Genomic DNA, 72,089 nt, shown 5'->3' on the forward strand with positions numbered 1-72,089 from the left:
CAAGCTATGGTGCTGAAAAGCTGGAAAAGAGACTTCTAGAAAACCAGCCACATTTTTCTAATGCTTCTCCCGCCCCTGTCTCTTGCTGGCTCTCACGTTTCGCTGGGACGGACGCTCTGAGGCTGGAATCTGACCCTCCAGGTCAGGGCAGCTCTACAGAGCAAAGTGCTTGAACATCTAAATGGTTACTGGCCGCTCAGAAGTCACTTGTCTTCAGGTTTCTGGCTGTGTCCCATGTAGCCGTGGGCGATGCAAGTCTTACCTAGATAAGTGGTATTCCTGTACACACACACGCATACCTACACACATGCTATATTGTGAATAGAAATTTCTCTAATATCCCCACCCTATTGGGATAAGTTAGTTTCCTTTTAGGGACCAGTTTCAGTAGGTGTGGGATGGACACAGTTCCCCTCAGTGTGTATCCTGCTCACATGGTAAGCTTGAATACAGCTCCAGTTTTTATTTCAAGCTACTTAAGATTTCGTCTGCTTGAGCTAGGAACTAGAGTCCAGAAGAAATTGAGGAAGCTGCTTGTGGGTGAAGGTGTGTCTACATACTTCCGTGCAATTCTGCAGTTTGTGCACATAAGTCAGAGAAGTACAAGATTTGGTTAATTTGGGGCTAATGAACTCATAGCCCATGTTTTGCAGAAAACTATGCTCTAGCCAGGTAGATGTTCAAGAGCTGTGTGACATACAAATGCTTTTGTTTGTTTTAAAAGGTAAACAAGCTTTGCTCGATGTAGTTAGCTGCAGGCTCCAAAAGCACTATTAGCCTTTTTGAAATTTGGTCTTATTTAAAAAAACTAAAACACCCTGGAAATGGTGTCTTCATTCAGCTAGTCCAAGTCCAACCCGGTGGCAGGGGAAAAAAACACCAGCCCAGAGTTCATGTTTGTTTTTAAAATGTGTTAAATCATCCGTTGGCTAAAGTTTTTGTTTTATGGCTTCATTTCAGAATTCTCGCCACAAGAGGGAGCTGGACCATGGAAAAATGAATGGGTTGTTCTGGAACTAGAAATAAACATGGGAGTGCAGGCGATTCAGGGCTAGACCATCAGCATTAGGGGTCGTGACAGAATTTATTTTCCCAAGTGACTACTCCATTCGTTTACTTGCTCAGACCAAATTTCAGAGTCAGCTGTGATTCCTTATTTCCCAGTGTATTAAGCATGTCTTTTTATTCTGATGCTTTGACATCTGGGGTCCAGCTGACCCCTGGCTACCAATTGCTGGAGATAGCAAACCACTGGTATCTTTCACACACAAACCAACCAATCCAGAGCCCTCAAGGCTACCAGCTTCTTTATAGGCTCTTCTACCCTGGCCACTCTCACCGCAGAGCCAGGCACCAACCAGAGGCAGCCCCGACACCCGGAGCCCACTGACCGATTCAAACTAGCCACCTAAACCTGCCAGCTAGGCCTGCCTTGCCTTCTTCCTCCAGAAGCCCCAATAAAGGCTCTCGTGCGTCCTTCCCCTGCCCCTCTGCCTCCTGACTGTCCCTGATGCTTCCTCATGGGGCCCGTGCTTGGTGTGCCCTCTCCTCCTGGGAACTGTAACTATCTTTTCAATGGCACTTGTCTCCTGATCTGTTGGCCACACCATACCTGAAAAATAAAACCTACATTTTAAAATAGCTAACCCCACATTTCAGCAAATTCTATTGTCTCTGCCTTTACAATAGATCCAAAATGCAAACACTTCTCATCACCATCACCCCTTTCATCCCACCCATCATGTTGTACTTCCTGTTTCCACCTGGGTCCCCACCCCCACTCCAGTCTACTCTCCACCTCTTAACACCCAAAGTGACCCTGTTACCCAAGGGAGGCATGTCTCACCACTCCTCTGTTCCGAGCCCTCCACTGGAAGAGCTAATAACAATTAAAATGCCAAAAGAGGGTTTTGGAACCTGCAGTAAACTTAGTTGAACAAAGCTGGTTTGTTTAGCATTTACATGATTGGTTAACCTCCCATCACACTCTGAGTTAAAACAAAGTCCTTAAAATGGCTTTGGGGACTCTACAGAAGCTGATTCCTTGACCTCCCTGTTCTCGGACACTCCATGCAGCTCCCCACTCAGGGCTTGGCTTCTTGCAGTCTCTCCTGGGCCTGGAACCTTTCCCCAGACCTCCCAATGAGGTCTGGCCTCTCAGTGAGGTCTCCTTGATCTGGCCCCTGCAGCCATCTCCCAGCTCTCCTTCCTGTCCCCCACCCTCCCTGTTCCATAGCACTTACCTGACACAAACATTATTCCCTGGATGGGTTACAACCAGCGTCCCCATGAAAATGTAAGATCCGCAAGGCAGGGACTTTGTGCACCGATTCGTTAATGGTCTAGAATAGTGACTTCTGGATGGTAAAGCTTGAGAAATATGTGTTGAATGAATGAGCAAACTGAGAACATGATTTTAAGAAAACGACACTCTAGTTCAGTCATTCTCACATCAAATATTTGGAGAATGCTTTGCGTGCACCCAGTAAGATATACTTGCTGTCATCTGAGAGGGAGGTCACCTAGATGGTTCACTTATTAAACCACCTTGCTGATTGGTCACGAGATAGCTCATGTCTGCATTAATACATTAATTTAAGTAATTTTAAACACCTTGCTGACCAAAGTAGCTGGCCACATGGGCGAGTTCTGGCTTGAAACAGCCCATCAGCAAGGCGTGTTAAGCGATCGACAATGTGCGGCATGCAGCCGGGTGTGGCCTGTCGGCTTCCATGGGTGCAGAGAAGGGGGACCAGTGAGGACAGGTTTTTCTGCTTTGCATTCCCAGCTGCCAGATATCTCTTGATAATCTCATTTACCCCTAACATTCAATACCCCTAACATTTATGTTGTCAATCAGAGACACTTTGGGTTGATCCTGCTAATTTTTTTGGATTTGTGGGTATATGTGGAGTCACACTACCGACTATACAGCCAACTCCTAATCTTCCCTACTCCTCCTCAGGTCTTACTACAATGCTTTGAAAATGGGAAATGGTTAATAATATTTTTAAACAATGTAAAATGTAAAGTTTGCTTAGTAATTTAAATATATAGGTGGATGAGTTGTAAGAGAAAACGTGATTCCCCTTCTGCCTTTGAGGAAAGAAGACAAGGACAGGTGATTGTATATTTTGTTTAATACTTGCATTGTTTCTATAGCGCAGTTATAGCAATCTTTAAATTTACTTTTCATTACAAATAGTTGTCAAGTTTTGTTTCAGAAACATTTTTCCTACTCTCTTGCACATGCACCCAGACACACTACAAAAAACTCATTCATAACACAGTAAGGGCAAACATTATTCATGTAAACATCTTTCATTAATTTCCCATAATTTTAAAAAATCATAGAATTATAGATATTGAATAAGGCTCATAGATTTAGTTCAAATTCCACAGAAGATCAGTCAAAGATGCTCGTTAACTGTGGTGGGGTTAACTTTTGGTTGCAATAAATGCTGAAAGTATACCCCTGGCTTCCAATCCGTAAACATACCTCACAACCTCATAAACGCGTTTCAGAATAAAAAGAGGGTGTAGAAAACCCAGGACGAAAAACTTTTGAAGTAGGGAGCTCAGAACATGAACCTAATTTCTTCTATGATAAGCAGGCTTTACATAGTCCCTGTATTTACCAATATATGAATCGAGATTACTTATAGCAACCCAAAATGTAACCAGGTCAATGTTAAGATACATTGGCATGTGTGTACATATTGCTAGTATACACAGTGAAAATTTGTCATAAAATTGATCATTTCATTATATCCAGGACCAAGGCGGAAAAAAGAAAACCCCTCAAGTTGAAAATCACTATAAAGGAGTGTTTTGGTAACGTAAGTGTCAGGAGGGCTGGGAAGTGCGTCCTAGGGGCGTGATGGGTCTTGGTACTGAAGTCCCAGGCAGGAAGCAAGGATTGGCGTTATCCGATATCCGAGGGCGTCTCTCTCTGGTTGGAAGTTCGGTGCTTACGTGCATAGTCTCCCAGAGCTGAGACAAGAAATGGACTGTGCTGAGAAATGGGCCCCTTGCCGGGTGCGCCCTCCTCCTTCCTCTCTGCGAGGTGGAGGCCAGGAGGCAGGGACTGCTAGCAAAACTGTGAAGTCCCACCCCGGGGTCTGAACCCCAACTCCACTGAGGGCAGCCTCCCTGACATGTGTGACTAGGCAGTTAAGGGTGGCGGTTGAGGGTGGCCGAAAACCCAGTTCTGAGGTTCACGTGGCCACGTCTGGCTTCTGATTCTGCTGCCCTGCAAAGAAATTGTGCTCTGGATAAATGCACCAGTGTCTCTAATGCCTTGAACCCACTCGTAGGCCCCCCGAAGGCCAGGAGTGATGTCACTGAAAGGTGGACACACCTCCACGAGCACCTAACTTACACCAGAAGTGGCTGAGGCACTGGGGAAGCCTACAAGCTCTCTCCACGTCAGATGCAACAACGCAGGGAAGTTGCCTTGGGTCAGAGTTATTTGTAGGCTTTTGATTTTTAAAAATCAAAATTGATCTGCATTGTATCTCAATAGACTCAGATAATTCTCATCAAAAATTTTGTAATTTGTTTAAACAGCACTGGAATAATTCAACTTCATTTAAATATATTCATTCTACCATGAAAATATTTCATACAAACATCTATTTACATACAAACACATTAAAATTTGTGAAAAGGGTTTCCACCCCTGTGGTTGTATGGCTTGAAATCGTTTCATTGCTTTGAATATGAATGCGCACATTTGGCGAAATAAAACCCTTAAAATTTAGAATTTTTAAAACAAAAAATGTACATCGAGGCTCCAATTCCTGAAGGGAAAGATCAAAGAAGAAAAACCAAAACCCCAATCTATCAAGGTACCCCAAGTAGATGTAGATTTAATATATTTTGTGAACCTTTGATCTGTGGCAAATAAACATCACAACGATCGGTCTCGCAGCGTAGTTTTGCTTGTTTTTTTCTAAAAGGAAAGATGTCTGGATTCTAAGTCACTACTCTTAAGACAGAAATTTGAGGCAACTGTTTCAAAACAAAGCAGAACAAAACTATACCTTCTTGGAAGATCTTAAATGCATTTTGCAGTTGAGTGACTTAAAATTTTATATATTAAAGGAAAGTTACTAAAGTGCCACATACTGTCTCACTGAGAAGACAACCCTTGAATTCACTGTTCACAGTTCCTGCCGTTTTAATAGTTACAATTAGGTGTTGTGAATGGTTACACTTGGCCTCCGTCTTGGCCTTTTCAGATTGTTGGTGGTAAGGAAATGGTTTTTTCAAGTGTGAAGAACCTCCAGAGGGCAGAGAAGTTTAACCACAGCCCCAGGCGGGTTCAAAGAGGCCTTGAAAAAGGAATTTCCTTCTTAGTTTCCCAGGTAGACCGGGGATGAAGCAATTAAAATAAGAATAGGTCCTACAAAACTCAAGTCTTCCCGGCCTGTTGCTTTTTCATTTCATCATTTCTTGGCATCGGAAATTCAGTTCTTACCGTTGTTTTTGTCAGTCCCAATGTCCATTTGGGGACATACTCCTACGGATTAGTTCCTATTCCTAACTAACACAAGATAATATTTCATCACAGAAAAGCTGCTAAGGAAAGTTCTGGTCATGCAGGGGTCGGGCTGAGACGGCTCTGAGTGAGTCTCCTGGAGACCAGGGGCGCCCACACCACGGGCGCCAGCTGGTTTTGGGGCGAGCAGAAAGCGACTTCTTCATTCCCGCCACGCGGGTCTTCCACGTTTCTCCCGTGATTATGACGCTGATGAAACCACCAGCTGTGGCTGCTTCCTGACATATTTCCTTCTACAGCGGATGTAGATTCAGCCGAAAAGCCCATCCTGAGGCTTTCCCGGCGGACTTTGGCTCGCACAAGGAACAAACCCTCATTTCCTCACCAGTCACTTCCTTAGGGACCGTCAATCCCCTCGACTTCTTTTCCTACCTGCGGAGCACAGTGGACCTCAAGCCCCCTCCGATTCTACCCCGGCTGACCCTTGCATTTGGGAGCGTGAGCGTGTGTGTGTGTGTGTGTGTGTGGCAGGGGGACAACAGGAACGACAGAGCCAGAAGAGACACAGAATAAATGAAGAGAGGTCCACACAGATTTTGGAAAGACAGACGGAGAGGGTCCGAACGAAGGGCACTCAGAGCCAGAGAGAGCAGCAAGGGAGGCGCTGCGAACGCAGAGGAGAGAGGGGGAGAGGGAGGGGGATGGGGGGGCTGGTACACCCCCCCCCAGCTTTGTCACAGACAAGGGAGAGAGGAAAGAGCAGGCCGGAGAAGAAGAGCCAGGAGGTACCGGCAGGAGAGGAAGGAGGGAGAAAGACAGAGAAGGGCTCTGCTGGCTTTGTTTCCTCCAATTTGTCCGAAGATCAAGACGCACTGCTGGGTTTAAACAATCCTCCAATATGTAATGGATAGCTGGTTAATCACTACTTACAACTCTTGAATCCCTTTTATCATTAAAAAAAAAAAAGAAAAAAAAATCCCATTTGAATGGGGTAATTAGAGTAGCCCCTTAGGACCGAAATCATACCCCATTGCAGCCTCAGCCAGGGCGGCAGGACCCTCAGGAAGGAGATCCTCCGGGGTGGCTGCTCCGGAGGCGTGGCCGAGCCCTCTCCGACCTCTCCCTCACCCCGCTCCCCAGCCCAGCCCGCTGGGGTTAATTAAAGCTTCTTTCTCCTGCGGCCACTCACTTGGGGACCCACTTGAATTAAAGCACCTATCAGAATACAAGTCCCAAGGCTGCCCGCCTGTCACAGTTTACAGACCGGTCCCTTTCTACAGAATAGAAGCGATCCTATCCTGGTGCCTTTTAGTCTAAAAACTCTCTTCGGTCCTTTATGGGACATCTTCTGGCAGCCCTGACCACCTCTCATCCGTGAGCCATCAGCTTATCTCCCTGAAACCCTGCCACCTGGCTGCTCGGCCCTGCCTGGGGGGGGAGCTCCCGCAAGCCTGGCCCTGCAAAAAAAAAAAAGGGTGGCTTTTGTCACCATCTTGAGGGCTGAATCCTGTGCCCAGGGGCTGCCCAGGGGCTGCCCAGACTGAAGGTTGCCAGCAGCCCTGAGTCAAGCTCTCTGTTCAGTTCTTCCTAGGGCGATGCATAACCGACAAGAACCACCAAACTTCTTTCTGCTGGTTTCTTTACTCTTGTCTTCCTCCCAGCAGCCAGAGCTCACTACCAGCTACAGCTTGGAAGGCTTCAGTTTTCGGGACCAAACTGGCTCAGGTGACAACTGCAGGTCGGTGGGAGTCACTGCTGCTCCCCAGACCTCCCAGCCAGCTCATCCAGGCTTCTAAGGAAGACACAGCTGTAGCACGTGGCGAGGGCTCGACCAGAAACCCCAAACTCCCGGAATTCATTCAGAGCAATCCCAGTTATGTTACATACCTAACTAGCTAAACTAAAAACAGGGTTTTTCTCCTTATATCTGCAGTTGTGAGTACACAATGGCTTGCAAAGAGGCTGAAATGCTATCGATATTGTTGCTTTTAAACTATACAGGTGTTATTCTTAATTCACGATGCTCCGAAGCAGGGAAGTGCTTTGAAGTTGCAGGGATGAAGAGTTTCAGCGTTAAGGTTTGATTCGTACCTAGTGATCAGTATGTCTCTCTTAACAGTAGCGATTAAAAAAAAAACCACCTACAACTTGTGAATTCTGCATTAGAATTCAAGCTCGCTGTTTGACTTCTGAATTCAGTGCACTGTGCCACAAGCCAGACTGCTCTGTGTTATGTACAATTGATGTATATGCGCGGAGAAAGAAATTACTAGCACTATTGAAGAGATTGCAAAATTGCCACAGTTACTGCTTAGAAATACTAATTTCCCTCTCTTCTTTCTTAAAGTATATATTACAGCTCTTCCATAACTTAATGCAAACTAAGTAAACTCTTTCTTCTCACATCTTAATGCAAAGATATCTTTGTTTACATGCGCGAATAATAATTCTATAATAATACCCTGGCTCTATGAGCCAAGTTCTTTATATTAGGACATAATAATGAAAGAATGATATAGAAAGAGCCAGAGAGACCTACACACTGGCACTGACACAAAATCCATTTGGGAGTTTTCTCTTATAAAAGGTTATCTAAGATAGAGAACAGGACCGAGGGGTGAAATGACTCAAAAGTGGGATTCTGTTCGTTAGGGGGAAAAAAAAGACATTCTATTGCAAGATACAGATCAAAGGTTAAAAGGCAAATTATACTACATTTAGAGCATAAAAATGTAGTAATTCTCTCCCATACGGCCCAACTGCAGGCGTGATAGCAACACACTCTGCATTGGCCATAGGAAAAAACATCATGGAAAAACCACTGACTAAAAGTGACTGAAAAAACCCCCTTTCCCTTTTTCAGTCTATCATTTGGCATCTCTGAATGTGGTCCAGATTTAGACTGGAGCCACCCAAGAACATCTTGCCGTCTATGTCAAGTGCTCGACAATGCCTCTCAGTAGGACGCTGCTGCAAGGCTAGCTAATTTTAAGTCTGGTATGAGTAATACAGTCAAACCTAGTTAGTATGCGAGAAAGTCGTTGCGAACGCAGAGTGAGAGGATGTGATGTCACAGCACGAGCAGCCCCTGGTTGTCCCGTAGTCGGATAAACGTAGTGCATAGATCCAAGTTTCTATTCCAGGCCTCCGCGGCCCAGAGCCAGGCCCTTCACTTCTGCTGGGTGGCCTGGAAGGCCTTCAGCTCCACCTGGTACCACTCAGGCGCTTCCGGCCCGCTCTTCCCCGGGGGGCTGTGGTCGTAGCCATAGGCCACGGTGAGCTCCTCGTCGGCCTCCACTGCTCGGAGTGTGCGGATGCATTTGATGGGCCCAAAACGGGGGTGGACAAACCTAGACAGCAAGACGTGCACAGTCATTCCTGGGCAGGGCCGAGGCAGAGGCTGGGGTGTGGGCTGATGTGGGAACCCTCCACGTGCTCTCCCCTGACACCAAACGGAGGTCCCCAACATGTGGTCCCCAGCCAGCATCAGCTTCACCCAGGAGGGGCTAACGGGACTCTCAGCCCTCGGACACCTGCTGGATTGGCATCTGCATTTTAACGACACCCCCGGGTGACTCACAGCCAGGTGAAGGTTTCAGAAGCACCGCCCTACCTTCCTTTCTGAGCATATTTGGCACTCGGTCTTTATAAACCCGAAATCACGGACAACAAAGTCTGTCCTTAATGGGAAATCGAGTCCAGTGCAGCCCGCCCGCATTTCAGCTCCCTTGTCCTGCCTGTAGCATCGGGTTACCTGGCTGTCCCTGGGGGAGGGGCAGGGGCAGCTTTACCAGGGCACTGGGAGCTGTGAGAAAGAGCCTGTGGATTCTCAAAAGCAAAAAACTCTGTATTCCGCCCTATACAGATAGAGGACATATTCTTTTCTAGCAAAAACGTAGAAGAAGATTTCTCTCCAAAAGGTAAGTCTAGACCTCTCTGCAACCTGTGTTAACATTTCCCTGCGGAGCCTCCTGTGAAGGGAGCAGCCTCCATCCTGGACGGAGTTCCCTCAGGACTCGCTATATCACGTTTCTCCACCAAAGGCTCCCAGCCCGGCTCACCCGCCCAGCTCTCTTCAGGAGGCCAGGAAATAAATCAGTAATGGACTCCCCTAACAGCTGCCCAGGCCCAAAATGGGTGTGTGTGAGGCACAGCCGGAAGGAAATGAGCTTTGTTTTTATATGTGTCGGGTAAAAAGTCTCGCGCATTTACTGTCGCATTTTGAACAAAGGATATTGAGACATGGAAGCAGAAGGTTCCAGGCCTAAAGTTAGATGGCCACATGGGGCATGATTACGTCCTTGGCTGGTTCCCTCTATCGGTGGTGGGAAAGGGTGTGTCTGTGGCTTAGGGACACCTTTCGTGTGGTGTTAAAACAATGTCAACCTCATTCGTGGGGTTCTCTGTGTTCACCCTACTCAGGGGTCATGTTTCCTGAAAAGCACACTGAGTTGGGGTCAGACAACTTTAATGTGAGCCCCTGGATAGCTTAGCTCATATCTCTGAATCTCACTTTCCTCATCTGCAAAATCATAATACTAGTTATCCTTGTCTGACAAGAGTGGTTATTGTGACAAAATAGGGTCACATATATAAAGCACCTCACACAGTGCTTGGCACAAAGTGAGGACTCACTACGGTGAGTGCGTTCACGTGTGTGAGCACGTGCATGTGCACTGAATTCTCAGGTTAAGCTCCATCACAGAGCAGATCCTTGGATCAGGGATTCAGGAATTCCTTATTAAAATCACAACTCTTTGTCTCAAATTAAAATATTTCATTAAAAGAATAATACTCTGGCCTGGCCAGGCGTGGTTCAACGGTTGAGCGTTGACCTGGGATCCAGGCGATCGGGGTTCGATTCCAGGGCACATGCCCGGGTTGCGGGCTCACAGCCGATCAATGACTCTGTCATCATTGATGTTTCTCTCTCTCTCTCCTTCTCCCTTCCTCTCTCTGAAATCAATAAAGATATATTAAAAATAAAGATAAAAAAATAAACATTCTTTAAAAAAAAAAATACTCTGAAATGGAGCTCTAGTTAATTTTTTGGTGCACAAAAAAAAATCCTGTAAAAAGCCTATGACTTCTCTTACAGTCCTCTTGTATTTTCATTTTCCTACTCTTTATCATTGCTCTCAGAGTAGAAAATGGACAGGCTGAAAAGAACGAACTCAACTTCAGGTGTTGGTTCTTCAAGGCAGTACCTAAAACACAACGGTGAAGAACACTTGACGGTGAGGCCCGCGGTTCCTGCCCGCGCTCTGCGACAGTCACTGGGGTGGCCGCACACAGACCCTGGGAGGACCTCACCCTAGAGCAAGTGTGCAGTAAACACGAGCTGCGCAACACGAGCTGCGCAACGCGGCTTGGACCCCTCTCGACATGCTACCTGTATTCACAGCTAGGAAAGGAGTTCCTGATGGTCTGTTGGGCATTTTGTACCAGACTACAGCTTACAGAGGCGTTTTGTTTGTGTTGCGTGTGCATAATAATGCCAATGATATGAGAAAGAAATGAATGCCATAAATCGGTATCTGACTTTCATATTGGATTGTTCTTCAGGTAGTCTTCCCATTGCCCCGAATAACTAATTGGTCACATTGGGCTTGAAAAAATAACCCTGAGGAGTACAGGGACTTGGTTTTGTCTTGTGTTCTGTTCCCTCTTCTTTTTGGTGAGAAAAATCGTCCTTGCAGTGAAATCACAGAATTGATTTGCTTTAAAACAGCGGTCTAAGTAGCATTTATTATCATTGTTACCACTGCTTTGAAGGGTTGTTGTTAAGCTGTGTGCAGCTTGGAACGATGCTTTGGCCTAATTCACACTGGCCACGAAAGCCTTGGAGTTAATAAGAGTGTCAGTTTCATTTCACATGACACACATCCACTGCCATTTCCACCCGCCCTTTAAGCAGAAGTTGGAGCTTCAGTACTTGTTACTGACTGCCAAGGAGAGCAAGGCACTGCCAGGACAATTTTTAAGCCGTCTCAGGGATGCAAGAAGGGACAGTTAAGTCCTGGCAATTTTCCCGTAGATTAAATGCACATGATCTGATCCCGCTTATGTTAACCAGCTGGAGGACCGAGGGACTGACTTCAAGCTACAGCTGAGCAGGAAAGGATGCTTGCGGCTCCCTGGCTCCCGGGAAGAACTGGCATTCTCTGCCTGGGCCAAGGACAGCAATGAAAACAGTACAAAGAATCCCAACTGTACCCTTTAAGGAACAGTTAGAGATACTTGAGTTTGGGAAGAGAACATTCAGGGGGCACATAAAACCTACTTGTAGGGCTACTGTGTAGAAGAGAGACTGACATAGTGCACCAGAAAGAAAGGGAGACAATTAGGGCCAAGGGCCGGATGTTACAGGGAAACCCATTTGGGCTCAATTACAAAAACAAAACCAAAAGAGCTCTGGCTGGGTAGCTCAGCTGGTTAGAGCACTGTCCCGATAAGCCAAGGTTGGGGCTTGACCCCTAGTCAGGACACAGACAAGGATCAACCAGAACGCATAAGTGAAACAATGAATTCATGCTTGTTTTCTCTCTCCTCTCTCCTCTCTCTCCTCTCTCTCCCTCTAAAATCAATCAATAAAAAAAATTTTAAAAAAATTTGGAGCGCCCAAAAGCTAATTTCAGAATATCTGTCTGTCCTGACAGCCACCTCTGTGGTTAACAGTAACCTCCCCATCCACAGAGGTTTCCAAGAAGAGGTCCAAAGAGCAGTTGGAAGAGGGGACTCAAGCCCTGAGAGGAGCGTAGGATTATTTGATTTAAAAAAAAGAAAAAAGGGTTTGTTGAGATATAATTCACATATCATAAAATTCATCCATTTAAGTATACAATGCAGTAGTTTTCGTGGTACAACCGTCACCACTATCAAAAACTTAAAACCTGACCTTCGAAATAACTCCCATATTCAGTAGCCATCAACCCCCATTTCTCCCCACTCCCCCCGCTCCGGGCAGCCACTGATCTGCACTCTGTCTCTAGGAATTTGGCTATACCGGACAATTCAAATAAATGGTCTTTTGTGACCAGCTTCTTGTACTTGGCATAATGTTTTCTAGGCTCATCCATGTTGTGGCATTTGTCAATATTTCATTCCTCTTATTGTCAAACAATAGGGGCTCTTTGATTTTATAGGTCTTTACAACCCTGAGACCTCGCGCCCTAACCTTGGGAGTTTGCCCCCCTTCCTTCCACACCATAAAAGCACTCCCTAACCTCCATTAGGCAGAGTGATTTCAATTTTTACTATTATCTCAAATGACACTATCCTTAATTTTCCAGAATGAAACAACTGAAGGTCAAAAAAGCCACAATAAAACAGCAACCACTAACTACAGTATTTCCATAGCATTCCAACTCTCCAAAGTACTTTCCATTTCTCAGCCTGCCCAGGCCAAAGAATGGTATTGTTTACATTTTGAGTTCAAGTCATAACCAGGAGGCCCCGGCCAGGGGACCCTTCCTTGGGTATTCTGAGGGAACAGCCTCCTCTGGGGCCCGACGACACCTCTGACATGCCCTCCTCTGTCTCAGGGCCCCGAGGCACAGGGTGGCCCAGCAGCTGGGTGTCTTACTTACATGTCATAGATGCAGTTTGGAGTGAAGGAGTGATTTGCCTTGTGTCCCAAGGAGGCACAGTACTTGGACACATGGTTGTAGGGCTCAGGCACGTCGATGACCGTTTCTTCGTCAAGGGAGAGGGTGTTCCCGTTGAGGGCCCAGTCCCTGCTGTCCACCTGCAAAAACCAAGCAAGTGGGCATTAGAGAGGCCCTTTCTCCCCAAAGCTCAGAGGATGTCAGAGATATGAACTCACGTGTCCTGAAACTTCATGGTTTGAGTGCCACAAACATGAAAAGAGCCTAAGGCATCCATCCCTCTGCTGCTGCTGGTGCAAAAGGCATATGTGGCCATCACCAGGGAGCTCAACTTATTATTTATTGACTTTTCCTTATCTTACATGAGAAAAAAGGGTTAAAAGTCCCTTAAAGGCTCACAAAAATATAACCAGATGTCCCTAGGTTGTTTGTTCCTTCACTGCACACTGAAACCTGTTACCTCAAAAGCCCATGAGCATCAAACTCAAATTTTTATACATCTGTTTGTTTTTTAAGTAGCTCAAAGAAAGCACATTTTTAGTCACTTGAAGCCTACTTTCAAGGGGACTCCCCCTCCCCCTACCATGAGCTTAAGTCCCATACCCTGAATCCAAGTCAGACCAGGGTGGAGAATACAAGCTGTGTTAAAAGTATTAAACATGTTGCCTTTAGGAAGATACTTACAGAAGTTAACTGTGCAGTGAAGAAAAAAGGACAGACAATATGAAATCTGGGAAATATATCAAAAATTGTGTCTTAAAGGCAAGAGGTGATTCAACTCTTTAAGTTTTTATTTTAAATTTTTTTTGGGGGGGAAACAATAGAACCCTCCCTGGCTAGATGTAGGCGATTGTATGGCTTTTGAACAAACAGAAGTAGGGGGTCTTTTTACAAAGCACCCTGCCCAAGGCTGGAAATTAGGTATTGACAGAGTCCAATTGGATCTTGATTTTTCAGACACTGGGTACAGTCCAGTACGAAGCAATTACTGTCTCACTGACGGCACCATCCCACTTTCTGTGACATAGTTGTGGAACTTAAAAAAGTAATTTTAAGGCTCAAAATAAGGAGGAAAATATTTGCTGTATCTGAAAGTTTGTGTTGTCTGCACAAAATTTATATGTTGAAACTTAATCCCCAATAGGATGGTATTAGGAGGTAATTAGGTCTTGGGGGCAGGCAGAGCCCTCCTGAATGGTTCCCTTATAAAAGAGACCCCAGAGAGCTCTGTCGTCCCTCCTGCCGTGTGAGGTTACGGAAAAAAGAGGGCCATCTATGAACCAGAAAGCAGCTCTCAGCAGACACCGAACCTGCTCACACCTTGCTCTTGGACTTCGGAGTCTCCAGAACTCAGAGAAATAAATGTACGTTGTTGATAAGCCAACCAGACTATGGTATTTTTGCTACAGCAGTCCAAAGACTGCCGTAAGGCAATATCCAATCAATTTTTACAAAAAAGCCTGTTTGTTCCTTTATACTTCTAGTGAATACTACTACAGCAGAGGGACTAATGACAAAATTACGGGTGTTTGAAACAAAGCCCTTTAACCAATCAAGTCGATTTTTCCCGCTTCTACCCCACTCACCTCTTGGTGTGTAATGCGGACTCCATTATAAAAAGACATAACAGTGTTAGGTTCCACTGCGACCTTTGAGAACAGCCCTTCTCCAGCACTGGAAATGAGAGAGTCGGCAACATAAACCCTAAAGAGCAGAAAGAGTCAAATAATGATTCTTTAAGTGCGATATGTCTTTGACGGACTCCTTACACCAACCTTCAAAATATAATCATGGCTACTGAACCCAAAATGTCAGTTCATAATAGTCCAATAAGGAAGGGAGGGAGGGAGAGTGGGAGGGAGGGAGGGAGGGAGGTTAAACCACAACATTTTGGCTTGGAAATTGAAGAACTGGTACTTACGTCTCTTTTAAGAGTAGTGTTTAAAATTTGCTCTCTAATAAGAGGATTATTATGATATATCCATAAAGCAACTCAGTGCTTGATATAAGGTTTAAAAATATTTTTTTAATGTTTTCAGTGAATGTCAATTTTCACTGTCTCCTGGACCAAATAAAACATTTTCCAAAGCTAACTGAAGCTATACCCAAGTTCATCAGTGCCAAATAGGAGGGAAAGACTTTTTAATTAAGCTCTGGGATGATTGTTTTACAAGAAAGAATGACAAAGAGTTAACAAAATCTACCCAATATGCACTTCCCAACAAAGGGGTTTATAGCAGGTCAGCAAACTATGGCCCCAGGGCCAAATCTGGCTGCTGCCCATTTTGGTAAATAAAGTTTTATTGGAACACAGTCACATTTGTTTGTTCAATATTATCTATGACTGCTTCTGCATCACAAAGGCAGAGTGGAGTAGTTACAAGAGAGATCCACAAAGCCTGAAATACTATGTCGCCCGTTATAGAAAATGTTTTCAACCACTCGTTTAATAAGAAAATAGCGCTTGTGAACTGGATTTAACAAGAGAATACATGCTCCATCAACCGCACAGTCCTTTGGGCACCGTAATGTCAGGACTGGTGGAATCTGTCATCTATAACTCCCGTTACGTGGATCTTACGCTTATTTTATGGACTGGAAGACTGAATTACTGCTTCCAGCTCTTTGCTCCCCCCTGTGATAGAATTATACATCCTGCCACGTTGCCATGTGACCTTGCGGTGTTTCTTCAGTGCTGGCAGGGGATATATTCCCGCCTGACTGGCTCGGGGCTTGGCTGCGTGATCTGCTTTCTGTAGGAACGTGGGCGAAGTGGCCGCGTGCCAGGTCTCAGGTGTAAGGAGCTGGGCAAGATTCTGCCGGCCTCCTCCAGGGTTCCCACCGTCCCCTCCAGAAGAAGACGGCCCGGGGGCTAGTGCTCCTCCAGCCTCAGTTTTGGAGTGAAGACACGTGAAACAGACCTGAACCCAACTTGAAACCTGGAGTCCAGCCTAGTCCAGCTGAGCTGAGTTGAGCCCAGTCAAGAGTGGCTGAACCCCCGCCAACCTAAAGAACCACGGGCGTAAAATAGAAGGTTTGCATTCGTAAACCACTGATAGTTTTTGAGGATATCGGTATGCAGCAGCATCACAATGACAGTAACAAGAAAAGACTGATACACATGGTCATGTACTGCTGTGTTTTGGGGCTAACGAGAGACCAAACCTTCCCTTTGTAAATGGGCCAGAGCCTCCTGTCAAGAAAGTCACATTCATTCATTGTGACATTGTAGGGTCAGCCCTGTCAGTTAAACCAGGGAAAAGGCCTATTTCTGAGATGGGAACAGAATAGAAACTGAATGGACCCAAGCTTCGGAAGCCAGGATTACAAAAAGTGAGGCCAAGAGAAAACCACCTGCAGATGGCACCCTCACTCATCAACAGGCCAGTTGCTAGGGAGTAAGAACCCCAAGCCGAGCACCAGAAGCCACATACCAGGAATCAGGAGCCGAGTTTAGATAAGAAACGGAGCAAGACTTTGCACTCCGGGAGTGAGCTTATAGAATCAGACCCTTCTAATTTATAGGTGGAATGCCTTTATGCTTCTTATATTTTCTCCGTTTCACTCCTGTGCTCCCTTAGTGAATAAATTGTGTTGTGTTCCAGATGTTCTCAGCTGGGCTGGGTAGAGAAGAAAGTATTCTGGTCCCTGGCCAGGCTAGAGCTTTAAAGAGTGTGAAATGCTCTCCTAGAGGCCAGCATGAGGCTGCAGCACAAACTGTGACACCGGAGCCTGGAGAAAGGGGACACCTGGGCAGGGCATTGCTGGCTACCTGGCCAGACTGCCTCCCTAGGTAGAGGTTTCATTCTAGGACTGACACGTGGGCTGTTCTGTGCTTCAAGGTTGGAGAAACTCTCCTACAGGGACAGATTCTATATGAGAATAGAAACACTTCCTCAGAACACGTGAATATTTTTTTTCTGGTCAGGAACTCAGCCAGAGCAGAGAGCCACAGGAGACCATGGGTTCCCACCACCAGGGCTATTTAACCCCCCACAAGCAGTGCCGATACAATCACGAGAAAAATACCTCTCTGATTCATACGGATCTGGAAGAAGAGCGTTGGTGGAAATGCAAGATGAAGTCGACTTATCGAAGTGGTACACCGAGCCTACAAAGCAAACGAAAATCTCAATCCAGCTGCAGAGTTAGGGAAAAGCATAGAAAACATTTCTCTCTACCCACGGGACTGGAAAGAGTTAAATAGCAAAACATGTTATTCAAGTTATACCAACTAGAATGAAAATCTTCAGTATAAATGGACAGCTTTTAGATTTGCTCTTTAGTTTTAGTTTTGGGTGTAAATAAATAATCATCATAGGTATCTCTTAAAATGCTATTTTTTTTTCTTTTGACATTTCTTTATTCAAACGTTTTAAAAGATGCTGGTGTAATTAAATTTTTTAATCAAGAAAATGCTTTGTTGTGAAATTTTGAGAACTCTGGTCAGATCAGATTGGATAATGGTTTTAAAATTTTCTTGTGGTTTTCTTCCTAGTAGACAGTCTGTACAATCCAGCCACCAAGCCCTGGCAATTGTCTCCTTCACTAAAAATAAACATTTGGCTTCACCAGAATTAAGGAGAGCAAAACTACTTTTGATGAAGCATTTATAAAGTCATTCTATTTCTATTAAAGTGGTTCAGAAGTCAATTAGTAATTTATTCCAGAAAGTACAGTCCTAGAATTAACAGCCGTCCTAGAATTAACATTGGTTCTCTGCAAAGGATTAGCCTCAGAGGATCCTCCCGGAGCACAGGGAAGGCATACGATGCTCCAACCGCTAATGAGTAAAGAAACAAGTTTTGGAACTAGAGGGCTTCCTCCTGCAAAGTCAATTATTTTAGGCACTAAGGCATCACAAATAATTCCATGAAGCAATTCCTTAGTGGTTCCCAATGGTGACCAGGTCCTCTTTCAGTTTTTGTCTTAGAAAAACAACAACAATCACAACCTAAATTAATGTCTCAAACTAAAAGTTAGAAAACAATCTAGTCAGCCAGTGTCTAACCAGGCAACAGACCGCTTGAGTATTTCAAAGAGAGAGAATTGAATTCAGGGAAATGGTTGCACAGAGGATGGAAGAGCTGAGAAGCCGGACAGGGCAGGGCAGGGCCCAGGAACTGCCAAGAGCAGGAAGCCAAAACCGTAAGCCAGAGGGACAAAGGCAGAGCTGGGGTTGCTGGATCTCTAGAGCTGGGGTTCCTGGATCTCTAGAGCTGGGGTTCCTGGAGCTTGAGAGCTTAGGGTACCCAAGGAAGCTGGAACCATTGGGACCGTCCTGGTAAAAGATGGAATCAGGAGGCAGGCCACTGCTGGGGACACCGCTGGAAAGAGAGGGCTTCTTCCTGCTCCCTTCCCTCTGGTGTCCCCAGCCAGTGACTCTCTGTGGCCAAACCCAGACAGAAGCCAGAGGCACAGGAGCCTGGGAAATGCAGCCTGCAAGGGGCAGAGCCCCTGCAGTAAAAGCAGGGCAGGGAAAGAAAGACTGAGGCAGGGAATCTGAGAGCACACATCTGCGAGCATGCTGGTAATGGACCAGCACACGCTCCGTTAAAGGAATTTAGGTTGAAAAAGGAAAAACAATACCACGTTTTAACCACTTTTCTGTGAAATACATATCCTATTGTGCAGAAATCCTCTCATGAGCCTCCATCACCTTTCCTTCGACTAACGCTTCCATCACAGATGTACTAAGCACACCACGTGTAAAGCACTGTGTTAGGGGCTGTGCAGACACAAGCAGGAGTAACATCTCTTCCCGCTTTCAAGGAGTTGATGCCGCCGTTTCCAGTGCCTGCTGTCCCTTCCCCCGCTCCCTTAGGCTGATGCTCCAGGCAGACAGGACGCATCCTTTACTGTTCCTCCTTGCCTCTCTAGGCTACACTAGGACCTGTGGCCTGAAACACTGATTCTAAGAGGTGAACCAAGTCTCCCTATGTGCAGAGGGGAAGAGATGGAGAGAAGACATTCCAGCCAGAGGCGTAATGAGGAAATCAGCAAGAAGAAAGTGGAGACCCAGAAGCAGTCTGTGGTGACAGAAGCGTGATGAGAAAAGGTGTGGGGCAGAGGTCAGGGGGGAAAGGTTAGGGAAGAGGTCAGGGAAGAAGCAGGCCAGCCGTGTTTCAGGTGAGATATTTGTGCTCAGGTTTACTCTTCCACCCCCAACTGCTGGGCCAGATAGGGCCCTGTAAGACAAGGCCTATCGGTTAGCCGGCGGTTCAATAAATGTAGCTGATCGAGGCAGAGGGGAGAAACAAAGTGGCAGAACATCAGAGATCTGCGCAAAGAAGCCTCAGTTCCAGACCCTGCCGAGGTCCTTTAAAGACCTGAGGCTGCCAGGACCTTGCCAACACCCCCCCTTCTTCTGCCTTAAGTTAGTTTGAAGAGGGTGTTTGTTATTTGCAACCTTGAGTTCTAAGAAACACCATCCTTCCCGAGAATGATCACTCCTGCTTCCCAAAATCTGTTTCTTACTAATACCGAGAAGAATGTAATAACAAGCGCTTTCAATATGATGTTTTATGCTAGGTGCCGAGATGTGTATTTTATAAGGAAGAAGCGGGTTCTGTCAAGAATATAATACAGTAAATGTTGGCACTAAGACTCAAATTAGGTGACTTTTTCCCCATTGTCATTATTTATTCTCTTATAAAGTTTTAAATGAAATGTATTGATTAATAACATTATGTAAGTTTCAGGTATACAACTTGTCACCCAAAGTCTAGTCTCCTTCCATCACCACATATTTGACTCTTCAGTGCAAGGATCTTGCCATTAAAACTGCTGTGATTTCTGAAGTTTTAAAATTTGCATCAATTGGGATCCTCTGGCCCAAGTGTGCTCATTTCTAAACATTATGATGCTGTCTCCTTTCAGAACATACGTGAAGAGCACAGATATTAGAATCTGAAGTTCAAAGATTAATGTTTTACTGAAAATTTTTTTTTTAATTTTGGAATGATTTTAAATCTACGGAAAAGTTGCAGAGATAGTACAGAGAGTTTCCAATACCCCTCACGGTTTCTCCTAATGTTAGCTTTTTATGTTACATGGTACATTTGTCAAAATTAAAACTCTAACATGGCTACATTACCATTAACTAAACTCCAGGTTTTATTCAGATTTGACCAGTTTTTCCACTAATGTCCTTTTTCTGTTCCAAGATCCAGTCCAGGACCCCACATTGCATTTAGATGGCCTTAATTTTTAACTTAAAATAAAACCAAAAATAAACAATGACACATTTAAGACAACCCAAGTTGGACCTAAATGTAAAATGCTAGATTTTCTATGTTTGGTCAACTTTCCTTTAGAGAGTCTCTTCAGATCATAAATAGCTGAAGGTTATTCAGGCTTATTAATGTCTACATTTATTATCTTTTCTGCTTTTTTTCTTCTTATAACTTAACTTGGACTGGAAATACACCATCACAGTGGACTAGACAAAAAGAACAAACTTCTCTCAAATCAGCCCTAACCACCTGCTTTGGGACCAGAGCAGCCCACCTGGAGCCCATTCAACTTACTTCCAGGCATCAGCTCAAAGTGAGGCCTGCCTTCCTCAGTGGACATCAGGGCAGCCAGCTTTCCTTCTATCATCTCTCCATCAATGAACTTCCCGTAAAGCGCAGTCCTCTCATCAGGGTACACGTAGGCTATCTTCTCCCCAGTCATCTCCCCATCTTCATTGACTTCTCCTACCAGGCTGCCTCCATCCTGACGGGGGAAACCAAAATCCAGAAAAATTACATAGAGTATTTATCTGCATGACACGAGCTTAAAGAAATTTCTCTTGGGCACCCCTACTGTGAAGAGCATGAATATGGGCCCTAACAGTTTAAGGACTCGGAGCTCTTCACAGGAGTGAGAAGCACATCCAGCCCCCAAGAGCAAACTATTACAAGTTACGTGCGTGGAGCCCGAGTTAGAGCGTCAGAGGCTGAGTCGAACTCTCTGATCCTGGACCAGTTACTGATACTCAATCTTGGTGTGTTACCTAAGAACCAAATCTGTCATATTTGTAATATTAGTTACAAACAATGAAAGGACATGGAACAAGTGCTACTGTGGGCCATTACCCGTGTGCTGAGCCTTACCTACTATCCATCTGTGCAATCTCACTCCTCAGTGTTGAACTTGGGATTCCTGGTCAATTAGGAAAACTTTTAGTTCAAATGTACTTAAGAATTAGTTTAGTGTACATGAGTAAAGGGAGTTGGCTGCATTTTCTAAGAGACAAATAAAAGGACTTCTGGATACTGCCTTTCTGAGAACCTCACGCCATCACTTTTTTTGGAGTTAGAAGAAAAAGTGAAAAAAGATCAACGAAATTGCACTTGCTTCCCCATCACACCCCCCCCCCCTTCCCTGCTTACTGCTCCCTGGGGCCTCCTTCCCAGAGAGCAGCCAGCTGTGCGCCCTCTTTAACAGCCATTTACTCCCCCCTTAAGGGTCATTAAATGCTTTAGGGCAGAGGCTGTCAGAATTCTACATCCCGGTAAGTGCTAGGGACACAGTAGGTGATTCATAAATACTTTTAGAATTGAACTGGGATATCCCAAAATAATCTAATAAATAATCAAAAACAATCTTAAGGTGCAAGAGATCCTTCCTCCCTTCCTCCCTTCCTCCCTTCCTCCCTTCCTTCCTTCCCTCCCTCCCTCCCTTTTCTACACAGAAAGTCCTTATAGTGTAACTTTGAAAATCTAAGACCTTTGTGGGTTTGATAGAACAACAGTAATGCCAGGACATCTTCTAAAAGCTTGGTTATTTCCCCAACTCAGGGGTTCTAGGAGCAGCTACCCGAAGTCAGTGAGGCAGGGTGACTTCTGAGTGACCCCAGGGCTGCTTTCACCGAGAGCCAGCAGGAGACAGTAACACCGGGTACACGGTGTACAGTTCCCCGAAGCCTAATTGCTCTTTGGAGAAAAAAGGTTATGAATTTAAAAATGAATCCCAGCACTGCCACAGAAAGAGAAGTACTTGGAAGTGTTTTTCACTCACAGAAAGTGCATTAGGGATATATTACTGCTCTTTCTCCTCCCGGAGTTACTTCCTAACGACCCAGCCTAACGGGGATGTTACTTTTCGCAACATCTGCTTCAGGCTGTCAGTGGTTACCGACGGTCCAGAGCGTTCCTGCTTCTTACATGCAGAACCGAATACAAGCCCTTATTGCTATTTAGTCTGTCTTTCTAGGGTCTCACCGCTTTTCTCTTAAGTGCTTTAAGCCTCTGGTTTTGGGGGCAAGAGAATGTATTTGTCTGGAATGATAAAGCAGAGATTCTTCTTTTTATTTCCAAAAGGGGTTATGAACTTCTACTTAAAAACTTTGCATCACTGTTTCGAGGTAAAATTTTGAAACAAAGAAACTGTCCTTTGAGTGAGTTTATAAGTACTGCAGGGAGATTCATTATTTTTTCCTCCCCTTCTTCCTGTGTCACCAAAACTTTCTTGTCCGCTGTGTCAGGGAGTGTAAGGGAAGAAGCTGCTGCTCTCCCTCCTCTGCTCAGTGGCTCCTCCTCTCTGACACCCTCTGACACCCATGTTACTGTTGGGTGAGGGGTTAACAGGATCCAACTGCTGCCCCCATGGGTCCTGCCGCATTTTTTGCTCACCCCCTCCTGGGACCTGGAACTGGCAGTGCCCGCAGGCCCACCGGACCCTCCCTTCTCCACTGTTGTCTTCCTCTGGGGGAAGCCCCCGGGCAGGCCCCGCTTCCCCAGGGGAAACCCACAGCTTTCCAGCTGCTCTGTCGGCAGCTGATCCGCAGGCTCAGTTCAGAGGGGGGGCAGAAGCCCACACCGCATCTCCGGTCCAACGCTGCCCGAATAAAGCCACACGCCCATCCCTGCCACCTACGCTGTTTCTTAGAGCACAGGGGTGGGATTAGCCCCCTCCACTGCCAAGCGACACCAAAGATTAAAAAAAAGTGTTATAACGGAGTTCTTTTGAAAGCTTGTAACTCCCCGGTGCTTCCTTCCTAAGGCAGAGTCTTCTCTTGGAATTTAATAACATAACAATGAAGGCTGAAGGCTAAAATGTAGCTGCACATTTAGGTTTCAAAACGCAGCCACATTGGGCAAGGTGGACCCACTCACTTAGGGCATCTTTGATCTCCTCTACGGGCTTTCACAGTCACAAGTAAAATGACAGGGAGTGGGAGAATCTGCTGATGCACAGTTTGCGTCTTTCCTATACCCATCCTAATGCAGGGAGGTCCACTCTCCCTGATTTCGAGTCATTGTCACATCAGCAGCAAGATGCTCCCCCTGCCTGCTCATGAAGTGCTATCTTTCTACGCCCGTAAGCACCTCCACCACTTCCCTCTTCCCGCTACTTCTAGGCAGGACTGAAAGGACTTCCGATCTATTGCAGATCCTACCAAGAGCGTGTATAAATGCTTCAGTAACTATTAAAAAAAAAATGTTTTCAATGTTCTTTTCTTATGCCCTGTTCCTAGAGCATAGCTTATTTTTTAAGAACAATAGTGTGTAAGTAGACTGGGCTGGGACTATTTTTCTTCTTACACATGTAACAGATACTTTGCTTTTATTAATACTTTCTAACCATAAAGAGATAGGGTTCAGAATAAGAAACACATGTATTTTGACTGAAGCTCTGGACAAAATAAAATATCAGATAAAATATTTTCTAAGGTCTATTTTCTGAACATTTTTTCTGGAAATTCACTAACAACAAATGGGATATTTGAAATGCAAACAACAATTAGAGCATTAACGCCCGAAGCAGGGGTCTTGTCACGTCTTTTTGCTCTAGTAAACTCCAGACATATCATAAAATGTTATCAACTACTCAAAGGCAAGTTCATATTAACCGCCTTAATTTAAGCACTATAAACCATAAAGCACCTTATAAAGTAGGGAGTAGGGTTATAAAATCAAGTAACTACAGTGTAGTAAGTCCAAACAGATGGTGACTTGCTGGATTAGTTCTTACATATGAGCAACAGGATAAAATTAAATGCAACAATGAAATATTCCACCATCTCTTTCTATACTGTATCAAAGAAACAGTTTAAGAAATATAATTTTGTCTTTATTAGTGGTACAATACAACCAATTTGTCCCAACTAGCTTTAATCATGATTAAGCATTCTTTTCCAAAACAACGCTGGCAAGGAATTCATCGTGGACGGAAGGGCCAGCCCTGTCTGGCAGGAGTAACAGGGGAGGACCCAGCTCCTAAACTCCTGGCTTCAGCTGCTGTGACTCTCAAGTTTCACAGCTTCACATTTTCTTACGTAGAGAACACAGCTGACTCCCTATTGTATAGAGAGTCAAAGCTCTGCCTATAAACATGCTACTTTGCAGCGAAATGAGCAATCACAAGGCTTACTGGGTAATATATCCAGCACACTCCATGCCGAATGTTGTCCTTATACTGTCCCTTGAAGATCAGCCTCCCGTCCGTGTCGTATTCCTGGGCCGGACCATTGAGCTCTCCGTCCACATAGGTGCCCTGGAGAACTCCCCCATCCTCATAGGTGTAAACTCCCTGGCCCTGCAGGGCGTCGTCCACGTAATAACCCTCCAGGGTGCTGTGAGAGAAGGCAAACAAAAGGAGCTGTCAGGCCGTGACTCAACTCTCCAGACAGAAAGGGTCGTATCCCAGGGCCTGTGCTCGGCACTTCCCCCCGAACCTTGCTCGATTGCTAGGAAAACACTGCGAAGGATCAGGAACAGAGAGGGAGACATCATTTCTAATCGGGTTCCCACTAATCTTTTTTCTCTGCTGGAGGAAACAGGCGAGAAAGAAGCCACAGGTGGAGACTGAGCACAAGCCTCAGCTGAGTGTGTTTCCAAGACGGGATGCCGACCACTGCCTGGCAGTAGAGGGTCGGGTGTCGCCCTTTCCACACATAAGCCACTCAGGCCTAACTTCCCTCAAGAGTGGTAGACTCAAGGGGCTTTCAGTTGGCTTGTGTATAGTGGTCTCTAACAATACAAATGTGGTTTAGAATGAATGTGAAAATGTCTACAGATTTGTTTTAAATCATTAATGAATGGATTATTTGTCAGTGACAGCCATAATTGTTATCCAATCAAAATAATCCCCTTCCATCTTTTTGGAAGATATAGGGAAATTTATTTGTGTGTGTGTGTGTGTGTGTGTGTACATGACCATGGAAAATAGGGGCAAGTAAGGAAAACCACAGGCTAAACCTTGCGAACATCATTAGCAGACTGATAATGTGTGAGACCCATAGCCCTAGAACAGACGAATGCTCAGAAGGGTGCTCATGGTGATTTTACAAGTGCCTCTCTCTCTCTCTCTCTTCATAAAACACTTTCAGAATTTTGATAACATTTTCGGTGCTAGCCTCACACAGGCCAGTGTGCAATGAAACTAACTTTACCAAAAACTCCCTTTATGGACTGATATTTGGAACAAGGGGGGAGACCAACTCAAATTATTTTTGAATTTAAAATGTAAGATGTTGCCCAGCTGGGCGTGGCTCAGCGGTTGAGCATTGGCCTAGCATCCAGGAGGTCAGGGTTCGATTCCCGGTCAGGGCACATGCCCCGGTTGCGGGCTCGATCAATGACTCTCTCATCATTGATGTTTCTCTCTCTCTCTCCCTCTTCCTTCCTCTCTCTGAAATCAATAAAGATATATTAAAAAAAAAAAAAGTAAGATGTTTAGCAGCAGAGACAGTTTGATTCCCTTAACATGTGCAGATAGCATTCGTTCATTAATGCAACTAACAAGTATTTATTGGGTGCTTCCTAAGTAGCGAGCATTGTGTGAGGTTCTAGAGAGCCCAATAAACTGCGAACTGGTGGCAGGTGGGACGCAAAGGGGCCATGGGGACTGAGGTGGTTGCACCTGACTGTGCCTGGTAAAGTCTTTTCTTGCTTTAATAAATGACAGAATGATCTGTGGTTATTAAATGGAAAGTACAGTCCAAGTAACGATAACCTCTGATTACATTGTAATTACACTATTTGTGGTCTCCCAAGGAGATAAATAGTTCTCTTTTGGTTTTATTTGTACTATGAATGACAAATAGGCTTATTTTAAAGTGCACTTTAGCAGAACCCTTGCATAAATCATCAAAATTCTAAATCAGCAAGGGTGGAATTAATGAGAGTCGACTGTCATTAGACTCCTACAATTAAAAACAAAACAACAACCTTGGTGAAGGATAGCTAATCAACTGACATAATGATGCAATAAATATTGCAGAAAATGATTTCATTCTCTGTCTTCATTTTCAGAACTGCCAGAGTAAATACAGGATGCTCAGTTACGTTTGAATTTCAGATAAACAACAAATAAATTTGTAGTATACATGTCCCAAATATTGAATGGGACACGGTACCACTAAAATATGCTTTGTTGTTTATCTGAAATGCCATTTTCACTGGGTGCCCTGGATTTTGATTGGCTAACCCTGGCAACCGGACTGACCGGGTTCTCAGCAGCGTTCAAAACTGAATTGCGTGTCGGGTAGAATTATCCCCTGACGAACTAGTCTGCCAATATTTCCCAGGTTTATGATCACCTCTACAAGTCATGGGTCTTACGAATCAGTTAAACAATAATACGGACTTAGACATATTCCCTCCTAACCACATGCAGTAGCTTGTCTCTTGCAGTGAAGCCCATCCTTATTAGTATCATAAGACCAAAAATAAACTGCTATTTCTTCTTAGCCCGGCGGACATAAGATACCCACATGCAAATTCTTGGGCCATTGCACAGCAAAACTAAACTGCATTACTTTCAGCACCTGCCTGAGGAAGCAGCTTCACTTCCTTGGAAAATATTTAGGGTGGCTTGGCTGGCATCTGAAGACAAAAGGGGCATGTTTCCACACCAGGGACTCTGAGCAATAAAAATGATCTGGCTCTGAAATCCTCCACCATGCAGGAAATAAGATAAAAGCGTCTCAGCCTGGTGTTAAAGGCGCTAACCTTTCTTTCCAACTCGTTCCTCCTGCAGAGGAGGCTGGCAAGCCACGGCCTGCTGCCTGTTTTTGTAAATACAGTTTTATTGGAACACAGCCATGCGCATTCCTTCCCGGATCCTCTGTGGCTGCTTTCCTGTTACAACAGCAGAGCCGAATAGTTGCAACAGAGACTGTTCGTGGCCTGAGAAGCCGAAGGCGTTCACTGTCTCATCCTATAGAGGAAAAGTTTGCTGACACCTGCTCTCAAGCCCTCTGCTCACTCTAGATGATTTACTGGCCCCGGGCACATGTCTGTGTAGCTTAGCTTCCAAACTGTGTTTTCCTTGTTTCTTCCCATAAAACATGTCACCAAACTTTTAAAATCCCTGGGGACACAGTAAAAGCAACAACTGGGGAGTCACATTCCTTTTTACCGAGACTGACATACTGCATTCATTTTAAAATTCCCTTCAATATCTGAATACACAAAAGTGGTCTTAGGACACTTAACAGCTTTGGCCTTTCCTTCGTAGTTTTGGGGTGTACATGGCGTGTCTACTGCATGAGGCATAAACTCTGTTCTCTTTCTCCAATGAGTTCCCTTCCTTCCCCGGGCGGTACAGCCATGTAAGAACCAAGAGGCAAATTTAAAATGGATCACAATTTCACTTTAAATTCCCACCTATAACCAAATTAAATTGTGATTCTTTTTAGAAACATTGTTTTAGGAATTATTTTGTATGACAATATATATATATGATCTCTTAAAATATTAAAGACTAAGTATGGAAGGAGAGGGTCAACGACAAACCCTAACCGGGTGCAGGGACCCCCTCGCCCAGAAGCATCAGCCCCCTGCACCGTGTGGGCGGGAGCTGCATGGAGCACCACCAAGCTTCCACGACTGTAGGATCTGATTCTAATAAAGGCTCAAGATGACAGTGAAATATTTAAGAGACAATTAGTGAAATTCAGTTTTGCTCTTGAAAAACAAACTGTAAGAAAACTCTGTTAGTCATTGTTATCAACTAATAATAACAGTAACAACAATATGATAAAAGATGATAATAATAATCCATCCTTGACCTTCAGGGCATTATGCTAACTGAAACAAGTCAGGTGAAAAAAGACAAATGCTGTATGTCCTCACTCACATGTGGAATCTACAAAAGCCCAAATTCGCCTGGCCAGTGTGGCTCAGTGGTTGAACATCAGCCCATGAACCAGGAGGTCACAGCTGGATTCCCAGTCAGGGCACATGCCCGGGTTCCAGGCTCCATCACCAGTAGGGGGCGTGCAGGAGGCAGCCAATCAATGATTCTCATCATTGATGTTTCTCTCTCTCCCTCTCTCTTCCTCTCTCTGAAGTCAATTAAAAAAACCCATACTTAAAAAAGCCTCACTCATAGAAACAGAGAGTGGTGGTTGCCAGAGGCTGAGGGGTGGGGGAAATGGGGAGCTGTTAGTCAAAAGGTACAAACTTCCAGCTATAAGATGAGTAAGTTCTGGGATCTAATGTACAGCATGGTGATTATGATTCACAACGCTGTATCAAATACTTGAAACTTGTTAAGAGAGTACATCTTAACTGTTATCATCCCACATGCAAAAATGGTAGTTATGTGAAGGGATGGAGGTGTAAACTACCCTTACTGTGGTAATCATCTCTCAATATATGCGTGTATCAAGTCATCCCACTGTACACCTTAAACTTACATATGTTATGTCAATTATATCTCCATAAAGCTGGGGGAAAGGCGATACACAGTAATAGAAGAAAAAAAATCCATGCTTCCCCATGAGCGCCTACTAGGTGCCCTTCAGTCTACCAGGTCCTGAACAGGTTTTCTCTCCAGTCTTCACAACAGCTCAGAGCAGCGGGGGTAATCATCCCCATTCTATAAATGAGGGGCCAACTCGCTAGAACAGGGCTCCTCTGAGTTGTTTCTTAGGGAAACCTTCCATCAAACGGCCAGGCTCCTACCACATTGTTCCAGCTCCTACAGGAAAGTCACTGAAGTCACCCCAGGGCTCCTTTGAACATCTCACAGTTATAGCTGATGAGTGACCTCTAGTAAAGTCAAGGCATGGAAGAAGCTGTCAGGATCCGAGGAATTTCCTGGCTTCTGGTTAGAGGAGGGTATAGATGTAATGGGAAGAGGGGTGGCTCTGCAACTGAACTCACCTTCGTTTGAATCCCAGCTCTTACTAACGGGGACCTTGGGCAAGTTAGTTAACCACTCCGTGCCTTAGTTTCTTCATATGCAAAACCGGATTATAAAACGGACTTCCCAGGTTGTTCTGAAGGCAGGTGAACAAGTGACAGGTATTCAAAGTTATCCATTCTTTTCTACTCCCTGTCTTCTCGTGTGTCACAAAAATGTTTGCCTTAATCAGACTGTTTATTAGAATACAGATGAATATATTTGTTGAGTCTGGTGCCAACAAAAGCTGGATGACTATCAGGAACAGAAAAGGACTTTTTTTTTGGCCTCGTGTGGGAGACTGGAATACATGACTTCAGAAGTTCATTCTGACTCGTTTCTCTGAAGTGTGACCAAGCACTTTCTCAAAAGCAAACATTAAAAGTCCTGCATGGCCCTGTCACCCGGAACCCACTGGCCTTTCTTGGTGGCTCATCAGGTGGGCAGCCTCACTCAGGTTACCTGGCCAATGATAAACTATAAGGAGCCCTCTTAGCTGGACACATTAATGCAGCATCAACTGCAGAACGTGATGGGCACAGGACAGTGACGTCATGGAGCAATAAATAATACTTGGAAATCTAATTGGTGTGTAAGGAGAAGCAACAATAACATTTAAAAAAACTAAATGAATTAACTCATCTCTATCTTGTAGGCAAGTTAAAAAACATACATTTCCTTAATATTACACAAGCCAAAGCTTATCTGCATTGAAATACCCCTTCCTCGTTAGCATCCTAGGATTCTGAGAAGTCCTGCTAAATTGTCTTTACATTCATAATCTTGGCTGAAATGAGAACAAGTATGAGGGGGGGTAGAAAGCATTATACTAAACATCCAGAATTGAGGATTAGTATGAAAATCAGAGATGTGTATATCAAAGTATTTTGCATGGTAAACATTTTCATAACACCCCACTGTGGCTCAGCAAATCCCCCCCAGAGCCACACCCACAAAGCCCGAGCCTCCTTTCTCCTCACTGCACAGGCGTCTTTATCTAGGACCCGAGTACCAATGACCTAGTCTTAGCACAGTTTTCTTCCTTCCTTTAAAAAGAAGGAAAAATGGAAACCAACAGCTGCTTGAAAAGACAGTTTTCAAATGAAGGTCAGTTTTCACATTCATCCCTCATTTGTGGCATAAACGATCTGGCAAAGGATGAGTGGGGTCTGACTTCAGGTTTCCGACTTAATAAGCCTGTTGTAATAAAAGCTCTTCCGGTCTAATTTTGTCATATAATGAAGAAAAGACTAACTGTTGTTTAAGATCTCAAAACCAGCCAACAGTCTGAAGCTGAGACAGTAGTAAAAAGGTAAACAATGTACATCTTGACTATTTAAACTTAATTTAGAGATTTGGAAATAGCTATTTCCTTATTTTACCTTGAATATACTTAATTAAAATGCTTAAATTTTCTGCCAACAATGGTGACTTCTGTGACATGGGAGTGAGGGTGAAAAAAAAGGGAGCATATTCGCCTTTTAAATTTCTGTATTTCTTGAAGTTTTTAATTCTACCAAGCATTTGCCATATATACACTTTGAAAATAAATTAAAATCTGCCTTTATCTAGGAACTTGGTTAAAAAATTTAACAGGTCCATTTTCCTGGTGATCTGAATATTTAAAATCCTTATTTAGGTTTATCATAACCTGTGGTAAGGGAAAAATTGATTCTGGAATTTTCTTGATAGAAACTCACATTTGTATGAAATCTCATAAATCGCACACCCAGTTAAAGGTATAGGTTATGGTGATGGCTTCATTATGGTGATGGTTTCATGGACATGTGTTTAACTCCAAATTCTTCCAGTTGTAGACATTAAATATGTACAGCTTTCTGCATGTGAATCATACCTCAATAAGTTGGTTTTAAAACAATCACACACCTGAGTTCAGGTTTTACATAAGATTAGAATGTCTCCATCTAAATCTGTCTTTACACTTTGTGATTTTGCAAACACAGGTTCCCGCAGTTGCAAACAAACCCTCTGATGGGAACATGAGCCAGCACTATAGGCTAGAACAACTTCATAAAACTCTAATAGAAACCTTTTGTTTCCTGTTACTTCAAAACCTTGATTTCAGCCTTTGTGAGGGAATTTTTCCTGACCAAAGTCTCCTGACTGGCAATAAAGGTGTTTGTAGGGTTCCCACCTTATTTTACCCAACACATCAGACCCTAAAATTTAGGAGTGGCAATAGGGAGAAAAACTGACAAACCAATGTAAAGTACAGGGCTGCTTCATGCAGAAACAGCTGACTTCTCCGTGACCAAAGCCTGCACTCTCCTTAGAAAGACCCAACGGATTCCATGGCCTTTCCCCAGGCATAAGACCATTTCACCGACTTTTTCAGTGACTCCCTTTAGCAGGTGTCTCATAACAGCATCAGCACTGGGTTTAAGAAAGAAGATGATGAGAACCTGTCACCACACGGCTTCATCACACATCATACAGCAGTGAGACTGACCTTCTCCCCTCAAGGCTTCAGTCCCCATCTGTCTGAAGAAAGCTAACAAAGGTAAGCTCTCGAGGTCCTCACTAGTACCATCAATCTTTGAGTCTACTATCTGAGCTAAAGTCTCTACCAGGGTTTGAGTGATAGGTATGCAAACTAGTGAATTGGTGCCTCAAAAAAAAAAAAGTCAATGAATTTACTTGTATCCCATAGACAGTTTCTGGCTTAGCGCTTCAGCTCTGTCATGTCATGACACACGTGCCAACCACTGCATTCGTCCAGCACACTCAGGTGACTGGGTGAAGCTGCTTGGAGCCAGCTTGACAGAGCAAAGGAGGTGCTTGGGGAGTCTCTGGCCCCACCCAGCACCAGGGGCCAAGGGGACTAGTATTTTTGGAGCTAACTAACATGTAGTTCATTCTCGGCATGCTGGTTTGGAAGCTCAGTTTAATCCATCAATACTCTTGTGTATTATGTCTATGAAACAACCAAGTAACCAACACTAAATTCCAACCAAACTAACACTACTAACCAACACTAATAACCAACCAAATCTGCTGGACTGTCTTCCTAGAGTCAATCAATTACTTGCTCTGATCATCAAGCTACCAGATTTAAAGCATGGGTGTGTGTATGTGTGTGCTCTGGATGAATTCTACTCTCTTTCAGCTCCCATGCTCATTCAGGAAGAAATTTTTTTTAAGTATTAAATTAAGGGAAAGTGCTTTAAAGCCCAGAGGAGGAAAGAGACAAGATTCTGCCCTCAAGGAAACCTCTGTCCTGCAGGGGGAAACAAGACATTTATACAAATTACATTTGCTAAATGAATCAAAGAATAATTGCTGCATGAGGTAAAGAGAGACACTTTCCAGAAGACAGCAGCAGACACGCTGCTGTGGAAGCAGGAAACGTTCCCCTCTGCACAGGTGGCAGGGTCAGGGGAGAAGAAAACACTGACGTCGGATCTTGAAAGAGTCCGCCACGGGACTCAGGTATCCGCCAGGTATTCAGAGCAGGGCAAAAGGAAGGAAGCAAAATACCTGACCATTTGAAATGTACAGTTTGTAAGCAAAGCTCTGCTTAAAAAAAAAAAGGTGGGGCGTGGGGTTGGGGCAACGGGAAAGAGAAGGTTGGAATGAATAGTTAAAATAATGTTTTACAAAAGTCCTATGATGGGTTTTTATTGTTTTCCTCACTCCTCCTGACATCAGATAATTGACAGCCCGAGGAGCTGTTGGTATCTTCAAAAACAACCTACCCCATCCACGGAAAAGGGGTTTGGCTCACAGGCCGGTCCCTGCGCTCACCCTCCAGCTGTCAGCTTACACACGGCCTTTCCCAGGGGAGCCCCGAGGGTGAGAGGGCCCAGGTCATTCCCCGCGCCGGGAGCCGAGGAGTGTGCTCCGTGCACGGAGTCCCGAAACCGGGCTGGCTGAGCCCAGTTCTGCGCTACCCAACCAAGGTGTCTGAAGAGCTGGCCCTTCTGTGGCTCTCTTTCCTCTCAATGCTTGGGAAGGCCACGTGGACACTCTTTGTTTCTGAAGCTGACAAGGTTTAAAAGTCATCGTTGCAAAGCTGAGCCCCGGCAACCCCATCTCATCCTGAAACGGGAAAGGCCCACAGTCACTGCAGCCGTCACAAGAGGGTACAGAGCTTCTGCCCCACGCGTCCTCACAGGGGAGGCGAAAGCAACGTGAAAGAACGCTGCTGTAAAGATGTTTCAACGAGAGGTAGGACATAGAAAATACAAGTGCCGGCATCAGCATCCGGGCACCACACATAAAGGCGGGCTATCCCAAGACAAGCCTGTGAGGCCGGAGCTGTACACCTCCCGCGCCTTACTCACTGCTTGGACCGGGAGGACGCGGCCCTGCAGAGCTTGGCTAAGTATTTTCCTGACCAGCCCCATGAGGAGAGGGAACATGCTGAGAAACTGATGAGGCTGCAGGAGCAATGAGGTGGGGGAATCTCCCTGCAGGACAGCAAGAAACCAGACCGTGAGGACAGAGAGCAGGCTGAAGGCATGGAGTGTGCGGTACACCTGGAAAAAAGCGTGTCGGGCACTGCTGGAGCTGCGCCAACGGGCCCCTGACACGCACACTCAAGTGACTTCCTTGAGACTGACTACCCGAATGAGAGGTGAAATCCATCAAGGAAATGGGTGACCACCTAACCAACTTGTTCAAGATGGGACCCATGCACCTAGCACTGAGGAGCATCCTCTGACTACCACACCCTAGGAGGCAGTGATGACAGCCAAGCCTTAGCCTGGCCTCTCCATAACCACGGGGTGACTTCCCTGTCCCCAAAGCAGTGCATGCACACGTGGTGGGCTCACTTTCATCTCACCTAAAAGTTGTATCAAAAGGTCCACTTAAGTTCTTTCACTGGTATCGTTCCTTCAAATAGAGTCATTTGGTACCCTCCCTCCCCCAAGCAAAACAAAACGGAACCGTGAGTGCTACCTGCCGTCAAAGAAGAAGAACTTCCCGCGTCCGTTCTTTTCTCCGTGAACAAAGTTCCCCTCAAATCTGTCTGTGGAGGAGTAGGTGACTGTGCAGAACCCGTGCGGTAATCCGTCGTCATCCAGGTGCCCTGGAGAAAGGGAATCACAGGCAAACCTTAACATCTTCCACGCTCCCCCACCGACGCGTTGGGCACAGAAGCTGCGGGCAAGTCCCCCGGGGGGCCAAAGGGTCCCTTCCCTGCTCACGGGGAGAGCAGAGCAAAGCCTTCTCCCCTCGCCCACATCAGCACTGCCAACCTGACCGTCTGTACACTTTGTGAAGGACAGGCCCACAACGGAGGGACTTGGGCACATTTCAGACATGAACGAAAGTAAGCTTGCATTTTAGTGGGGACTGAGTTCTTATCGATAACAGCATCCGCAGGGCCTGTTCAGTTTACCAAGTACTTCCCCACCTGGTACTCTCATGTTAGGAATTACGGCCTCCAAACTGATGCTTAACAGAAATGCAGCTGAGATAACATCATATTATAGTCTATTGCCAGGTACATTGTCCTTGCAATGAGTCATCAAATTCTAGAACTAGTACACAATATGGTTTTATATGTCATTATGTAGCATGACGTGGAGGACTGCTAGCCAGGGGACTTCTGGAAACCCCACTATTTGTTACATTCAAACAAAGGACGTGGCCACATCTCTAAAACTGCCTGGATATTTATATACCTCACTGTGCTAACGTGTGAACTCAGAGTCCTTCCAAGCCTGAACTTAAGCTTAAACTTGAACTCACTGCTTCCCTTTACAAAATCTTCCAGCTTTGAATGTCTCATAATGACCTTGTCGTATACCTTCCACCACTGCGTTCTGAGGGCTTTTGCTTTAAATGCAGCAAGAAGCAGCTACATGGCCATTTAGGCAGCCACATGGCCAGTTAAGCAGTGATTCTGAACATCACCAGCAGTTCTGATACTGTGATCTTTAAATTGCTGGTTCTGCCTGGGTCACAGGCTGGTATATTCTAACATTTGTGTTTGCAGTCAGTGTTTAGGATTTTATGATTATCTACATATTTCACAGAACCCAGGAGTCCCCTCACTGGTGTCTCCCCAATCGTTCTGGTGAGCTGATTTTGCAGAGGTGGGTGAAAACGAAGGCAGTAGTTAATCTAGTGGCTTTTTTCGTGGGTGAATGACCTGGGTCATGGATGAAAAGGTACAAAAGCATTAAAAACTGTGGGGAGTGCAGGGGCATTAAACACTCAAATGTGGCTTCCAGATGGCTCACAGGCATAAAAGAAAACACAAACCCTGTCACCACAATGAACACTTTAGTCTCCCAAAATGATTTCTTCTAAAGGGATAAAAGTACATCATCCCTTGGAAGAGATGGTAAGTAAACACTCTTATAAAGAAAGAAGAGCTCTTTATTTTTATTGTATTCTTATGCAAGCAGAAAATAACAACAAACAATTTTAGTTCTTCATCTGACTGTATAGGATGAGTTACCTAGAATATATTGCAATAAAACGTGGCTGCTTAAATAAATCACAGTTGATACAGTTCCTTTCCACTTAACACAGGTGTTTTTTTTGTTTCTTTTTGTTTTTGTTTTTTACTGAGGGCCAGAAAATTAATGGTCAGGAGGGAAAGGAGCCATATGCTTTCATCTTGTTCCAAACCCAACTGTATGTGACATAATTCAATGACTCTTAAGTCATGTGAAATAATTTGGACAATTATCTTCTAATTATCTACTGATGATATTTCTCTCATTGAAATAAATTAAATCTACTATTTTATGTTCATTAAAAAAACAGTGTATATAGCTAAATACTTTCTTTTATGAAATGTCGGGATCAAATTCAGTTTTAGCTGTTCACATTCCTATGAATTCAGCATTTTACTTTCGATGTAGGTATAAATATCAGAATACTCACTTTAGCCTTGTATTGAAGTATTTACTAATTTGTTGAAAATGCTTTCCCCATAGAAAACAGTTCACATATTTCAGACTTTCAAAAGTTAATATTTGATGAAATTTGTTATTCTACTTTAGATTAAGAGAAATACTATGATAACCATGAACACTGAAAGGAAAAAAAACTACCCAATGTAAATTCATCTTCACCTTTCCCCAGTCACAATAGTCCTGTCCTATTTCTGCATAAAACACTGCAGATGCACCGGCAGCAATGGAATTTATATATTAGAGAAAATGGAAAGTGTCATATAACACACTAAAAGCACTTGAGGGTCAGTGCTGATCCCAATGGAGATGAAAGCAGAAATATCAGCCTCGCTCCACGAGGCTACTTGTTTCAATGCCTCTTTCGACAGGTCAGTGAAGAGGAGTCTCATCACCTTCCTAGTCTCCAAGGAGAGAGGAACAGAGAGGAGCTGCTGAACGACGGCCATTTCTCTGGTGACATCATGTGTTTAGAAGGAGGTGCTTGGACACCTGATGCTTCCCTGCCATTTTAAAGGTGTTAGGTTGCTTGTTGTGAGAGAAAGTCCTGAAATCTCCCTCTATCAGACCACTGTGGGACCCCGTGCTGGCCAGTTTGTTGTTTTCTTCCAAAGGAGATGTGATCAATGATCAGGATCAATGAACAGGAGCTAGATGTTAAGGGTTGTCATCATTCAAGACTTCCACCCTGAATGTTTAACAGCCTGGATTCATTGTCCTAGCCACAGAACGTAATATATAAAACAGCAATCCAACCCAAACAATAACAATGCAGAGATTTTCCTTAGAAAGAAATGTAGGGATAAGAGACTTGGCTGCTGTGCCCTCACCTCTCCTTTCAACGTCAGTGCTAGAGGAGCCTCTGGCACGGCTCTTGTTCAGATGCCATCTGGACAATAGAGCATGTCGTATTTGTCTTGTCAGTAATAGTCAATTTAATGGAGAGGAAACTGATACACAAAGAAGGAGAAAGTTTGTGTTCCTTCCTATGCATCTGGCATTGGGTTGTGTGCTTTCCTGTTATCTAAATGGAACCCCACAACCATCTTCCAAGTGCCAACTGTATAGGCGAGGAAGCCAGAGCTACATGACCTGCCCAGGAAGCACATCAACTGCTCCGAATGCGCTACTGAATGCTGAACGCCCCTTCCTAAGTCTTTCAGTTCCCTTTCTCTCTAGAGAAGGGAAACTAGCCCCTTGCTTCCCTGCTGACGGTGGAAGCAGGTACCTCTAAACAGGTAGGTGCATCCAGGTCCCAGGTACAGAAGTGGAAGAGCCTTTGTAGTGAAGGTAGTTTTTGTAGAGCCTCCAGGACTTGCACTGGCATATCCTGGTCACAAATTCCTGCCCCTTCCAAGTGTTACCTAACTCAGTGAGAAACACTAGTCCTCCTTGCTCTAGCGAGCTCAGTTTCTGAAACGTACCAAGTCAGCCAACAGCCTTCCAGGTCAGTTCCTACCACATGGAGGCTGAACACCAGGCCAGACAACAAGGGAGGTTCACTGGGATGACTGCTCTGTGTTGATAATGCTGTCCCAGCTCCTGTGCAGTCTGTCTGTCTGCAGCATGATTTTAAATATTTATAGAAGTTAGAAAAAGGGGAAAAAATGTCAGGGTCTCACAGTCTACTTTTGCACTTTGTTCTAGAGATCACTCTCTACTGAATGGATAGAAAGTGAATTCTTTCCCTGTGAGTTCCCTCTGAGCTTTCTCCTTAACCCGATGAGACCCAGGCCTGTCTGTTCTGTGCAGTGACTCTCTCCACATCAGACACCAGGCTGCTTCTGCCTCAGGCTCACTCACAGGAGATCTGAGAGTGGTGTGTGTGTGTGTGTGTGTGTGTGTGTGTGTGTGTTTCCCTAGGAACAAGAGACTCTTACAATGCACTGTTGATTTTGTAGACTAGAACTGCTTATACAATAATAATAATAATAAAAGGCAAGCTTATTCTGTTCAGTGCAAAGAACATGCCCTCATGATGATGCATTTACACTGGTTGTTGAAAACTTAATTTGATTTTTGAAAGTAATTCCTTACCAGAGCTCAATTGTTAGTTATGAGGGTCATAATTTTAAGATATGGCCACAGGGAGAGGATGAGCAGGCTTATGAGAGACAGGCAGGATAAGATGTTAGGGGGACATTAAAAATATGCTTGGTATTTTGAGGGGCTTGGGGCAGAGCAACACTGAGATGCTTGTTTTCCTTCTGGCTCCTTAGTTCTGGGGATTCTTTTTTCCCTTTATTGTCTCCTATATATTTCCAGGCCTTTCCATTTTTTTTCTGCCCTCATAAATGCACATTGGGATTATTGCAAAGAGCCTTGTAGGTGATGGCCTCACCTGCTCACCACTGCCCTCTCATCTTCCCAGAGCAGAGGTCTGATCCTGGCATTCCCAGCTCCAAAGAGCCCCCATGGCTTCCTGTGGCTTCCAGCACAGTCTACGCCCTTGGCCTGTGACACAGCCACTTTTTCCTGTCATACTCTCCTTTTCTCCTGGGCCCCTTTTTTACAGTAGGACCAAAAGATTCGTCTCTGAACATGCCTGCATAATACCACTCCTCTATATCTTTATTCACCAAGTCCCCACCACCGCACTGAACTCAACTCCACACCACCTCTCTGGGAGCTCTTTCTTTATCTTCTTTCCCAAGCCAGAAGTAATTTTTATTTCCTCTCAACCACCATAATTCATCTGTTTAGATATGATATATTTATTTGAGATTATATTAGGAACCACACTGTATTCACCTTTTAATCTGTGGGTAGACAAAGACATAGATGTAGTAATAAATATTTCTGTTTCCAAAGTCCAACCTCACTTCCCACTGAACCAATGAGTCTCAAAGAATTTTTAAAAATCCATAGCAGGAGCTCAGGTGGAGGTTTTGGGACTCTGAGGCCCAGGGGCCGGCTGCCTTCCCAAGGGAGCACAGCAGGTCTGGTACACAGACAGAGAATCAAAATGTACATTATGTGACAAAAGATTTTCAAGTCCTGAACAGACCAATTTGTTCCCCAGAGTAAATTTCTTAGGAGGAAGAAAAAGAAGAATGTCTGTTGCAGAGGCTGTAAATTAAATTCTCATTCCCCAAATACATCAGAACCAACCTCTAAAGAGTTACCACTGATAAAGAGTGATACTGACATAATATTTAACTGTTGCTTCCAGGCTTGGTTCCCAAGTATTTCATATACTTGATGACTCATTAAAAGTCAACAATAAGAAAAACATAGAGAGATAGTTGGGTAGGATGGAGAGGGGCTCTGGAGGCCCAAGCCTGTCCCCCACGCCACTGAGTGTCCTAGGATTAGTTCTTAGCTATGTCTCAGTTTCCTCCTCTGTAAAATTCAGATAATATTAGTACCCACTTCATAAGACTGAATGGATAATGCATGTGTGAAACATTCAGCACAGAACCTACACAGAATAAGAATTAAACAATTATAGCAATAATAATAATAATAATAATAATAATAATAATAATAATGATAGCTAAGACAATGAAACTACTGAGAGCAGAGACTTTGTTTATGGAGAGAGGTAGGTTAGTTGCTACTTGAACACCAAGATATTCAGACCAGCTGTATACCAGTCTCCCCAGCATGTGCTAGATGTTAAGTAAAGACTATTACAGACAGCGCTAAAAAGGACAAGGATGGCTGGAGAGAAGCCCACCGGTGCAGTTTCCCGCGTGTACACTCATGTACTCTAGACGCTGTCCAAGTTTGAGCCTTAGATGGCCCTAAGGACTTTTGAAGATTCTGTGTTACACTGATCACTATTATGTACAACTGAGTGATCACGTGTCCTGGATTGCCCCAAACATTCAAGGCTTACGCCTAAATTGTCCCAGCCTAAGTGTGTGTGTGTGTGTGTGTGTGTGTGTGTGTGTGTGTGTGTGTATATATATATATATATGAAAGTTTCAGGTATACAACATTATTGCTCATCTGCATGCACTACAAATTGATCACCCCCAAAAGTCTAATTACTATCAGTCACCATACAACTGACCCCCTTCATCCCTTCCACCCACCCCCACCCCCTTTGCCTCTGGTAACTACTGACCTGTTCTCTGTATCTATGAGTTTGTTTTTGTTTTACCAGCATAAGTATTAATAGTGACCCCTCTCATTCTCAAGCATTTTCTGGTTTTCTATTAAACAGAATCTTCCTTCTTTATATAAAGAACCTTCTGTTTCTATCCATTGGATAAGCTCAAAAAAGACACTGATACATTTCTAAAGCTGCTTGTTCACAAGGAGCCTGGGGACCACCAACTAATATTTCTAGACAGCTTCAAAGGAGAAAGTCGTTTAATCTGGGGAGCTCTGCCCATGACCAAGGGTTTGCATTAAAATTTTATAAGCACAAGTAAAAGTAAACTTTGAAGAATGAGAGCAAGCCCCGATAATTAGAGAAGATCATTTTTCGTTTCTCTTTCATAACACGAAGGCACAAGGAGTCAATAATTTAAATTGTAAGAAGGCTTCCAATGGATGGACTCAATCAATGTCTTTGGGCCCCACTGAGCCCCAACATAGGCTTTCTTTATCAGAGAGATAAATAGTTCTGTGAGTTCACAACATTGTGAAACTAAAGCAACTGAAGCTGGTAAATATGTCTTAGTAGTTACATTATAATGGATACCTTTCAGAGGATTCAGAAGTATTATTCTACTTACTCTCATCCTAAGACCTCCAAAAAGCACTGCAAAAGGAGTCAAATTATGTTTTATAAAAACATAAAAATGGAGTTCTCCCAATGCAGCAGTAACTATGTATCTTTATGCATTTGTACAGTGTTGCCACTTTTTCTTTCCCATTTATGAGAACTTGTTTGAACAAATGAGATAGAAACCAGATTCAACCAAAAAATAAAAATTATGTACTCAGATGCTTAGTTTGAAATATTATGGGTTCTAGGGTTTTACAAATAAGTATACTGAATGTATATGAGTTAAAAATATTTTAAAAATCCCATATTCTGGAATAATACCACACATTACAAAACATCACGACGTCTGGCTGGGTAGAATCAAATAAATAAATACGCCAAAGAGTATTTTCCAGTATTCACTGTTACAAAATCCTAGCATCTCATGATACAAACAACGAGATTGTATAACGTCCCCACCTCGCTTTTTAGAACTAGCAAAAAAAAAAAAAAAAGGTGGAGAAACTCGGCAAAACAAAGTGGCGAGAAAGTCGGGGGAGGGGCGCTAGAAGAGAAGGGGCGGAGAAATACGACACCCAGGCGGTGATATCACCCGCCGCCGACCGCCTGGAATTCAGAAAGTTCAGTGTCACCCAGCAATTTCGGTGCCGGCCCGCGGCGCGCCCGCAGCGCGCGGCGGCCCCGGCTCGGGCGGGGGAGGGGCGCCGCGGCGGAGTTCGCCCGGGGACAGCGAGGGGAGGGCCGCCCGCTCCCGGCCGGCGCGCGTTCAAGCCCCGGGTCCGGGCCGCCGTCCCTCGCCGGGCGATGATTTCATCTTTTCGGGACAGCGGCCGCCCGGGCCGCGGCCGCCACGTGCCCGGTTCGACCCCGTGCGCGGCGCCGGGGGACCCACCGGGTCGCGGCGGCGGTCACCGCGGCGGGCGGAAGGCAAGGGCTGGCGGCTGGAGAGGGGCGCGGGCATTGCTCCGCGGAGACCGCGGGTCTCAGGGGACCGTCCTCTGGCGCACCCCCCCTCCCATCCTCGAAAAGGGGGAAGGGCAGAGTGCGGGGCAGGGCTCGCAACTCCGAGCACGGGATGCGGGCTGTGGCCGGTGGGATGGAGCAGCCGTGCCCGCCCGGCAGCCCGGCCCGCAGGGAGCCGCTCCCGGCCTGCGCCCCGCCGCGCAGTGCGCGCTCCCGGCCGCCGCCTGGGAGCCGCGCGGGGGCCGCCCGCGGAGGGGCCGGTGGCGGCCGCGGGGCCCGGCGCCGCGCGGGTCGCCCGCCGCCCCTTCCGCGTTCCGAGCCCTCGCGCCGCCTCCCCCGGCCCCGAGCAAGGCCCGTACCTTCCACCGCCTCCTCCACCATCTCGTCGTCGCTATCCATGGCGGCGGGGACCCTGCCCGGCTCGGCGCCGCGCGGCTGCCTCCCGTCCCTGCGGGCGCTCGGGCGGCTGGGCGAGCGCCGGGGCCGAACCCTGCGAGTTTGGGGGAGGAGGAGGAAGAGGAGGAGCAGCGGGGCTGGCTCGCGCTGCCTCCCCCTGCAGCCCTTTCGATTCCTCGGCCTTCAGCCGCCGCCGCCGCCGCCGCCCCTCCTCCCGTCGCCCACTTGCCCCTCGCCTCCGAGGCCCCGGGGTGCCGCCGCGTCCGCCGCCGCCGCAACTTTCTCCTGTAATAACCCCTCTTTGTTGGTGAGCAGCTGATCCGCTGACATCACCCGGCGCCGGTGCGCTCCCTCCCTCGATGATTGACAGTTCCCTGTCCCTTCCCAGAAGTGAGGCTCCTTAAAACGAGCGGCGCTCGGGGTCCGCGCTGCCCCTGCGCCCCCGCCGACCAGCCCCCGGGCCCGTCGCGGTTTCTCTCCTCGGCGTCTCCGAGCCTCCGTGCGCTCCGAGCGCGCCACGCGGTCCCGGGCGTCGAGGGGGGCTCTCGGGCACTTGGGGCCGCTGGGTCCCCGCCCTCGGGGGCTCCGCACCCCCGACCTCCAGCTGTGCCGCGGACACTCGGGAGTTCGCGCTGCTCTGCCTGCCAGCCCCGTGTCCCCCCAGCCTCCAAAGATTGGAGGGACACGAACGCGGCATTTCCGACTCTCTGGCGCCTCGACTTCCTCTCGCCCACGTCCCCAGTTCACCCCGTTTGCCACCCGGAGCTGCGCGAGTGCGGCACGCCCGGGAGCGCAGGTGTGCCCACGTCGCTGCATCACGTCAGAGAGCAAGTTTCCCGGCTCCGGGGGGTGACACCCAGCCCGGGTTCCGCGGGACTGCGGCGCCCCACCTCGGCGCGCCCGGTGCCCGCCTCCTCGGCGCCGCCGCGCGTCTCGGTGGTGCAGACCTCCAGCGAGCCCCAGCGGCCGCCGGCTCTGTACGCGGCGGGGCGCGGGGCGCGCCGCAGGCCGGCTGCTTCCCCCTCGCCGCGTGGCCCTGGCGGGGAGCTGACGACGCGGGACCCTCCGCCCGGCGCGCCTCCTCCCTGCGCCTCCCGCCCCGGACGCGGTGCCCCCCAGCTGTCGCCCTGCTCTCCAAGTTCCAGCCACTCCACAGATCCGGGCTCTTCAAGTGGAGAAAATCACGGGGCACCCGGTTCCCGGCCCAGCCACTTAGCTTCATGGTGGCGTTGTCTCTTACAGGTGGCATAAAGGGCGCCTGTAAATAGCTGGTTAAATAGATGTAAATGTACACAGTGTACCGTGGAATTACCGGGTGCCGCTCTGGGCCTCTGCCAAGAACAGCCACTGCGCGGGGAGGGGCGGGAGCGAGCCGTGAAAGTTGTTCCATGTTGTTTTCTCAACCACCGGCGAGGCTTTGGAGACTTCCAAGTACTTCCAGCACGAGGGAGGCCACGCCTTGTTGTTTGGCTCTGTGCTTAAATGCCAGGTATTTTTATCGAGTATTATGAGTTTCTCCTTAAATTCAGTTTTCCTCTGTGAAAAAGAGAACAACGTTAGGGACATTTGTTCCAAATAATGCCAGGAATTTCAACCCCTTTTGACTGTTTTAGAAGGGCCCTGGACCAGGAGTTAGGAGACTCGGGTTCTGGTGTTTCTCACCAGCCCTGCCAGTCGGAATGCCCCCCCCCCCCCAAGATAAGAGGCTCTGGCTACAGTACTGGGATAAGGTCCCTTTTGGCTTAGCCTAGACCACTCTGAGGTCCCCTGGCTTGAGCTAGACCACTCTGAGGTCCCCCAGCTTAGGCTAGACCACCCAGAGGACCTCCACCGTAGTCTACACCTCTCTGAACGCTTGTGGCTTAAGCTGAACCTCCTTCAAGTCCTACAGAGCAGATACCTGGACACCAAAGCTACATGGAGAAAGTGTTGCTGTAGTGGAAAAAGAAAGAGCCACTCAGGTGACATCGTTTTCAAATATGCAGCACAGAAAGAGGATTTTATTTTGGACTAAAAAAAGGCCATCATGCATTGAGCTTGGTTACTCACTGGTTTTGAGTTACATTTTTTTTCTTATTTCCCCCTTTTAAACATATTATCTCCTACCCTATGTATTACTCTGATACACAAAAACACACCAGATACCCACCTTCTTCCCCAGTTTATTTTCAGGAGGGGAGGGGGAGAAGAAATTTTTTGAAAGCTAAAAGGAAACAAAAATAATGTATTCCTTTACTAAAAGGGGGCTGAGGCAGAGGCAATGTAGGATGAAAGAAATCTCCCCTCAAAACACAGAGGCAAACCACAGAGACACAAGTTCATGGGGGATGGGTATGTGGGGGTGGGGGCAGGAATCATGTCACAGGTGTCCTGCTCCTATCTTTGGGTTCGGCGGAGGAGGTCCAGCTATCCCCTTGGTGCACAAGGATTCCCAGCCTGTACTGCACAGTCTGTCAAGGGCTTCCTTTCCGCCTGCTACCTTGGGAACACCAGGAACCCTGCACAAGGCCGGCATCACCGAAGCAGGCCTCCTCCGGACCTGTAAGAGGTGGGCATTCTTGCCAGGGCTGGAAGCTCCCTGAGAACCTTTTGTCGGATTTGCACATGAGGCAGGCAGCAGCCAGGACACAGGCCTGCTCTTCTTTGGCCACCATTTATTCCTGCTGTCTCGGGGCCCAAAATGAAGGCAAAATGTTTTCATGACTCCCTTAAGATACATTTGCAATTTTTACAAACCATTTTGGGTATGTTCTCAATCCCTTTCTCTCGACAGACTGATTGCTTATTTAAAGCCCTGCAACCCAACACAGTGCCTGGTACAGAATGAAGGTCACACACTGTCAATGGCGATGCTGCAGAGAGGAATGCTGTTTCCCATAAACAGCGCTGCGTGGGGCTGCAGGCGGGCTCCTCTCTCTGCCTGCGTGTTGCCAACGCGCTTTGTTTTAGCTCAAGTCCGAAGAGAGTCTTTGAGCTGCTCCACTTTCCCACATCTACTGGCCCCAGATCTGCTTCCACCGCGTTCTTTCCCACAGTTTTCTTCATTGAGAGCTCATTTCATAAACCCTCTTTTCACTTGGCTTCCCGCCATTCTCCTCTGTCGTGCTCTGTCCCCACCAACGTGGTCATGGACTAGACAATCAATAAAGCTCTTAATCACAGTGGGCGGCTGCAGCTGCCGCAGGGCTCAGCTCCTCACTCAGCAGGTCAATGTGCCAGAACCAGCCTCCCTGGGAGGATGGGGACCGCACTGCCAGGCTCCTGTTGGGGGGGGGGCGGGGGGGAGACTTGTTTCCACAGGCACACCAAGGAGTGGCTTTTCTAGGCTGCTGTGGTTTGCTCTTTGCATCCAAGGATATATCCCTCTCTTCAGGGATATATAGAAACATAAGTCCCTCTTCCACTGCAGCAAACAGTGGAAATACTGAGTTCTTTCATTCATTTTTACCATCCATGTCATTCCCCAGAGAAGGCTGGGGTTTACTTACAAGACCGATACAATGTTTTTGCAATAAATGGATTTTTATAGGCATCTTGGATTTTATACACCTTCCTACATTTAGGGGAAACAATTGCCAATTCACTACTATGTGCACTGGCAAACTGGGAAAAACCTTGTGGATGTGGAATTCTTTAGTGCCTCTGTCCCCAAGCCCTCATCCCACCCTGCTGGTAGGGGCTGGAGGGGTCCAGGCAGTCTTCTGGGTCTCTAGGCCCCTGGGAGGCAGGAGCCTCTCCTGGTGTCCCATGTTTCTATGGCTGGTGTCTCAGTTCTGCTTTGTTTGTTTACACTGATGGCAGGAAGACAAAGACAGAATGACTGAAGGAACTCTTAAATAATCATCAAAGCTGCTCACACCTTAATAAGATTTCCCCCCTCCCACCAAATTCACCAATTTGATTGAGTTTACACCCCATTTGTTTTGGTTCCTCCAATGAATTAGCCACACAACTGGTCAATGAGGCTCTCTGGACCTTAGCTTTCCCATCTGGAAGTGAGGAGATTGGGCTACAAACATTCTGAGTGCTAACCTCCTCTGTCCACCATTCCTGGGGAAAGGCTAAATAGAGCATGGAGAGCCCCAGGGACATGCACAGAAAAGGGGAAGGGGAAGACACCACCTTCAAGTCCCAGAGTCGTCTCAGCTTAATGGCACTGAGATCTGGGCTCGAGGGAGGGACTTTATCTTACCCTAGGAAGAGAGGCATGGGCCTTTCAGAGGAACCAAGGTCCTTGGATTCTGAAGCACTGAGTCACAGATCAACTGGCTAGCTGTGTGGTGACTACTGCAGAAGCTGGAGGGAGGGGCCCGGAGAGGAGCCGAGGAGCAGGCTGGGCGGGAGGGGGAGAGATGCAGATGAAAGGGAAGCCTTTAGAGCATGCAGAGTGCTGCAACCTGGGACATCAAGGGCACCAAATAAAGGTCTGGGAGCAAAGGAAGAAATGGAGAAAATACATTCTGCTGGAAATAGACGTGCCTGCAGTCGTGAGGAGGGCTCGGGAATCCAGGGTGACCTGATTTGATTACAACAGCGGAAAGTGCAGGAGAGAAAGGGAAGAATGACCTGACCTGAGGAAGTGAATGAAAGAATAGAGAAGACATCACAGTTACCATGGCATTAAAATACCTCATGCCGCATTAAGCTTCTTTTTTCTCTTTTGCTTGATTTTCGTTCTTGCAACATGTTAATGTCATTGCAGTCTACCCAGTAAACTAAATTTAGATCTCTTAGGGCATGGAGGACAGGGAGATGCAGATCTCCCCGTCGGGTTCACTCGGGCACTTCCTCTTCCTCTGAAGCGTGCCTGGTTCTTTCGGTCTTGGCATTATGAGATATAAAAACCCGTGCCAGGCTGGGGTCTGAGAAAACTGCTAAAAGATGTAACTTGGAAAAAAAAAGAGAGAGAGGAAAAAAAACACAGAACAATTGGAAATGATTTTTAAAGAGGCCACTGCTTTAGAAATTACTTCAGAAAAATCAATAAGATGCAGAAATTTGAAAAATACAACTACCATAAAAATCAAATGAGTTTCCTTAAGTATTTATTTACTTATTCTTTTTAAAAAATTATTTTACTGGTCTATCATTAAGATTAGTGGGTCCTGCAGTCGGTTATATGCAAATGCTGACATTGCCAAGGGTGGGCACACTGTGTATTCTCTTGACATTTCTGTACACAAAGTGAATGAAAGGGTATTTCCAGCTGATTTATTTACCACAAATGTTACAACTTTCATCAAGGTCTGGATCTTGATTTTCCTCAATTGGACTCATAATCACCAGCCCCCAGTCACTGATGTACGTGCCTGAATGATAACCGACAGGCCCGAAAACCCATGTTGTCGTGGCAAGCACGGCCTTCCTGTGCAGATAAATGTGCTTAAGAAGACAATTCCATCCAAATGTTTGTTTGGCTAGCCTGGAGTTAGAATACATGAAATTAGTTGTGTGGGACACAAGAGGAATACTCCTGATACAATGTCCTGAAAGAGTGAGGCTGCCCACCCACCCCGTCCATGCCGGCTTAGATGGCCCTGTCTGTTTCTGAGACTTTGGGCTGCTTCTTCTTTTTAAAAAAATATATTTTATTGATTTCAAAGAGAGGAAGGGAGAGGGAGATAGAAACATCAGTAATGAGAGAGAGTCATTGATTGGCTGCCTCCTGCAAGCCTCTCCCCCCCCCCCCCCCCCCGCTGGGGATCAAGCCCGATACCCAGGCTTGTGCCAGATTGAGGATCAAACTGCGATCTCCTGGATCCTAGGTCAATTAAGATTAGTGGGTCCTGCCGGGCCTCCTCCTCCTCCTCCTTCTTTTTTTTTTTACATGTTCTAGTCTCTTCAAACTGGTTTCTCCACATGGCATTCTATATAGCCAGCTAGGCAGATTTATACTTTTAAAGCCATAATCATATTCAGTTTCTACCTTCCTGATATAACAGTCAAGTCACTTTGATGGGAATTTGGGGCACCTACAAATTCTTCAGTCACAAATTCAGTCACTGTCGTGGTTTACCATCATCGAATTCTAGTCAAATCCATCCTGTGAGCACATTTTGCTAGTCTAACTTTCTGAGGGCGACCTGGTACCCAAGTTCTTGGAGAAGCACCTCATTGTTGCTTCATAGCCACCACCAGTTGCCTAACCTCCCTCAGGCTATCGTGACGGTTGGATAAAGAGATCAGGCTTATTAAGGTCCATATGTCCTGTGGAGTTGTCCATCTTTTCCTGAGTATCAAGCTCAGGGATATTTGGCCTTTTGCTTTGATGACTTAGGCTGTGAAATTTCACCTTGGGGGTGCAGGTACCATCTACTTATAACATGGATGTGGAGTAAAGTATCCAAACAGGACTCTGATTTTGAATTTTATATCCAGGAATGAAAAAATTCACATGGCCCTGTTAACTCAAGTCACAAACAAGGACAAGTTGATGAAGTGTTTTTGGGACCCCTGGCATTGAAATTACACCTTTGCCCAATAGGTCGCCCAGACCTGGAGGGACTTGATGTTAAGCCATCCCTTCCTGGGATATGCTTTGCTCTGGACCTTTCTTGCAATCCTTTTGAATGTAGAGTGTAATTTCCGGTCATTTAAGTTCCTATTGATCCTCCTTGCTGAGTCCATAGATCAATTCCTGGGAAAAGATGCTGTGGTCAACCTTGTGGAGTATCTTTCACCCAAATTTAAGGAGTCCAGTTCAAATGGTGGCAGGCCTTGCACTGTCTCCTTAGAGAGCAATGCTAGCTGAGCAGCTCTCCTATGAGGGCAGGTCTTCTGTAAGCCCTAAGCATCTTTTCCCAACCTGGCATCTGGGCAATGCCTCAAGCCTGGGTTGAACCTGGGTCCCCATCAGAGGGGGAAGACTTGCTATTGATCAGCTAGGAAGTCAGGACACCTTCTCCACATTGCCTGCAACCCCCTTCTCTTGTCTGGCTTCCCCTGCGGTTTTCTACCCATTCAGGTGTGCCAAAAGGTTGTGATTTGAAGCAGGTGAGGTTCAGTCTCAGTTATATATGAGATAAGAGAGGGGGCAAGTCAGTTTTTTTTCACTTCCCACCAATCTTGCATTAGATTTGGATCCTATTTCAAGATAATCCCTTTGAAAATGTTCATTAAACATTTTTTGGGTTATACAGTGGATTTATCTTATTTATAGGTTCATTTTCACCCAACGGCTTATTCCTCTTGTTGCTATACTCTTCTAGTATTTGAGAACTTTATCTGAAATAGAAAATAATTTGGTATCTATCTCATTTGTATTTCATAGTAATCCGCAAGACCGTGATGGTTTAAAGACTTGCCCAGTATCCCACAACAAAAACACGGCTGAATGGGGCTCAGATCAAGGCCCATTGGGACTTCAACCATGATTCAGAGTAATGAGATCCTTTAGAGGGTGGGCATACAAAGGCAGGAGAGAAGTGAGATGAGAATGGCATTTAGAGACAGTCTACTGTATCCCAGGAGCTTGGTCCATGTGATTTCATCTAATCCTGAAAATGAGCTTACAGAATATTATCTCCATTTATAGATGAGTAAACCTGAAACTCTGAGTTTAAATAACCTGCATCAGGTCACATAATTAGTAGTAGTGGGATTGAAGCCATAGCTGTTTAAATCATGGAGGGGCAAGTACAGAGGAAAGGGAAATAACAGGACAGTGGTAGAGAAACAATTCTAGAAGATGGCTGAGTAAAGGGAAAGTTCTTGAGGAAGCTCTGCATCTAAATTCATTGTGCCATACAAGCTGGACTTAAGGGGGACAAAACCACCAGAGCATATTCATGGCTGCCTCGGGTGGCAGAGGAGAGCTTTGAATTTATCTCTGGAGGTATGTTTTTATGGAGGTGTCCCAAGTGACCCTCCCTTATTTGACATGACATACTGCTTGGACCCAAGTTGCTCAGTTTCTTTTTCTGGCTATGGGGACTGAGGTGAAGGGCAGAAATTATGTTTGCTGCTGCCGTGTTGGCCTTCATTTGCCTAGCACAGTGCTGGATATGTGCAGGCTTGGTGCCAGGAGGTGGTCCCTGCCACTGAGGGACCAGTCCTAACAAGTCCACCAGAGCAGGTTGCTGAGTATGGCCTTCTTGGGAGCAATTTGTGTTTGACACATGACTTTGGAGCTGTGGGTATGGAAGAGGACACAGTGTTGCAAGTTCCTTCTCTTTGGAGAACTTCATTCAGAAAAATCCAGTTTGAATCTATAATATTACACTACCACTTACTTTATTACTTTTAGAAGAAAAACACTCATTGTTGGAATATTAGAAAGATAGAATATCAAAAAGAAGAAAGCAAAACTCACTTGAAATCCTAATAACCAACACTAACTTCTATAAACAATGTGGTACATACCCTCTCAGGCACTTTCTAAAAATATAGTCATAGGTAGACTGGGCTTACAGGATACATTATATTCTGTAATTCATCAATTAACTCCATTCTTAATTAGTATTTCATATTAGTTAACTATTCAATAGTATACTTAGTTCTATGTATTACAATTTAACATTTTTTTCCCATACTTTCATTCAAGATGGATTTGTGGACAGTATTCTTAAAATTAATAATAAAAATGTAAAAAAATCTGTACTCTGGGAATTATGTCATTTATAGAAGTAAGCAGTCATATGCTTTTGAGAACAGTAGATAATATAGTTGCATCTGGAAAAATATAAACCAAAATGTTAAGAGTAGTTATCTCAGAGTGATGTGATAGTAAGTGATTTAATTTTGTTGTTGTTCATTTAAAAAAGCCATCTTATAATGACTCTTGTTAACTTACATAATTATAAAAGGTGGTTATTTTTTAAAAAACAGCAACAACTACCAGCTGAAGGCAAGTTGCTTTACTTTCCCAGGCTTTCTTTTCTGTATGCATAACATGGAAATTCTAATAATCTCCATTCCATAGAGTGGTGTGAGGGTTGATCAATGTAATGCAAGTAAAGCACTTCCAACACTTCCAGGCACAGGCTAAGTACACAGAACCTGATGGCCACCACCATCCTGACAGTCATTGTATTAATGCTTCAGCTTCCACTCTTGCCTTCTCTAAAGTAGGAGAGTGGCCTTTCAACTCAGATCCCATAAGTCATTGCCTTGCTTAAAGCCTTCCAATTTGTCCTTGCACTTAGGATTATGGCTAAACAACCTACCCTGGAGGCAGGGCCCTGCAGGATCTGGTCCCTCTCTACCTCTATAAGCAACTCCCACTTTACTCTCCCTTCTTCTAAATTGCTACTCTCCAGCCTCCGTTGACTCTTTTGTTCCTAGAATAAAATCAAGTTCTATCCAACCCCAGGGCCTTTGCACTCACTTTCCCCTTTACCTGGAATCCTCTTCCCTATATTGTCTCATAGCTGGGGTTTATTCTTCATGTAAAAGTCCCTCCTGAGCGAAGCCTTCTCTGGCCGTTCAACCAAAAGTCCATGCCCAGACATACTTCTCCTGTTTAATATTTCCCCTGGTTTGTTTTCATCATAGCATCTGTCACTACTTGACATGTTCTTGTTATTTGTTTAATTCTGTTACCTAGTGTCAGTCTCCCCATAGACCTTGTTTATTTGTCAGGGTTTTCACTGGAATACCTAGAACAGTGTCCAGAACATCACAGGTACTCAATATATGGTTGTTGGACAATTGAATTAATCAAGTAGATTATCTTTGTCAAGTGAACAAACAGTTCAATTACCTCCTACCACCTCTCCTCTCAGGACTGGTGCTTTCCTAAAGAGGAAGCAGGTGATCACATCACTATTTCTATATCCACCCCTCCCAGTTAGAAAGAGGTTGATTTAAAAAAAAATCAGAATGGTCTGCTTCTCAGGATCCCCACATGAGGCCAGATTCATAGCTTTGCATCCCAGAATGAGACCTAAAAAAAAAAGGCTGCCAGATTTGAAAAGAGAACACTTGCAGGCTTTGACTCTCATACATGAGGCTGGACAGGCAGTCCCCACTCTACAAAGAGGTCGTGTTCCCAAGGTTTCTTTGTGTATGGTGTTTGTTTCCAACACAGAATGTGTTTTTCACTGCAGGCAATGTCCCCAGGCGAGCCCACAAAAGCCTATTTAACCCACCATGCTCAGTAGGAAAAAAAAAAGTTGAAATTCTAGGAAACAAAACAGAGAGAATGAATAAGAAACACACTTTAAATGTTTATCTTGAAAACTAATGTTTGAGGGAAAGCATCTTACAAGAAAGGAGAATGAAGCAGAGGGCCAGGGGTAGGGCCTAGGGCGGGCAAGATTTGAGCACAGGTTGTAAGCCCAGCTGTCCTGGCCACATCTCAACCCGGCCTCTGATTGGCTGAGGCTGCAGACAAAAGCCACGCCTCCTCAGGACACCTGGGCAGTGGGCGGGTCCGAGCCTGTCTGAGGGAACATTCCTGCAGATCCACCTGCAACAGAGGGCAGGTGGGGCTGACGCCTCCTCTTCCGCTCACTGAATTCTGGAGGTTAGAGTCAACCTGAGGGCTCTTCCACGCAGCCAAGATCCAAGTAGGTACTCATCGGATTGTTCATGAGCCTTCCCAGGGAATTTCTGCTTGAGTTATCTAGGTATAAGCAGGATAATACCACTTAAAAAAAAAAAAAAAAGCTTCAGTATTGGTCTCATCATTGAAAATCATCATTTCATCATTGAAATTACCACTAGGTAACCTCAGGCATTTCCCCTCCCCCCATATCTGACCTTTGTCCTGCTACCTTGGGGCCAAAGCTTTTATTGCCTAAAAATTAGGTGTCACAAAACAGAGAGGGGTCTCCTTATAGGGAGTTATTCTAAAATTTCTTGTGTTATTTTGAATAAGAAAGTGTTCTATTCGGGAAAGACCCATTAACCTGAAACAACTCCGATCAATCCTAATTTTGGAAGCTTGTAGAGATGATCTCCTGGTGGAATTGGTAAAGAAGTAGGCAAAGAAATTTAACACACAATTGGTTAGTTACTATTCCTAGAAAGACCTCACAATTAAGTGTTGTCTGTCATTGTAAATGAACTCTTAAAGATCATTGAAAGCAATAGCAGAAGTTATACTTGTAGCAATGATGATCTACATTTAGAAGAAAACTATAAAGGGGGTAAGATTTCCAATGACAGTGTCTTAGTGGAAATTTAAGTGCTTGGGCGGGAGAAGAAAGAGCCCTAGTGATAATGAGGACATTAATGTTGAAGATGTTTGTGAAGAGTTTGAAGAAATTTGTCTCATGACATGTGAGATTGAAAATAGTGATTTATTAAGATATTATTTTATAGAATGTGTGATTTAAATATATATCAACCAAATTAATATCTTAAGTATTACAAGCATTTGACTCTTTCATCTACAGCCCTAATAGTTTACATATTCTGCTGAGCTAATTCAGGGAGGAAAAAATCTTATCGGAAAAATAATGCTCACATTACATATGCTGTCTCTTTGTAAACAGGCATATGTGGGATACATCACATACATATTTGCTTCTAAAGGAGGCAGAGCCTACTGCACTAAGAGTAAGATGACAGACTATCCAGACTCTGGTTCTGAACTTACTACAGCATGTCCTCTGGGCAAGTCCCCTCTCTCTCTGAAGTGGCTCAGTTTTATCAACTGTGAAATGGAAACACACTTCTTACATTACTGTTTTTATCATCTTTATTATAAATATGTAGACTCAGTTATTGATTGCTTTATACTAGTTGAAGCAGAGTTTTGGATCACCTCAGATGAATTAATTTGATGTAGTTGGGTGTGTATCTATTAAATCTGATCTGCAATTTTACATTACACAAAATGCTGAGACTAGGCCATAAACACTGGTCTCAGTGGTTGAGGGCTTGCTTAGGTTTTCTTTACTGGGGTTAGTTCCTCCATGGAGCCTACTCTAAAGTATCAGCAGCAGCATACGATTGAGGGAAGGCTTTGGGGTCAGACAGCGTGATTAGATCTATGTCCTATCCCTCCTTAGCTGTCTGATCTTCAGCAAATTTCTTAATCTTATTTAGCCATGTCCAACTGTTTCCTAAAATGGGGGAGGACAATAACATAAAAGTGGGAATGATAAACCCACTTCACTGGGTTACTGAGAGGATTCAATGAGATAACGCTTGTAAAATCCTAAGGCTGTCGTATCAAAACACCACAAACAGAGAGACTTGAAACAACAGAAATGTGTTGTCTCACAGTTCTGGGGGCCAGAAGTCCTAAATCAAGGTGTCAGCAGGGTCTATACTCCCCCTGAAACTGGTAGGGGAATCCTTCCTTGTCTCTTCCTAGCTCTGGTGTTTGTCAACGATCTTTGGCATTCCTTGGCTTATAGATGCCTCACACCAGTCACATGGCATCTTCTCCACATGTGTGTCTGTCTCTGTTTAAATTTCCCCTTTCTAAAAGGACCCAGTCATATTGGATTAGGGCCCACACTAATGACCTCATTTTAACGTGATCACCTCTGCAAAGATCCTGTTTTCAAATGAGGTCACATTCAGAGGTACTGGGATTTGGACTTCAGCATATCTTTTTTGGGGGAAGAGGGGCGGTATTGGGAGGAAGACAATTCAACCCATAACAGTAATGGAAGTTCTTTCTTTCAAAAATTCTCTAAAGTAAGAACTAGTGTCTTACATTTTGCTATCTAAAATTTCTTCCCCACAAGATGTTATTATTACAGAGATTTTGCTCAGCAAATATGTTTAGATGTAAAAACATCAAACTCTTAAGTTGGTTCTGTCTGTCAATAAATGTGAAAGCAAAGAATTTGCTTTATTTAAAAGAGGGAAGGATTCTTTGCAGCAGGACCCTGTTAAGAATTGACAAATTATCTGTTCTTGGGAAGTATTCACTGCTTTCCATCCAGATAGGCAAGAACCAAACTCCATTCCCTCTTGGGTGGTGGCCAAGCCCCTCACTAGGTCTTGATTTCAAATGGTCATCAAAATCCATCCTTGTGATCTCTGATCTGCAATAAAAACCAATGTCTCTGTTTCCCCTGACATTGGGGATGAACTCGGCAATACCAGGGACGTGGGGGTGCTATCAGGCTGCCCTGAGTGGAGTAAAGGAAATTTCATAGGTTCTTCGAGTTGGAAAGTGTTTTAGATATCATCTAGTTCAATGGTTCCCAAATCTGGCTGTGGGTAGGGATTGCCCAGGGAACTTTAAAAACGTATTGATTCTTAGGCTTCCTCGGAAAGGTATTCCATCAAAGTTGCAGGATGGAGCTGGACTTTTGAGAAGGTCTCCAGGTGATTTGGTTACAGCCACCCTGGCATCAGCATTTGGGTGTCACTGGCAGATGGGGAGCTGAGGCCCAGAGAGGCTGCCTGAGGTTGGTCAGTAGTTAAGTAGTTGACTGACTCCTAGTTAAGGGCTGGTTTCACTGCTCCAACTTTCTTCTTTGATGGTGCCAGGGCTTTGATCCTGGTGATGTTTGCAAGAGGAGCACAAAGACTCTCACTGCCTGTAGTAGTTCCAGAGAGCCTTTCAAGGGCACAGCAGGTGGAGGTCTCTGTGATTTCCCCAACGCCTGCAATAGCTTTGCAATGGGCTGTACAGGTTTGGTACGTCTCCTTTTAACGGTTCTGTCTTTTATGTTCTTTGTTCTGACATAATTTTTTTACTTCACTGAATTATGCTTGCACATTTTAAAATACCTTTTTTTTTTTTCTCGTTTAAAAGAGAGGAACTAAAAGGTTAGTTATAAAGAGCCATCTATACCTTTCCATCAGAGATCACCCACAAAAGGGAGAGAGAGGTTGGAGGGAGCGGGATCTGGCTAAAGAGAAAAGTTGCAAGAAATATGCTTCCTGCAGAGGCGAGTGTTTGGGATGCAGAAGAGGAGGAAGGGCCCACCCTTGGAGCACCATCCCCTCTCTACGTTAGGACGCTGCCCGACTCTCAGCGCAGTGTGGAATGAGGCAGCCGCCCCACAGTCAGGCTGGACAGGGAAGGGTGTGGAAGGTAAGAACATGCCTGTGGAAGTCATGTAGAATTGGGTTCAGGTTCAAGCTCTATCACCGATGAGTCAGTTACTAATGTCTCTGAGCCTCAGTCTTCTCATCTGTAACATGGGGGTAGTAACACCTCATGGGTGGTGGTAAGATCTGGAGTGCCTGATACCTGGTTAAAGGAAGGAGGGGTTATTATCTCTCATATTTCACAGAATATTAAAGAATTAAAAGCTGAAGTAATGTTCCCAAGGCTGCATGGTGAATAAGTAACAGAGACAGGGAAAGGATTTGGTTTTCTGGCCCATCCAGTTTTATTGCCTTAAGTCTTGCTGTCTCTTTAAGTCCCACATTTAGTTAGGACTATGGACTGTAAACTGTGTATTAATTCCAGCTTAACTTTCCTCATTAAAAAACAAACAAACAATAATGGGACAAGCCTTCTACTGCAAAACTGTTCTGAGATGATTGAGCAAGGCCTAAAAGATGGTGGAATTTTCCCACTGCCATGCGAGCGCCCCTTTCTTTCTGCTGGGTACTCTGCAGCAGGGGTCCCCCCCCTGAGCCTGGAGCCTTCCAGCAGGGCCGGGCCGGAACTCCAGCTGCTGGTGAGCCAGTGCTCACTATTTATAGCCAGAGGGGGTGCAAAGGAATGGAATTTTCCCCTTCTGAGTAGTTTTGATGCAACCAACAGGAAGTGGGCTCTGACAGATGCTAAATCCGATGACATGAATGAGGTAATTTCTAGTCCCTCTCAAACCGAATGTGCATCGGAATTACCTGGAGCAGCTTGTTAAAACACAGATTGCTGGGTGCCAGCCCCAGAGTTTCGGAATTGGTAGGTTGAGTGGGGCCCGAGAATGTGCATTTCTCACAGGTTCTGGGGTAATGCCCATGCTGCTCTAGAATGAGTGGAGTGTACAGGGAAAGGCCATCATATGTGGCAGCAGATTGAGCCAAAGGAATGCACTGATGTGCACCCAAACAGTCTTTCTTGTGTCCTACTGTCCTGTCCAATCAAAATCAGTCACTCCTGGGCCAGTGTTTCCAGGGCCAAGGTGTTATTTTATAAGTAAACAGAACAGTATAATATTAAAAGGATAAGGCTCATAAGAAATATGTATGTGTACTACTTAATACAAATTATTTTTTATCTCACATCTTTCTCCAGTGAAAACATGTTATTAATATGGTCATTTTATAACACCACAGTGCTTGGAGTCAAGGCTGGCAGATTTGACCTCCACTTTCAACTTTAGGCAGAACCAGACATGGACCCTGAGGTCATCCGTCTTTGATCCGGGGCCAAGGAAAGGCCAGAGGGCAGGCACTGGAAGAAGGTAGCTGATCTGCCGAGTAGACCATGACCTTGGCTTTGGCCTCTCAATTTCTTGCGTGAGATTGCCCCGTTTAGGTTTTCTGCATCTTTTTGAGTGAATTTGGATATTTTACATTTTCTTCAATTATTTACTTCACTTAAAATATTGTACATATTTGTACAAATGATTCTTTTATAAGAATTATAATTTTCTATATACAAATAGTATGCCATACTCCTGAAATTAATATGTTATATGTCAGTTGTATCTCAAATAAGTAAACGAAAGTTTAAAAAAGAGATCATAGTTTCCTATATATGTGTGTTAGTCCATTTCGTAATTCCTAACTTTATTTGTTTTCCCTTTTTTTTTCTTGGTAGGCTTGCTAATGGATTATTTATTATTGTTTATTGTTGTTTTCTTTGTTTTCAATGAACTAGTGCTGAATTTCCTTATCAATGTGAAGACACGCAGAGAGTCTGAGATTGCACCCTACGTGCATGCTGACAAGTTAGTTTGCTAGTGAAACACAGGCATCTCCCAGGTCCAAGAGAGCTAGAAGATCAGCATTTGTGCCAGTTCCCTCACCCCACTTCCCACAGGTCCACACCATGACACCTGCTAAGATAGTGGGTTGAGTTACAGGAGAGGAATCTGAATCCTAAGGTTAGGGAGATTGAATCTTTTATAATGGACAGTAAGGATGCCTGCCCTTGGCTCTAGGAGAGGCGCTCTAGCTTCCAAAGCTGTTTGCTCCACAAATCTCCTTGAAAAGACAGCCCAGAACAGAAGCAGCCAGTACCTCTGCTCTTGATGTGCAGGAATGCAACACACATGGACCACTGTCTCCCGACAACTGATTCCACAGATTTTTTTCAACTTCATTATATTCTGTTTTCATTTTTAATTCTTTTCTTAAATTTTAAAAATTATGTTTTCCATCTTTTTGACATAAGTGATCACTTCCTTCACATTCATTCTTTCTAAGCTAAAAAGGTTTTACAAAGATGACTTTTTCTCTGAACAAGGCTTTGATGACATCTCATAGGTTATTTAATATGTGGTGTTCTCCTGACCATTAGTTGATAAATTATCTAGTTTTCTTTCTTATTTACAGAAGTCAAAGGTTTTGAACAAAATCTATCAGTCATCTTTAGGACTCCTTGCTCTCTTGGCTTACTCTGGAAGCTACTGTTTAACAGACCCTTGTAGATTAAGGCCAAAAGGCTCTGTTGAACAGGATCTCTGTGACTTGTGTGCTAAACAAGATTCCAGTGTACTTCATTGCCATTTAAGAGGAAATGGAATTTGGAAGATAAAGGTTCAAGTTCTGACTCTGCTACTGCCTGCTGGTAATCAAATAAACTACCTACTTCGAGTCTCATTTTTGTCCACAAATGTAAGACAAATGACATTAACCCTAATGTCCTTTTCAATTTATGACTCCAAGAGATTTGGAATTAGTTTCAATTAAACTGGTTCAATAGTTGCTAGGCTGACTTGTTAGTTGAGACAGCATGGCCGAATAGAAAGATCCCGGGTCTCAGAAACTGGAATAGCTGAGTTCAGCCCTTGCCACGGGCAAGCAAATGCCTCAGTTTCCTCACATAATTTCTTGTGTGACACTCACAGACGAGAGAGAATCTTATGGCCTTAGTGGCCCATTTCCTCCTCTTTTGTAGCAAGAAGCCAGCTCAGTTGGTCAGAACTGTCTAATGGAGGAAGAAACCTATCCTGGCTGGGAGCCTCCCTTTCTAACAAGGCCGTTTCGAGGCTCAGGATGCCCCATCACTACAGAGTTATCTAGACGAGGCCGTGCTTCTTTCTCCAATGTGTGCAGGGCGCCGAAGGCCCTGAGCCCGTCTTGGGATCTCTCCATGGTGTGTCGGGCCTCCTGCGCTGAGCCCGTGCCCCTGTGTTGTGGATAATGGGACATCAGAGCCTCACGGACACACCTTACTTCTAAGCTTGTGAGTGTTTCCCCATTAAATTCTACTTTTATTTGATGCCATGTACACTATTGACATGCGTGCTTTTGTCCTTTCTGCACAAACCATACTATTTTTTAAAATCCTTGCCAGAGGATATGTTTTTATTGATTTTTAGAGAGAGGAAGAGAGAGAGAGAGGGAAACATCTATCGGTTGCCTCCCGTACACACCCCAACCAGTGATTGAACCCACAACCTAAGTATGTGCCCTGATCAGGAGTCGAACCTGCAACCTTCTGGTGTACAGGGTGATGTTCCAGCCAACCGAGCCACCTGGTCAGGGCCACAATCCATGTTATCTAATGAGCATAATACTAAGTGCTTTACACACTTCGCCTCATTTAATCCTTACAATAAGCTCGATAGTCGGGTATATTATCCCCATTTCACAAGGGGAACAAGCCTAGTGCTTGGAAAAGGTAAACAATTTGTCCAAGGCCACACTGCTGGAAGAAGCATAGCTAGAGTTTAATTCCAAATTGTTTGGACATCATAGACAATTTTCCTGAAAATGGCACTCAAGGGTCTTCTTCAAACAAAATCAGTATGCTATGGCAATTTTTTTAATAGAGGAAGGTCAAGTGTAAGGGAGACCTTCTCTAATTTGTCCAAAAGCACCATACAGACCAGCAGCAGTCCTGATGTCATATGATCATGTCATAAGAGGCAATTAATACATGGTGATAAACTGTATATTTTTTAATGAAATGTTTCATTGAAAACACATTTAACGCTCATGAGAAAGCAAAGCCTGGACTCAGAGGGAAGGAGGAAGGGGCAGGGCCGGAGGTGGAGCTTCAGAGAGCCCAATACAGTGACCTGAGAGGCTGGAACATTCAGGACTCGCTCACCCTCTCACTCCTTCCCCACTGCCTGGTTGACTCTACTTCCAGGTCTCACAGGAAGATGATCCGGAACGAGTGTGTCTACGGGAGTTCCACAGCACTGCTGCTTGAAGACAACTATTTGTTGTCCTATCGTTGATATGGAAGTCTGTGACTAGGAACATCTATTTTATAAAGGCAGATTTTAATTTCCTAAAATCTTGAATTTTAGGAAATTAACTTTATTATGTTTCATGAGCTAAAAATGACGCATCGGCTCCATAGTGCTTCAGGCTCCCATGGGGCTGTAGAGATCCCCTACCTGCCTGCTAGCATTTTGTTACAAAATATCCTTTAATTTTTTTCCATAAGGCTCAAATGTCCTACTTCCACATGCTATTTTCAGTTTTTGTGAGCAAAATACTCTTCTGAGATCTGCCAGTACTCATATGAACTCATTCCCTTCTTTTCTCCATGGCTCTGCGTGACATTTCCTGGGTTCCAAGTAGGGCCCAGTCTTCTAGAATCTTCTTTGACTCAACTTGCAACAGGTTTAAACAGGTGATCACTTCAGGGCAGCCAGCAGTCCTCAAAGTGCCCCCGGAAGACTTGCGATAGCAAATATGTAGAAACACTTTCAAGACCCAGATATGCATGTGCATACATCTACTGCTAGGTGATGTGTCTAAACAGTGAGGTGACTGAGTGGTCACAGGGGGCTTGTGAAGTAAAGCACAAAGTTTTGCTGTTACGCTGTAAATCCATACACCTAGCCCTAGCCAGTTTGCTCAGTGGTTAGAGAGTCAGCCCTCGGACTGAAGGGTCCTGGGTTCAATTACAGCCAAGGGTATGTACCTCTGTTGCAGGCTCGATCCCCAGTGATGGGTCGGGGTGCGTGTAGGAGGCAACCAATTGATGTTTCTCTCTCTCTTTCTCTTCCACTCTCTCTGAAAAGCAATGGAAAAAATATCCTTAGGTGAGGATTAAAAAAACAAAACAAAAAAACATAAATAAACCCATACACTTAAATGCAGCTTCATGGAGAGCCGCACAGAAACACATGCACGTAGCCACACAGAAATGGATACATTACGCAGAGAGAGCGATGGATGCATGGAGGCCTTCCTGTAAGAAGCTTACAAAAGCCTTCCTAGACTCATGAGTTAAAAGGATGCCAGCAACTAGGAGGCAGGTAAAAGTGGCACCCGCTCAAGAAGATAACTGCCTTAGAGAATAGGTTCACAGTCAAAAGCAAAATAATAGGGCCCTGGAATTTCACGTGTCATTTCTGGGTTGGAATCTGGGGCAAGAAATAACTCCAACAATTCTCTATGATTCTTCAGCACTATAAACAGAAGAACTTTGATCTGCACAGAAATGTCCCTAGTAGGAAAGTGGTTTTATGCAAGTTGTGTGAATGTTACATCTTGAATTAATGTCTTTTAAATCTACATATTTACCATTTTACTGATTCCAAGTTCTTCCATATTAGCCTTCTGATAATTAATTTGGTGCTCTGGGAGGTCTCTAACTACTGCTCAACTCAACAGAAACTTAGTAATACCAAAGATAGTTCCTGTGGAGAATTTTTTATTATTTTTATCTTTTGGTGCTTCCTAGGGAAATATTAAACCAGGCATATCTCCCACTGCAAAATAATAAATGTATCCTGGTGGTGTATAAATTAGTCTCCTGAGAGTTTGGTTAATATAAATTCATTCAGTAGAATTTGAGCTAAGAAAATTGAGTTTCTTATCTTTAACATCAGTCAAAACAGAGCTTCCTCAGGGAATTCACCCTAACCCCTCATTAGTTAAAAAAAAAAAAAAAAGCAGAAAAAAGCAAACAAAACCAAACCTCCAGCGCAGCAGAGAAAGGGGCAGTCTGAAAAATGGTGTCAACACTGAAAGAGAATGACTCCAATATTTGGGTAACGAACCCTTTTGCAAGCCAGGTGGTTTCTAGTTGTGTTGAAGGTGAACCCAATCACCATTTTAGCTGCTAGACCATAAAAAGTCGTGTTAGATGCTAGGTCACTGTGTGACTGTTGGTCTGTAAATTGGGAGGTGTTGAGAGAACTAAGTAAAGTTGCTCTAGGAGAAAAAAGAGCAACGCAAAATTTTCAATTGTCAAGAAGAGCTTATTTTGTGTTTTAAAAAACGGATATTGTGGCTTTCATTTTGCTGGGGTTCTTTATTCCACTTGATGCATTTAAAAGAGTGATATGATGGTTTTATTTTCAAATGTCAATATTTAGCCCGGCAGGCATGGCTCAGCGCTTGAGCATGAACCCATGAACCAGGAGATCACAGTTCGATTCCTGGTCAGGGCACATGCCCAGGTTGCGAGCTCAGTCCCCAGTAGGGGTTGTGTAGGAGGCAGCCAATCAATGATTCTTTCTGATCATTGATGTTTCTATCTCTCTCTCTCTTCCCCTCTCCTTTCCTCTCTCTGAAATCAATAAAAACATTTAAAAATAATAATACTAAAATGTCAGTATTTATAATACACCAGGACAGCAGTGTTCAGGGTGTGGTTCCTGAGCCAGCAGCACTGGGGTCACCTGGGAAATCTACAGAAATGCAGGTTCTCAGGCCCTACCCCGGTCCCACTAAATCAGAAACTCTGTTTTAACCTGCCCCCAGGTGATTCTGATGCACGCTCCAGTGAGAACCACAGCATCAGAAATCATTGCCTTTGCAGTTACTTAAACTTATAAAGAAAATCTTTTTATGTCCATTTCAAGTGTGGGAGGGGACAGGTGGGCTACTCTGGAGCCTGGAGCATGGGGAGAGAGTAGTTGGAAATAAGTTTGGAAAGACAAGATGGCAGGGATGCTAGGACTTCACTTTGAGCAGGAGGGAGATGTGGTCAGAGATGGCACAGGTCAGGTGCAAGAGACAGGAGGCAGTGAGGTCGGATGCTAGGGTGGCATCCTGGAGCCCATCCTCGCCCCAGGTGAGTCACTGCCCTCTGTCAGCTAAAGCAGTACCGGCCCTTTATCACAGAAAAGTACAGGTGATGCCCACCTGGGCTATAATAAGAAATGTATTTGCCTTTGTGCTTGGTTCCAGTACAGAGCTCCTCAAACACTTAGAATTTCCTGAGTGATAGGAGGGTCCTTTGGTATTCATAAGGGCCCCCCCCCCAGCACATCTGCATTTATGCTAAGGGGGTGACTTAGGGTGGCACCCCTAGATAGCTTCAGGATGGGGCTGGTCACCAGAAAGACCAAGTCTTTAGAAGGAGGGAGTGGCAGGGGTGGGGGTGGGGCTGCCATAGCTCCGTACAACCTCCTGAAGCGCAAGATTGAACGAGCTCCTGGGCTGGCGAAAGCATCCACGTGCTCTGTACCTCACCTTACGTACCTCATCTCTATCCCTTACATCATTTAATGCAAGTAACTGTTTCTCTGAGTTCTATGAGCAACTCTAGCAAATTAATCCCGAGGAGGGGGTTGTGGAAACCCCCTATCTATAGCCAGGTGGTCAGGAGCGCAGGTGACAACTTGGACTTGTGATTGGTGTCTGAAGTGGGGGGGCTTCAGCCCTAACCTGTGGGATCCTAGGCTATCTCCAGGTAGCGTTAGAAATGAGTTACATTTGTAGGACGCCCAGTCAGTGTCTGCTGAGAACTGGAGAATCGCTTGGTGTGTTGGAAAACACACCTGACAACCTAATCCAGGGAGACAGGCGACCCCGGGGGACTGAGGGAGCCTTGTTGCTGTTCTGGTCCATCTGTTGCGTTGGGCTTAGCCTGACGCCACGTCTGAAATCCTTGCCATTCCCTAAGTAGGGACCACGCCCTGTGGGGAAAGGGCAAAGCTCCCCCTTCCCCGCTCCGGTTCCTTTGGCTGGTTGAATAATCAACTCGACGGGAGAGACTGAGGAGAGAAAATCTATCTCTTGCGAACGGGAATCGCCTATACAGGAGAGTCAGAGACCCCGTGTACACGAGAGGTTCAGGGATAGAAAGGGAAGGGGAGGCACATGTGACATCCTGAGCTCGGGAAGGGGTGAGGCACTTCGGGGCTTCAGAGGCTCGTGGCAGGAGGGTAAGAAAAGCAGATGTTCTGTGATGAGTTGTTTCCCCTGTCATACAAATAGCTCGAGAAAGAGGTCATCTCTGACAATCTCTTCCTATGGGCAAGGCCTCTAATTCAAATTCCTCCAGATAGTTATGGTGAGGTGGGGGGAGGGGAGGCAGAACTTTCTCTTAAGCCTGCGGGTTCTCGGTGGCTTTTAGCTCAGACTAATCTGCATGCCACAGAGGCGCTTCTAGGGGTGGCTCCTAATGAGCCCCTGTACCCACCTCCCGAGATCAATGAGGTGTCTGCAAGATGCCAGGAGTTGTTCAGGCAGAAGGAATCCACAGATGCCTGGAGCACATTATTGTTATCTTTGTTTCTGTTTAACCAAGGACCGGCCAGGGGGAAAAGGCATTACATCATCCAGGCAGCCTCTCATTGGCTGCCCATTCCCCAGGGGGAGGGTCTCTTTCCAGTTGCTTAGTTCTTCCAAGCATCCTGTGCAGCACAGAGGACTGTCCTGTCACTTCAGTTTCCAGGTTCAGCGCCTCTGATGTCCCTAGGTTAGGGCAGGAGATGAGATAACACCAGGATGGTAAATTTAAGTTGACAACGGTGCACCTTAGACTAAGCTGCTCCAAGCCTCCTGCTTTCCTTTTAAGGCTGCTTTCGGTTTTGCAGCACAACATTAATCCATAATGCAATATGCATGAGGGACAGGGATAATGAAATTGTGACACTGGCTCTTCTATTTTGCGTCCTATAAGATGGGATACAAATGAATTGGTTCTGTCGGTGCGTTTGTCACAAAGCTTCCATTTACAGTTCCTGCAAGGACGGCTGCCCGTGGGCTTATGAGTTTCAGGTGCCTTCTCAGTTTTCATTATCTGTCTCATTTCTTGAAGGTTAATGAAGTGATTTTTTTTCTTGAAAAGTCTTATACAATGAGGTTGAAGAAAAGGAGGAAATCGTCACAATATCTTTTCTCCAGACTTTAATTTGATGTTCCTTTTGGATGAGGAGAGGAAAGAAAATGAATATCCCATTTCTCTGGCAGTTAAAAATCTACATAATTCATCAAACAGTCCCGATCATTTGATTGAAAAAAAATGTAAAGAATAAAATTTCAAAGGGATTTTATTTAAAAATAATCACTGGGCATGTACCATAATAAAACTTTTAATGCCCATTTTATTTTTCATTTCTGAGGTCATTTTTAGTGAAATGACTTGGTAACTAGAACCAGAGCAATGGCCCGGGAGATAAAGCTCCTTGGTTTCTGAAATAATGAAAAGTAGCACATGCTGGTGATTTAGTCTTTCGCAGGAACTCCAAGCTCCCTCGAAGTGGTCTTGCCCCATCCACGGCACGTTCCCTCAGGCCTGGGGGGGCTGGAGGTGGGGAACATGACCATGCCTGCTACCTTTCTCCTGGCCTGGAGGGAGCCCTGGGAGGTGCCATGACTTTTCTGAGGACATGCAGCCCCTGGATCAAGTGAAGCCCAGGGGCTGGGAACTCCTGGGAAGAGTCCTACCTGTATATGGCTCTCCCAGAGTTACACTCCCGCAGCTTCTCGGGGCCAGGGAGGCTTCAGGGCAGCCAGGCCTCCTGAAGCCAGTTAGTGTCGCAGAACTCAGGGAGACCTGACCCAGGATGTGTGTCTTCCTGTCACTCACATTAATCTTTCTGGAACACAGACCAATTTCACTGCAATGGTGTACAAAGGCATCCTTCAATAAAACTGTGTTTTGTGAAGGGCTTTTCTGTTTTCAGAGAGAGTTTGGGGTGATATTTTTATGTCTGAATGTTCAGAACCAATATGGTTTGTGGTTCAAAGCTCAGGCTGTGGAGTTAGACCTGGCTGGACTCCTGGATTCAACACTTACTAGCCGTGTGGCCTTGTCAATGAAAACTTTCTGAGCCTTAGTTTACTTTTGTGTAAAACTGGGATACTAAATCCACGTCGAAAACTTGGTTACGGAGTCAATAAGATTATATATAAATGCTTAGCACAATGCCAAGCACATAGTAAATACTCAAAGAAATTAAATTTCCTCTTCTTACACTACTGTTGTAAATCTCATATATTGTTGGAAAGCTCTAAATTGCTGAATCCCTTTCTCTCTGCACAATAACCCAAGTGTGTGTATCTGGGAAAGATGGAGTGGAGAAAGAAATAGTTTTGGTCTCCACTTACTGAGTCCCTCGCTTGGGTTCTTAGAGGTGGGGTCAAGGCTGGAGTAATTCCCCTGGTGTCTCCAGCCCCACCATGAGCAACCCACAGGGACTCTGTCAGGTTTAGGGTCTGGAGCCTGCAGAGAGCAGTGGCTGGACCCCTCTTCCAAAGGGCTCTGCCCACTGCTCCTGTTTCCCTATACTTTCTGCTGTTTGCTGGAACTGGAAACAGTCTACTGGGCTAACATTTTAGAGGACAGAGCATTTCCAATCCTTAAAAAATAAAATCTTTCCACAGAAGTGTTTCAGCTGGAGACAGAGTAGAGGCTCTGATGGTTCTGGTAAATAAAGTTAGGCATTCGCTTCTCCCATCAATCTATTCACAGCTACTGACGTTGGGAGGGGTGAGGAGTCTCCTCTGGAACACAGGAACCTGCTGACAGCCAGGCCCACTCACCACAAAGGGCCACAAGAGCACTGTTTCCAGAACTGCCTTCTACCCAGGCCCCACACTTTTATGCCCAGGGGAGAAAAGAGCTTTGTGCCTGAATTGAAAGGGCTGGTGACTAAGGCGAGTGATATTCTGGGGCTTGAGAACCCTTGTGCTTTCAACTCCCTGAGTGTAACCAGAGAATGCTCTGACTTCACCAGAGAGATGAAGCTTGTCTCCAACATGGAGTTCCAGAGGAGTGCCAACCCCATGGGCACCCCGGGGGAGCAGCCATCAGCTTGGAGGGGCTTCTCTGGGGTTGGGTTAAGGTCCCCTCTCAGCCAAACTTGCAACTTTAGTGATGCTATAAATACACACCCTGGGAATTCCCTAATACACACAAGGGAGGGGAATTTGATGTCCAGCTGGTGGAGGCCGTGAGTCATGGAGATTTGGATAGTAACATGGATGAAATCTCACTGTGGTCACAGACTAGTGAAGCCTGAGATATTTTGGCTATGGAGACACAGAAACAATTTGCACAATATGTATTCTTCAGGGTTTTGCATCAATTCTCGAATCTAACCATTTACTGTCATTCACTAAAGAAGCCCAGAACAGCTCAAGATTTAAGCTGTGTCGTCTGGAGGCCCATTTGGTGGAAAACACAACCCCTAGTGAATGGCAAATGACATGGTTGGGCTACTTCACTACAGTGACTGATTTGACCAGAGGCTTGGCACAGTGCGCCAGACTTGCCGTCAAGACAGTAGAATTTGAGGCCTCCCACTTGTCTAGTGGTTATCTTGATTCTTGGGGTGACCACACTGTTCTTCAGCAATACTTCAGAGCCTTTTAAAATGGTTTCTCTGAGTGGTTTTCCCTCACACCGTCACCAGTGCTACTAAGAACAGCAAGGCCTTTCCCTCAGGAACCTAGAATTAGGACCATGGTGTGACTCCAGCAGTGATAGCTCAGGACTCAGCCTTGATGGCTCTTCCAGACCTGCTCAGAGCATTGCATGGGCCCAGGGAGGAGATGTGGGGGTCCCAGGATGTGGGTAGCATTGAAAGCCACAAGACCCCTGAAGTCAACCATGGGGGGAGGAGAGTAGATGGAAGAAGGGAGCCACACCAGCATTGGAGGACCCAACTAAGAGACTGCCGGCGGTAGCCAGGGAGGTAGGCGGGGGAACAGGAGAGCATGAGGTCCTGGAAGCCGAGGGAAGAGGCTGCCAAGGAGGAAGGAGCGATTAAAGCCTTATTTTCACTATGGCATTGGGGTTGCAAATCCTCAAACCTGAGTTTTCCTGTAAAAGTTGAAATTTCCTCTGGTTTTCTGTATTAAGATTTTGCAATTTTCTGCTCTTTTACGATGTGGGAAAGCCAGTGACATCTGCTTGACATTATCACCACTACCCTTGTTATCTTCTAATGAAGTCTATTTTCAAAGTGTTTTGTTTTCGTTTTCCTCGGCAGAGGCTTTTCACTGGGTCAGCATTCAGAGCATTTGACTCAGAAGGGGGAAAAAGCATCTGTCTCAGACGCCTTTTGCATGCAAACGCCGGCTCAACACCTCTACTCAATGTCACATAAGCATCTCAACCCTGAAGCATCCAACACTGAGCTCCTGGGCTCCTCTCCCAAACAAGACCCCCCCCTCCCCCCTTCCTCCATCCCAGTAAAGGGCAGGTTGCACTATCCTGGGCTAAAATAACTTAGAGTCATAGTCATGCGTTGAACAGTGACTCCCTAAAAGATATGTCCCTGTCCCAGTACATGTGAATGTGACCTTATTTGGGAATAGGGTCTTTACAGATATAATTAAATGAAGGACATTTAGATCATCCTGGAATATCTGTGTGGGCCCTAAATCCAATGACAAGTGTCTTCATAGAGACAAAAATGGAGATGACAGACACGGAGAAGGCCAGGTGAGGGTGGAGGCAGAGCTGAGGGGCGCCTGGGTGCCCTGACCAGGAATCGAACCTCGATCTCCCGGATCCTAGGTCAATGCTCAACCGCTGAGCCAGGCCCAGCTGGGCCTTTCTCTTTCTTTGGAGCCTGTCTCTCAGCAACTCCTGTTGGCCTCACCTTCAAAATACACCCACTTCTCACAACCACCACTGCTGCCTACCTGGTTTGAGATTCTAGCATCTTAGCTGGAATATTGCAACCCTACTAGTCGCCCTGGTTCTGCTCTTGACGCCCCTCGGTGATCCATGTTAGATCGTGTCATTCCTCTAGCTGCCACCTCAGAGTAAGATCGAAGGTCTTACTAATAATGGACTTCCTCTGTTATGTCTCTAACCTCATCTTAGATGATTTCCCCCTTGCTTACTCTGCTCCAGCCACTATGACCCCTTTGCTTTTTCTTGTACATACCAGTCATGCTTCTTTCTGCCTCAGGGCCTTTGCACTGACTTTTGTTTTTGTCTGAAACACTCTTCCCCCAGATACCTGCATGGCTAACTTCCTTATCTCATTCAAGTCTTACATATCATCTTCTCAGCGAGATTTTTTCTGACCACCCTATTTAAAATTACAACTCTTGTACACACTCCATCCACCTTCTCCATAGCTCTTATTGCTATCTAGATACCCTGTATCTTACTTGTTTATTTTATTTCATGTTTTTCTCCACCTGTTGGAAGGTAGGATCTCTATGGATAGGGAATTTGGGGGGGGGGAGGGCTTTTTTAAAATTCTCACCTGAGGATATGTTTTTATTGATTTTAGAGAGAGAGGAAGGGAGAAAGAGAGGGAGAGAAACACTGGTGTGAGAGAACAACATCTGTCTTTTGGTTGCCTCCCATATGTGCCCTGACTGGGAATTGAACCTGCAACCTTTTGGCATATGGGGTGTTGCTCTAACCAACTGAGCCACACCTGCTAGGGCTGGGGAAAACCAAGAATACAGTTCAGTGGTGTGAAGTACATTCACATTTTATGACCATCACCACCGTTCATCTCTAGAACTCTTTTCATCTTGCAAAACTGAAACTCAGTATCCATTAAATAATAACCTTCCTTCCCTTTCCATGCCCAGCCCCTGGCAACCACCATTCTACTTTCTGCCTTTAGGATTTTGACTATTCTAGGTGCCTCATGTAAATAAATCACACAGTATTTGTCCTTCTGTGACTGCTTTATTTCACTTAGCATGATGTTCTCAAGGTTCATCCATGTTGTCGCATGGGTCAGGATTTCCTTTCTTTTTCAGTTAAAGAGTTGTATTAGCCAGTAAACACCCGTGGTTCCCCTCCGGCTCCCCTGGATTGATCCAATTCCCTTACCACATTCATTGCCCGTTCAGTTTAGGACAAGAAACAAACTTGACTCCAGGGTGTAGCCGTGAGGTTGAAAACCATATATCACAGGGTTTCCTGAAAGCTCTGTTTCCCACGGTGCCAACCAGCTCAGCCAGGCTCACTGTCTCCTGGGTACACACAGCCTAAGGTGCTTTGCGCAAATAGGAACGTGAAACTCTGAACATGCAAAGCGAACCAAATCTGAAGGTGGTTGTTTACATTATAAATGGACTTTTTAATTTAGAAAAGAAACCAGGTTGAGTGCCTGTAGGTAGCAGCTCTCTTCTGCAAATGAGTGCTTGTTTATTTGACTAAGTGGTTGGGGGTAGAAAAACTTCAAACTAAAATGTTAGCAGGTCAAAGTGATCCTTTGACGATCAGTCAGAAATGATGGCAAATTATCGCTAAAATAATTATGCAATCAGTGCGAAAAGAAAATTTATACGCTCCCTCCTCTCAAATCATCCTAAAATGACACTTTGAAAAACACAGTTTTGACATGAAGCTGAGCACACTCATACACGCAGCTGCCATGTGGGACAGCCTGGCCTTGCAACTCACACAGAATCACAATCGGAAGACTGTGTAGCTGTCAGCATTTTCACAGGCTCAGGAGATAAAGTAAGTCTCTTTACAGACAGGCGGGCCAGGCCAGACCCATAACTTCTCGTTTACAAGCAGCACACATGCAATCTTTTTATGTACGTGTTTTGTTTAAAAAACAACAAAACAACTTGCTTTTCAATCACAATCAAGGTGTAAGGACCCTGAAAAGCACTCTAAGTCTTAACAGTCGTAAGCAGCCACTTCCAGTACAACTTTATTTCTCCAAATGACAACTAAATTGATCATACAACCATGGCTATTTGAGGAGAAAGTGTTGTAATAAACGTAACCTGACATTTTGTACTTCATAAGAAAATTGTAGTGTTCAAAATAAAATACTCAAAGGGACATTTGCAAAGCCTTCTGAGGTTATGTGCTTTATGTAACTTTTATAGACTTATTGGTTAAATACACAATTCTAGTAGATTTCTCTGAACAGTAAGGACAAAATTCAACTTCTCCATAATGAGAGAATCGCATACAGCAAGCAGCAGGTAAACTAGATTTGTGTCAATCTTGAGACTTTGAACAAGAGACAATCATTTCTGTCACCAGAGGGCACCAAAGCTCAAGTTGCTAGGAAAACGGCAAACCACAGGGACTAAAAGCCCTGACCTGTCATTCTTGTGGTCAGACAAGCCCTTACCTAATTATTTCAGAGGACAGAGAATGTCTCCTATAAGGGAATAACTTCCCTAGCTTGTTTTCACAGCCCTGTCTATTATTTAACAACTCTCTCAGCCAAGAAATCCTCAACACCAGCTCATTTGTTCAGTCACCTTATATGTATTTATTGAGGACTTACTACATACCAGCCCTGCGGTAGCAGTCGTGGACAAGAAAAGCAAAGCCTCCGCCCCCTTGAACTTGCAGTCTAGGAGGGAAGACTGACGCTAAACAAACACAGTTCAGTGCGATACGGGTAATGACGGGCAGTCAGGGAGTATGGAGCAGGGTCCTAATCTTGTCGGTGTGCATTAGTTTCCCGTGGCTTCCGTAACAAATGACAACGGACTGGGTGGCTTAAAACAACAAAAGCTTATTCCCTCACAGTTTCAGAAGCCAGAAGCTGAAACAAGGTGTTGGCAGGGCTCTATCCCCCCCAAGGCTCTAGGTGGGGCCCCGTTCCTTGCCTCTCCCTCATCTGGTGGCTCTGCGCTCCTTGGTTGGTGGCTGCATCACTCCAATTTCTGCCTCTGTGGTCATATTACGTCCTCCTCTTACCTGTGTACCTACATTATAAGGATACATGTTATTGCATTTAGGGCCTCTTATAGACTGAATTGTGTTCTCCTAAATCCATATGTTG

General features: G+C 45.2%; 1 protein-coding gene across 1 annotated transcript; it reads right to left on the minus strand.

Annotated features, from left to right (window-relative positions):
• Window positions 1-7,974: 7,974 nt before the first annotated feature.
• Window positions 7,975-42,183, minus strand: SETD7 (SET domain containing 7, histone lysine methyltransferase). Its single transcript, XM_087815951.1, has 8 exons — window positions 42,129-42,183; window positions 34,156-34,285; window positions 24,472-24,673; window positions 20,640-20,829; window positions 17,140-17,221; window positions 14,697-14,814; window positions 13,093-13,250; window positions 7,975-8,853 (listed from the first exon to the last, which is right to left on the minus strand). Exons 1-8 carry the CDS (start codon window positions 42,166-42,168, stop codon window positions 8,673-8,675), a joined length of 1,101 nt encoding a protein of 366 aa, XP_087672077.1. The 5' UTR covers window positions 42,169-42,183; the 3' UTR covers window positions 7,975-8,672.
• Window positions 42,184-72,089: the final 29,906 nt, after the last annotated feature.

Source organism: Miniopterus natalensis, chromosome 4 (genome assembly GCF_054644295.1).
Source record: "Miniopterus natalensis isolate mMinNat1 chromosome 4, mMinNat1.hap1, whole genome shotgun sequence".
In the NCBI taxonomy this organism is placed as follows: domain Eukaryota; kingdom Metazoa; phylum Chordata; class Mammalia; order Chiroptera; family Miniopteridae; genus Miniopterus; species Miniopterus natalensis.

Coding starts and splice junctions, on each gene's coding strand:
- SETD7 (XM_087815951.1), bottom strand. CDS start 42,168: ATGGATAGCGACGACGAGATGGTGGAGGAGGCGGTGGAAG. Junction 14,815..17,139: donor GATCCGTATGAATCAGAGAG/GTATTTTTCTCG, acceptor TCTGCTCTTTAG/GGTTTATGTTGCCGACTCTC. Junction 13,251..14,696: donor TCCGCATTACACACCAAGAG/GTGAGTGGGGTA, acceptor TGGTTTTTGCAG/GTGGACAGCAGGGACTGGGC.